General features: G+C 24.6%; 2 protein-coding genes across 2 annotated transcripts; both read left to right on the plus strand.

Moving 5' to 3' along the window:
* Positions 1–19,862: 19,862 nt before the first annotated feature.
* LOC145835522 (uncharacterized) lies at positions 19,863–28,185 on the plus strand. The gene is made up of 10 exons (XM_082943166.1): positions 19,863–21,085; positions 21,830–22,159; positions 22,224–22,313; positions 22,859–22,981; positions 23,041–23,166; positions 23,327–23,467; positions 23,663–25,777; positions 26,731–26,949; positions 27,568–27,623; positions 27,866–28,185. The coding sequence occupies exons 1-10, from the start codon at positions 19,885–19,887 to the stop codon at positions 28,016–28,018; spliced, it is 4,554 nt and encodes a 1,517-aa protein (XP_082799292.1). The 5' UTR covers positions 19,863–19,884; the 3' UTR covers positions 28,019–28,185.
* Positions 28,186–39,151: 10,966 nt separating this feature from the next.
* On the plus strand, positions 39,152–58,375 carry LOC145835747 (trafficking kinesin-binding protein 1-like). Its single transcript, XM_082943456.1, has 17 exons — positions 39,152–39,266; positions 41,863–41,939; positions 42,782–42,881; positions 43,396–43,589; positions 45,079–45,169; positions 45,658–45,752; positions 46,370–46,469; positions 50,675–50,805; positions 51,270–51,344; positions 51,947–52,191; positions 52,822–52,983; positions 53,283–53,412; positions 53,550–53,682; positions 53,956–54,193; positions 55,439–55,610; positions 56,352–56,418; positions 57,197–58,375. The coding sequence occupies exons 1-17, from the start codon at positions 39,233–39,235 to the stop codon at positions 57,310–57,312; spliced, it is 2,160 nt and encodes a 719-aa protein (XP_082799582.1). The 5' UTR covers positions 39,152–39,232; the 3' UTR covers positions 57,313–58,375.
* Positions 58,376–69,663: the final 11,288 nt, after the last annotated feature.

Here is a 69,663-nt window from a genome sequence, read left to right on the forward strand (position 1 = left end):
AAGCTTACATAATTTAATTTTATTCACTGGCCACTAGTGAGATATTTATATAACAATACTTTTATAATTTTTTTTACTGAGAGATTGTTTCTTCCAAAGTATGTTAAAGTCCACAATTTTCATTTAATAAAAATGTTTAATATTGAAGAATAATATACTACACGTACATGTTTTGCATATGAAAGCAATTTAAATCTGACTAAATTCTATTCGAACATTTTATAAACATTAAAAGTATCATCAGTAAACATCCAATTATTTCTAGTAATTTATTAAGTTTGATAAAGTGTATTTTGTATTTGTATCAAAGTTGTTTTTTATTTTTTATTTAACTTTTTTATTAAAATATTTGTACAAATTGATTAATTTTTAATGTTTTATACTTGAATAAATTTTATAGCTTTCTATTTTTAATGATATTTTTTGTTTAGTATTAATGTGTTTATTCTAGTTCAACCTATTTAAAAAAAACTTTAACAGGAATTCATATCACTTGAAGCACATTTTAGTAAAGCCAATCGCAAAAAGTTGGTCAAGATTTCGAGAGACTGTTCCAATTTGATAGTTGTTCCAGGAGCACTCATCTCTTTAAGTTAGTTTTTTTTTAATATTTTATTTATTCTAAATAACTCATCAGTGTTTGTAATTTATCTATTTATTATTTTTAGACCATCTTCCTTAATTAAAAAGATACTTTGGTCTTTAAGTTAGTTAAAAAAAAAAGCTTTTACCTTTCAAATTTTTTTTTCAACTTAATAAAAGTATGATTCCAATTTTTCCACTTCATAATACTTATATTGTTTTTCTAACTCTTCGTTTTAAAATGTATAATAATATTATATTTAACTACAATAGATTTTCAAATATTTAAAAATTTATTTTTGAGTGATAAAAAAGTTTTTGAAATTCTAATTTCTGTAAAAAGTTTCAAATACAAACATATGTAAAACAAAGCTTTTGTAGTAATATTTTAAAAGTTTTAACTAATTTACACAACCTTTTATATGTTCTTAACAAATAATAAGCAAAAAACCTTGAATTTGTTTTATTGTTTTTTTTTTTGCAATTAAGAAAAACATAAAATATATCAATTAAACTTAGATATAAATTTACTAAAATGCAAAAAAAAAATCAACAAATTTTAAAACTTTTGTATAAATTTTTTATTTTTATTAGAATGCTAATCCAAGTTTAAGTAAACATTAGAGATTGAAAATACTCAAAATGCTTTATTTTCTGTTATAATTTGCTCTTGTTTTGTGGCATGTAATACAACTTTCTGATCAAAAGAACTGTAATTTTTATTTTTAGTTAACTTTACTATTACTTCATGAATACTGTATCAGTTGAATTAAAGTTTAATAGATGCTAAAGAATTTTGAAAAAATGTATAGCTTGATCTTACTTTGTAGATTTTTAAATAAATTATATGTTGTTTATTTAAATTATTTAACTAATTTTAAATATAGCTGTTTAAAGTTAAGAGAGCACATTTAATTTTAAAAATATTTAACAAATGTTAAATTTACAATGATAGACAATAAAATGACTTAGATAATTGTTTGAACTAAAAGAAAAAAAATTAAATTGGTTTTATATATGTTTTGTAACTATAAATATATGAATTTTTGTTATATACTAAGTATTTCATTTCCTAATTGTTTGCAATTTTAATTATAATACATTAAAAATAACATACTTCACTCCTAGGGTAACTTGAAGTAATTTGTTCTAAATGTTTTTTCAGGTAAACTTTAAAAAAATATTTTTTTTAACCTTTTTAATTTTTAATTAGTTCAGTACATATTTATTATTTTATTACCAACAGTTTTATGTAACAAATTTTGCACTTAATTAAATTTAGTTGTGTTCTAATTGTCCACAAAATGTTGTTCTTGTGTTTTTTGAAGATATAGAACTAAAAGTTTCAAAACAACTTAAGTAACTATATAAACTACTTCTTTTTTAATTAAAGTGTGTTCAAAAAAATATTTTTTTGTATTATTAGATCTTTTAGATTTATTTAGTTTTGAACAAAAAAATAAATTTTTGGTTATTATTTATAGTCATGTTTATTAAAAGATCAAACATTTTAAAAATTATATACTATAGCAGTTAACTTTTTAAAGTGATGTATGTTAAAAGATTGATAGTTTCAATAAAAAATTCCTCCTTGTATGGTTTTTTTTACATTTTGGTGTTATTTTTTAGACAGAAAAATTAATTAAGTGGCTTAAAAATAAAAAACAGTTACTGTTTAAAGCAATTTGTTTTAATTGCTTTGGAGTTTCTTTATGTTTTAAGCCAACTTTACAATCTACAATGTTATTACTGATGTTTTTTCTACTTATTTTTTATTAGTTAAGAGTTTATTTAGTTTTAGTCTATTTAAACTATTTTTTACATTAAATGTAAAATTTTACTAACTTAGTATACAAACTTTTTTTAAAATTTTAGAAATAGTAAACAGTTTTTTATTCAGTGTTTCGACTTATGAATTGTTGGTTTTGTTAAAACTTATTTGTCTTGTTGATTTCTGATTTACTAGTTTTTTAGAAATGCTTAAACAAATCAGTTGTATAAACCAAGCTTATGTAACATTTTAAAATATTTTTAAATTCATATTGTATTTTTATTAAACCTCTATTTTCGTTCAGATGTTTAAAATAATTGAATGTTTAAAACTAAGTTAAATTTTTACCTCGTACCTTGGAAGTTTTGTTTTTAATATAATATTTTGATATTTAGTAGTTTTGATCTTAAAATGCTTTTTAAGCTGTATCTTTCTAACAATTTTCTTCATACTAAATTTAAAGTTATCCATAATTTTTTTATCATAAAAGCTTTTATAGAAATGAAATTTTGAAACTACAAATAATGTAAGCTCTACTTTTTATGTGAAAACTACCTTTTAGAAAAAATAGTGTAGAAATTTTTTTAAATCTAGTTGATTAGTCTTTTTAATTTCACAGTAGATTATTTGATGTTTTTTGACCTTTTTCTTATTAATTTTTCAAATAAATACCTAAAATAATGACATAAAACATTTAGTTATGAAGCTTAAACAGTATTACCTATTATTTTTATGGTTTAGTTTTAAGGAGTACCAATAGAAGCAATTTAATTCTAATAGCTTTAATCCATTTGTTTTTCATTATTATGATGAACAAAAAAGATTAAAAGACCAGCTTAAAATTTAAAATAAATTCTTCTAGGTGTTTTATATTGTAAAAAAAGTTTTACTGTTTATAAGATGTGATTTTTAGTTATGTAAATAGTTTTGCAGGATTTTAGACAGTGAACTATTACAATTTCTGCAAGTAATATTTCTGCAATTACTTTGATTTGTTTTTATTATTTGTTTTTTTTATATGTTAACTATGATAGAGCTTTAGTTTTTAATATATTTTTTTTAGCTAGTTTATTGCAAATTTTTTCAACAAGTTACTTAATATATTTCAAGTATTGGAAAAAATACTTAAATTAGCTACAAAAATTATACTAGCTACTTTAAGCTAATGAATTTTTTACATCTAAAAGTTTTCCGTATCCTAAAGGTAAATGTACTGAATTTGTATACGTCCAATTATTAGAAAAGCTATCTTTTTTTTTAAGTTTATCCAAAAATTCTGTTCACTGTAGGAATATATACAAACTAAATAAATACAGATTTTTTTGTTAATAAAATTTATTATAAAACTGATAAATAACCTTTTCATTAAGTACACTTGCTAAATTTCAATTTGTATTCAAAATAAAAGTCTAAAACTATATAAATATTACAGTTCGATAATAAATTAATGTATTTTTTAAAATACTCTACTAATGTTAAGAAAAAAAAGCTTTTATCCACTATTATCGTTAAAATTTAAACCAAAATTTATTACAAAAAGGTTACATATTTTGAAGTTACTGTAAATTATAAAAAAAATCATTGTCTAAACATTAAGTACCATTTCATTTACATATTTTTAAAAGAATCGTTTTTTAATAAAAATATAAAAACAATCTTATAATTTGCTTTTTTTCAAAAAAAAGTGTTTATTACTGCTATTTTGAGACTGAATTTACAGAAATATATAATTAAAGTTGTTAATCAAGAAATGATTTCTTTGATTAGAACATTTAGTACATTTAAAAATTTTTTGTTTTGTTTTTCTTTAATTTTATAATGTTTTTATACATTTATTTAAATAAATTAGAAAAAAAAACTCATTAATAATAATATTTTGAAGCAAATATTAAACTTAAATTCACTTAACTTAAAATTGAAAAAGTTATATACTAAGCAATTTTTTTTAATTCTAAATCCAAAATTAAACAGCAGTGCGAACTCAATATTTGCAAATTTAACCGACTGTGCGAACTCAAAAAACTCGAACCTAACTTATAGACTTCTGCATTTGAAAATAATTTTAAGTATGAGCAAAAAACTGTAAGCAACTTTTAAATACCGGAATTTGTACTTTTAGTTTGCAAGAATTATTCTTTTAGTATTTTAGTCTAAAGAAGTTAATTTCAGTAAACTGAAAGTTAATAAGAATAGCACTATAGTATAGTGTTTTATTTGTAGACTAATTCATTTACTGAAATTCAAAGAAAGCCAAACTTAGCTCTTGGGCGATACTTAACGGTTAAAAATTTATATATGTCAATTTTCCTATAGAAGTTGAATGAGGGCGAAAATAGCAGAAAAATTCTGGCAACATCTTAGATGTCTGATAGTTTTTTTTGAACTAGATTAAAAGTTATAAAAAGAATAGATATATAGGTACAAGTGCAAATAAATAGTGAACACTGTGCTAACCTTTTCTTAAAACTATACATAACAAAACACCAAAGGTTTAGTTTTTACAAATTATACAAACATAAGATTTTTCAGCGCTATTGTTTTACATTTGCTTTAAAAAAGTTGCTGACTATTAATCTTTTTGCATAAATGAAGAAAAGTGCAAGAAGATATCCCTTTGAAATCTAACATTTAGTTAGATAATAGTTTGAATTTATTTACGTCTAGATAGGCTTTATATTATAGAATAAAGAAATTAAAAGTTCAACTTTTTTACAGGTTTGTCAAATATTTTCTGTAAATTTTCTCCATTTTAAAAATAAATGTCTTTTGGTCTGTTTTTAAATTAAATTTAGATAAACTAAGGTTTTAAATAGTACAACATTGAAAAAATACTGTAAAGCTACTTAAAATGTTTTTTAATGATATAAAATTCTTTTTACTTACAAAATTTATTTTTTCTGTCTAACCGAAGCTCATTATTTCACATGCAGAGATTTTTTAAAATTCCATGTCTACTAGTGATTTTTGAATGAAACTCCAGGTTTTATTTTTTTAAATTGTTTGACTCTAGGTTATTTAGTAATTCTGTTTTTATTAATTGAGATAAAACAGATATAGAGTTTTTAATAAGACATTTTAAAGTTAAATTAAGTTTGTAAATTTTTGGTTTTGTGTATACTTTTTATTAAATTTAGTAGTTATGTCAATATAATTAATTTTTCTAACAATCTTCATAAAAATAGTTTAGTTAGTGTATTGTTTTATAAAAATTCTTGTTGAAATTATCTTAATTTTTTCAATAAGTCAACGGAAATTTTTTTCAAACTTTGAAAGTACATATTTTTATAATTAAATAAGTTTTGAAGTTTTACAAAAAATATACTTTTAATTTCCACGAATTATCTTATTAATAAGTGTACAAACTTAATAGCACTAAGAAAAACATAACAACATAAGAGTTATGTTGGTCTCAATTATCAAATATTTGCCTAATAACTTTTACTAATGTAATAATAATAACACCAGAGAGAGACGAAATAAAATTACAAATATAATTTTAAAAGTTTTGAAATCTTTTTTTTTTTTAACGAATTTAGAAAAGAATTTATTGTAAATTAACAAAAATAACTTTTTTTAGCTCATCTTTCGAAATCTTGATCTTTCTTGTGTCTCAAAGCGTGTCTAAATTGTACTGCTTGTAGTAAAAACCACTTAAAATTTCGTCTAAGTCGGTAGAAATAAATGAACTTGCGTTTTTAGTAAAAAAACAGAAAAATTTGATAAGGTAAAAAATGCAAAAACAACGTAAAATTTTTAAAGAAACCACACTACAAAAGTTAAACCTAAACTCGATGCAAACTATTGTGAAAAGCAAAGTTAAAGAACGTTCTTTAGAATTTAAAAAAAAAATTGCAAATTAATTTTAAAGAAATTGGAAATAAAATATTTTAAAGTTTAGTTAAAAATTAAAAATACCGCAAATAACTATTTGAGCCAAAGTAATACTCGTATGTTAAGACATAAAAATTTTTGTTTTTTAGAGCTTAACGTATATAAATAAAGCTAAATCAAGTATTTAGCTTGTAGTGGTATAGCTTAATAAGAGCACATAATATCAAATATTCTTGTTGCTAAGCCAAGTTAGAAAAACACCGTTTTGGTTTTAGTAGCAAATCTGGGAAACAAATATATTGTTCATTCTTCCATTACAAAAGGTTTTTCAATGCATGTTAAGTAGTAAATTATCTAATGTATTATGTATTAAGTTATTAAGCAGGCTTGTTGACTATTTAATAAAATCAAATCAGTAGTAATTGTTATAAATCGAACTAACCTGCTGTTAATTTATTATACTAATTGTTTATAATTATTATACTTATTAGTTATTAATTATTATGCTATTTATAGTTATATTTGTTTATCTCTGCAGAGGGGAGAGTGAGTTCTGATTTTTTTTCTACCTTAAATAAAAACTAATATTTTTTTTCTTTGTATTTAAAGTTAGCAACTAGTTTAACTCTCTGAGTTGAACTTTGCTTGATCAAAGCCCATGGCCAACACAAACAAAAAAAAATCTTTTATTCATTCTTCCTGTTTGCTTTAATAGAAAGTGTGAATATAAATGAATGTAAAACATAAAGAATAGGGGTATAATTTGTGGCTTTCATGGTAAACTGCGGTTTTCATAGTCAATATTTGCAGTAGTTAAAAAAAAAGACTCCAACTTTTTATTTTTAAATAATTATTTAAGGGCATAGGGAGTAACACATTCTTTACAATTTAGTCTTGTTTTATTAAGTTTCAACTAAGCTACAAGTTACTTTTTACAGAATTTTAAAACTTATAATAATTTTTGAGATATAGCCAGTCAAAGTCTAAGACTACAATAGGTTCCTGATGGGAGGCGCAAACTAAATCCGCAAATAACTAGAAATCACTTAAAATCTAACTTCTAAATTTTTTGAGATAACTACTTCAAACTTTTAGGAAATGTTCCTTGCAATATTTAGAAAATTCTATTTAGGATTCAGAAAATAAACATTTTATAAAAAAAATAGACAACATTTTGTTTATTTTCGCATTAAGATTTTTCTTTTTTAATTTTTTTTAAATTTTGTTCCAACAGAATTTTCTAAATATTGCAAGGAACATTTTCTAAATTTACAACATGTCTGCAAAATTTAAACTGATTAAAATTTTTCATGTTATAGTATTTTGTCTGATTTTGTCCAGCGAAAATCTACTGTCTGACTAATAGTTTTTTTTTGCAAACTCAAGCTAGTTTTTATGAACTAAAATAATTTTTTTAAAGAAATAATTTTTTTTTATCAAGTATTAGTCATTGTACTATTATTTATAGTTATTTGAAGTTGATTTGTAGTTTTTTAAGGTTTATGATTTTTTCCAACTTTCTCATAAACTCAAGCTGACTCATGTTACCTTTTGTTTTTAAATAGAAGCTGTCCTTATATAATAATTATTACAATATCTAAGATTACTAAACAATTGATTTGTTCAGTATTTAGTTTTTGTTACTTTACTTCAATATTCAAAAAGTTCAGACTAGTTTGATGTAACTCATGCTGGATTGTTTGCCTCAAAGTTTTCCTACTTACCTTTTTACATTTTGGGCTTATTTTAGAAAAATAAAGACTTTTACACTTTCAACAAAACTCAAAATAATTTTTTGATAAACAGAATCTAAGTCAACAGTCTAATAGGTTTTTATATAGAATATACAAACAAAAGTTGTATGTGCTGAAAATTTATCTTTTTTACTTGTTAATAATCTTTTATGAATTTTTGAATGATAGTAAGTTGATAGTGTTTAAATAATTCTTTTATAATAACTATTTTATTTTTACTGAGTGTTTTGTAGAAAAACCACCTTATTTTGTTGTTCTTTTTAAAATTAATAATTTTCAGTATTTAAAAATTTAGTAGACCATATAAGTAATACAGGGTTGCCACCCACTTGACTATTCAGGCTAGTTGTATTTTTTTAAACTCAGGCTGTTATAGACTTATTTGATTTTTTCATGCAAAACTTAAGCTAGTTTTTCATATTTCCTTAATCTCAGTCTGTTATACTAATTTAAATTTTTAGTAAAAAATTGTATCCTTTTAATAAAGGTGTCTTGCAATTATTTTGTTGTTTATTTAGATTTTTAAGCTTGATTTACAATATTTTATATGTTTTTGGCCCTGTATATTTTATTTTTGTATTTTTATTTCTGAACTCAAGCTAGTTGTACTCTCTTTGACTAGTTTTTGTTGAGTCTGACTAGTTTTTTAGCCTTGAAGAGTGGAAACCCTGGAAATGTTTACCAAAAATTAAGTTTCCTACTCAGAAGTTAAGAGCAAAGTAGGGAGGTCCACCTTGACTTTTACAGGTAGATCTTATTTTATAGAGTTTTATCTGAGCTATCAGACATTTTTAACCGCTTATAAAATTCAAAGTATTTTTTAAGATATGAGCGATCAAAGTCAGCGACCTTAATAGGTTCCTAATGGAAGGCACAAACTAAAAATGCAAAAAAAGACCATTTCACTAAATATCTATCTCCTCCTTCATTTTTCAAGCAATCTTTTTCAAATTTTCACAGAAAGTGTGTTACTAAATTTTAAAGAGATAGAATGCAGGAACTTTTTCAATTATGAAAAATAAATTTTTTATTGAAAAAACCACCTTTTTTTTTGCTTTTTTATGTAAAATTTTTAATATTTTCAAAATTCCGAATTTTAAAGTCTTCTAAATTACAAAAGGTATGTTTCCTGAAAGTTTGAGGGCTCTAGCTAAAAAAATGAAGGAGGAGATAGGTTTTTAGTGATTTTTTTAAATTTCCAAGAAAATTTACCCCAAAAAATTTGCAGTCCATACATTTGTATCGGAAACGTTTTATGAAATTACAATATCTCAAAAGTTAAATAAGATTTTTTAAATCTATAAAAACTGGCATGTAGTTTGTACTTTTAGCTTTCATTTAAGATACAATGTTATTTTTAGTAAAAAAAATGTTGGACCCTTACAATTTTTTATTTTTACTTTTTTATTAAAAAAGTTGACAATGAGTAAATTCATAGCACTGATGGAATGCATCTTTCATATACTCTTCTACTGTTTGAGTGTTGAGTGTCACAAAATCAGTCAACCAGAACGCAAATGTTTTAGGCAATTTTATCTTTATTATGGGATTCTTGTTGATAAGACCTAGAGCTTGTATTGAGATATTGCTAAAAGTTGTTATTAGACCTTTTTGAGAACTGCATGTTATTAGTTTTTGTATGTTAATTTTAAAGTATATTTTTTTAATTAAACAACACTTAATTGTTTTAGAGTTCTTGAAATATTTTTTAGTTCACATTATTTAAAAGTTTAACTATTTTTACTCTCTTAAATTGTTTTTAAGTATAATTATTTATTCAAAGTTGTTTATAAGATTAACTTATATTTCAGAAAAAAAATATTGATATAATAGATTTATGTGGTTCTTTTTTATAAAAGATACACTACTTAATTTATGTTGATTGATTTATATATAGTAGACTAAAACAGAAAATAGTAATTCTACGGTAATAAGTAAATAAGGTAGGATTTGATTATGATGAGTACTACCAATATATTAAGTGTACCAACATCCATACTTTACAGCACCAAATGATTTTGCATTGTAAACTTTTTACATAAAAATTAATTAACTATATATCATAAGTAAGTTATAATTTTTATTTTCTATAAGAACTGACTTAAAGTTATTACTTAAACCTTCTACATAATAGCTAGTCTTATTTTTTGTAAAAAAGATGTCCCTACTCTCCTATAGCTTTAAAATATACATACAAAAATTAAATCTTTTGATGTTTCCACTTGTTTTGTGACTTGGTGTTACAATTTTTGACAAAGTTCTGCTTATCTTTTAGTTATACATTCTAAAAAAATTGCTTAAACATTGTGTAGTTTTGGTTGTGGTTGTAAAATAACTAAAATTTTTTTAGTCACATTGATATTATAGTAGTCAGCAAACGCTTATTTATTGTACTAATTTTTTTTGCTATTACTTGCAACTTGTCAGGTACCTGTTTGGCCTCAAAACTCAAGCTAAGGGTTGCCACTTTACCTGGAAAACCTGGAATTTGACAATTTAGGCAAAAATAACCTAGAAAAACCTGGAATTTTCAACAATTTCAGTAGTAAAATTTCAATTTGACGCAAGAAATCTATCATATAAATAAAAATTTTTAGTCATCATCAAATTTTTTTTGATTTAAAAACATATTTAAAGTAACTTAAAAGTATATTTTCACTGTTTTTATACTATTTAACACAGTTTCTTACATTAAACTTAACTTAAAACTAAAAATAGACCCAAAAATGTGAACTTTTAGAACCTTGAAATTTTTTTGAAAAAACAAAGGGCAACCCTGTCAAGCTACTCAGGATAACTCCTGCTAGTTTTAACTTATTTAAAAAACCCAGGCTTATTTGAATGTTTTTTTTAACTTAAACTAGTTATATTTTTCCTACATCTCAAGCTATTTTTTATAACTATCATTGTTTTTCTCAAAAATGTTGTTAATTTTAAGTCATTTTGTTATTATTATAGTAGTTATGGTTATGACTGTGTTGCCACACACTCAGGGCACTTGGGATGTTTTGAAGTTTTTGAATATACCAGGTTTACTCAGGACAGCTTAGGAAAACTCATAATATTTTTGAATTTTTTTTTAAACTAAGGCTGACTCAAGATAGTTTTGTATTTCTGTGAAAAACTATGATAGTTTTAACAGGGTTTGTGCGCATCAGGCTAAATCAGTTTTTTTACATAAGATTTTGAGAATCTCAGTTTTTCTCAGTTCAAATGCTTGAAAATTCTTGATAAAAAAAAATTGAGATGTTTTTTAAAAGATCAAATTGAGATGTGAAATTAATTCTAAATATAAATTTATTTTTAAAGACAAAATCAGTCAGTATTTGTTAAACAATGCTTTAAACTTTATGAGTTTCTTATTGAAATTTAAGTATATTTTTTATCTTATTTTGAGTAGATTATATCTGTCACAATTATGAAAGTTTATTAAGAATTATACAGCTTAAACATTACAATTGGGGTGCACAACGATTCAAATTTGAACAATTCATTTTCTGTCTATTTAAATTCTGATTTTAAGGCAAAACTTAATAATTTATTTTAATATTTTTTTCACCATCATGAGTATAATAATCAGACCTATATGTGCATTTTTCATTTTTTTTCAAATTCAAACTATTTGTCAAGATATACTCTGAAAGTTAAAAAAAATAAACATATTTAGTTTTCTCTTGATAAATTTTTATTATTAGAACATTTTATAATTGTTTTTTCATAATCATATTCTTTCTAATCAGGTCTAGGTACCTATTTTTATTTTACTTAACTTATGTTTAGAGTTAAATTTTATTTAAACAAAATTTTAGGATTTGAGTTGACTTAATTTGAATAGTAATGTAACCTAACAGTTGAATTAAAACAGCATAGCTGTTGGTTTCAATTTGTTTACATCAGCTATGCTTTTTAAAGCTTAAATAGTTTAACTGTTATATTTCCTAAATTAGTAACTCAATACTAAATACACTTTTGAGTAAAACTCATAGCAGTTTAGCAATAACATGTTTCACTGTTTCTTTATTAAATGTTATTGTAGTTATTAACAAGACTAATACATTCTGAACACATCAGCTACTTTATAGAGTGTTTGGAACTAAGAATATTAGTCTTAAGGGCGTAAAGGGGGAGGTAAACACCTTTTTTTTGAAATTTGATCTTATTTTATATAGTTTTTACTAAGCTACAAGATGCTTTTTACAGATTAAAAGAATTCAAATTAATTTTTGAGATAAAGCTGGTCGAAGTTAGAGGCAACGATAGGTTCCTTTTGGAAGGCGCAAACTAAAACAGCAAAAATAGACTATTTCACTAAAAATCTATCTTCTCCTATGTTTTTTGAGAAAACTACCTCAAACTTTTAAGAAATGTTCCTTGATATATTTGAAAATTCTGTGGGAAAGAAATTAAAAGAAATTAAAAAATACAAATTTTATATAAAAAATAAACAATAAAACAGTTTTTGTTTTACTATAAAATTTTTATTTTTTTTTTAAATTTTGTTCCAACTGAATTTTGTAAATATTGCAAGGGACATTTCCTGAAAAGTTGAGGTAGTTATCTCAAAAAATATAGGAGCAGATAGATTTTTAGTGATTTCTAGTTATTTGCAGTTTTAGTTTGCGCCTCCCATAAGGATCCTATTGTTGCCTCCGACTTTGACCGGCTATATTTCAAAAATTATTTTGAAATTTTTAAAGCTCTAAAAAGCATTTTGTAACTTAGTAAAAACTAAGTAAAATAAGATCAAAATTTAAAAAAAGGTGTTTACTCCCCCTATGCCTTAAATAACAAAGAACACTTATAAATGTTTTATTTTGGTTCAAAAATTTGTAACTAATGAAAAATGCGTACTAAAATGTGTACTTAATGAAAGTGTTCAACTAAAAGGTTTACTTTTCAAAGCATGCATACTAGAAATGCAGCACTAAAAATGTGTATTTAATGAAAAGTGTGAGTACTCAAAACAAATACATAAGAGGAAGGTAAATATCAGGCTAAATCAGTCAAAATTGTGAAATATCAAGCTAATTTAAAAAAAGATTGTGCACAAACCCTGTTTTAATTATTTTTATAATCTTTGAATGATTTTTTCTTTAATTTTAAATAAGGTTCAATTGACAAAGTTTCATATTATTTTACAACTAATTTTCTTGAAGAAATTAATTTTTATTAATATTGAAAAGTTAAAGAAAACTTTTTTGAAAAAAAAAACTCAGGATGTTGCAGGACAGTTGTTTGCCTGAAAAATTAGCAATGTTGTTTTTTTTTATTTTTAGCACTTGAAATGCAATTTAGATTTTTTTTTAACTTACGTGATAAGTAATAGACAAGAGTTTTTTATCTGTCTGAACCTTAATTACTAAACAAGGTAAAAAGTAGTTGTTTAACCCTCTATATCAGGGTTTTGGGCTATTTTAAAATTTTGAAACTTACACTATATATTATTGAGTTGCAGATGAAGAGCAAAAAAAAAAGGTCTTAGGTTTTTTAAGGGAATAGGGGGGGTCTGACATTTTTTTTACAGAAAATAGCATTGGGTTTTACATGAAAGCTTAAAGTACAAACTACAAGCCAGTTTTTATAGAAATAAAATATCTTATTTAACTTTTGAGATATTGTAATTTTTATAAAAGTTTTCCAATACAAACGTATGGACCTAAAACTTTTTAAGGTCAAATTTCCTGGAAATTAAAAAAATCATTAAAAATCTATCTTGTCCTTCATTTTTGAGCTAGAGACCTCAAACTTTCAGGAAGCGTTTCTTTTATAGTTCAAAAAACTTTTAATGTTGGATTTCTAAAAATATTCAAAAATATAAATTTTAGGTTAAAAAAACAAAAAAAAGTAGGTTTTTTTTTTTAATATTTTATTTTTCATATTTTAAAAAATCCCTGCATTGAATCTTTTTAAAATTTAATAATAGACTTTCTGTGAAAGTTTAAAGAAGATTGCTGGAAAAATGAAGGAGGAGATAAATTTTTAGTGAAATGGTCTTTTTTTTGCGTTTTTAATTTGTGCCTTCCATTAGAAACTTATTGAGGTCACCGACTTTGATTGCTTATATCTCAAAATTTACTTTGAATTTTTTTAAGCGGTTAAAAATGTCTAATAGCTCAGATAAAACTCTATAGAATAATATTTATTTGTAAGAATCAAGGGGGACCCCCATATGCCCTTAAACCGCAGTCTTGTTGGAGGGTGCAATAGCCTTTTTATTTTTTCAATGGGGCAATTAAAAAAAAAAAGTTTGGGAGTCCCTGCTCTACATGCTTGTTAGATGTTCAAGATAACAAATAGTTAGTTTAATCTTAAGACTATCCTCAGCTTTTTCATTAAATAAAAATATGGTGGTTATATGAGGCTAAATTTAATTTTTGTATAATTATTTAAAAATAATTAAAAATATGTTTTAAGATAATTTATTTAGTACAGACAAAACTCTAATTTAGTGTTATTTGTTAAAGATTTTTTAAAACTATATATTGAATACAAGCTGTTCAAATAATTATAAAAAAGTTATCTGTTGCTGAAATTTTCCAATTAAAAATTTATTTAAAGATTTCAAAATAAGGTATTTGTGAATTAACATATGATAAAATCTTTTATTCAATAATATAAGTGTTAAAAGATTTAAAAATTAGCAATGTTCAATAGAAACTGTTTTCTTCATAAGTTTAAAGTTTACTTGAAGATTTTCTACTTATATATATTTCTAGTTATATAAGCTAAACTGCTAAGCTATTTTCAAAAAATTGTTTTCTTATTAGTTAGATTTTTATTGATTATATTTTTTGTGGCAAAAAAAAAAAAACTATATGTTATTGAGTGTAAAAAAGTTCAAAGTACTTTAAAAGTTTTAAGTATTACACGTTAATAATTCTTGAAGAATACAAGTCTGTTTAATGCTTTTTACAGACAATTATATATTGAATACAGTAATTTTTATGCTGTAGTATATAAAAAAAAATATAAATTTGTGTTAAAAAAAACTGAAAGCCTTATTAAATAAGTCTTGATGAAGAATAAATTGTGACACATTTTTAAGTGTTAGAAAATTAATATTTTGTTTTTATTACAATTAAAACATACAAAAACTGTCATGTCTTTCAGATTAATACAGGGTTGCCACACACCCATGCTTGTTTGAACTTTTTGAAAAACTCAGATTAGTTTGGATACGTTGTTAATACTTGATATTTCATTTAAGCTTATCATTTTAACTAAAATTTTCAATGAGTTGATTTCAAATTTTAACAATACTTTGCTTACTAATAATAAAATATGAACTTTTAGTATAATTACTTAAAAGTAATTAAATTAAGTACAATACAGGAAGTTACACTATTATTTTTTGAAGTACAGAAGATGTTTGGTTTAAACAATAACTCTGTGTTTTATATAAATCTAATTAAAATCAATTTAAAAAAGCCATTTTAGTCAAAAACTTGTCCTAAAACTTATGAAAATTTTACTGCTTAGAAAGCTAATTGTCCTACCAATTTAATCAAAAATAAAAAAAGGAGTTTTTTTTGTCAAAAAAATATGTTTAAACTAAGTTTTTAAAAAACTAAATGAAAATTACTATCATTAATATTTAAGTTTGTACAAATTTTGTTTAAGAATAATACATAAAAAAAGTATATAAAAGCATATGTAATTTTTTATTTTTAAAGTTTATGTTTTTAATATATAACAGAAACATCTAATGAAATTTGAAATGCAATAAGTGTTCTATTTTATATTACTTAAAAGTTGTGTAATGATTAAACTTTATAAAACTTTGGTTAGAATTTTTATTTATTAGCAAGGTCAATTTGACTTCTACAGTTAAATTTTTATTGTTAGTGTAGAAAGGTTGTAAGAAATTAATTAAAGAAATAAAGCTTAAAGTATAAACTGTGAATTAGTATTTTAACTAAGAACATTTTATTAGTTTTTGGGATTTAGTGTATTTCAAGTAAGTTTTTTTCAATCCATATGTTTCTATAAGCAACAAACTTTTTATTATTAGTTTTCTCAGAAAATTAAAAATATTAAAACCATTTTTACTTTTTTTATTTCTTCAGCTAAATACTATCAGACCTCATAATATTTGTGGATTTTTTTGAAAAAACTAAAAAGAAATATTAAGTTAAATTTTTAGTATATTGAACAGCAACAGTTATAGATAAATAAGAGAAAATGTGGTTTTTATATTTAGCAGTTTTTATCTGGTGAATTATTAAAATACTATTAAAAAAATAACTGTAAAAATAAATGAAAATAAATAAATAAAAAGAGGAAATTTAGGAGTTTTATTTATAAAAATATTTTTTTAACTATTTATTTTTGTCTGTAATAAACCTATTGAAATCACAAAAATTGATTGCTTATGTCTTAAAAGTTACTTATTTATCAGTAGAAAGTGTCTGATAGTCATGGCTTCCACAAGGTCAGGAAAAACTATAAAAAAACGACATAAGTCAGGAAAAAACGGGGTTTTAAAGAAAAAAGTCAGGAAATTTGACAAAGTTTGAGACAAATGTCAGATATTGTCAGTTCAAATTTACAAAGTTACTTATTTTCCAAAGCCTTCAAATGGTAAAACAATAATTAAATATCCTTGTAAGTCGGAATAAAATTTTCCTAGAAATTTGAAAAATACTTAAATTCCAATGCCTTCATCTGGTAAAAATTAATAAAATATCTATTATAAAACTGCAAAATTTTTCTTTTAACATATTGAACAACCACCCTACTTAAACAAGCAGTTTTTATATTAATTTATGTAAGTATTACATGTTTTAAATATTTTTTTTGATTTTCAGATATAATTACTTTCTAGGTTGTTTTATAACTTTTGTGCTAAGTCTGACTATATTTTGCTGATTGAGCTGTTTATTGCAAATAAATCAATCATACATAGATGAGTATACAAGTGATGTAATAGAAGTTAAATGATTGAATTCAGAAAAAAAAACTGTTGTTTCAACCTTTATAAAAAATAGATTGAAAGCTTTAGATAGTTTAAAGTGTTTGATTATGTAATTTATAAGAAGTTTAAATTAAAGATTTTGATTTAGAAAAGTCAGGAAAGTTTTAGTAAAAAGTTAAAGAATTTTTCTCAGCTTGATCTGTGGCAACCCTTGATAGTATATAAAGCTTATCAAATTAAGATCATCTTAAAATAAACATGTTGGTCCTCTTATTCCGTTAACTTATTGTTTTTAATGAAGAAGTGTATTCTAAATTTTGATAAAAAAGCTTTTAATAAAAGCAAGTTTGGGATTGAGATATTGTTTAGTTGTCTATGTTAATTTCATGTTATTCGTTATATGTTAATATTGTTTTACTAAGGCAAACTATTTATCAATAAGTTGTAACTATAATTTTTCTTAGAGTAACTGATTTATACTAGATATAGTTTTAGAATTAGTATGTCAAATAGTTTTTCAGATAACAAAGTATTATTATATGCTCTATCAATATTTTTTTACTAATTTTAATTTGAGTAACATATGGATGATCACTAAGTCTGACAAGTTGAAACTAGTTTTGATTTTCTTAAACGTAAAATGTTTGGTTTTCTGAAAAATAAACCTTTTCTTAAACATAATTATGTTTTACTTATTAAATTTCAGTGTTTTTTCTTATGTTAAAATTTGAACAACAAAAGTTTTAATTTTAAATTTCAATTTAGATTTTATCCATAATTTTAGTACTATTTTTTTTAATATTAGCACACAGTTCCTAATTTTACAAATAAACTATTAGGTAAATAGTAGTATCAATTAAATTATTTAAAATGACAATAAGAAGGTATCACTAAACAGTGTGCCTTTATGCTTGTGCTTATCAACATGTCTCTCTCACTAAAGGAGAGTAATGTGTATGTGTTCAATGCTCAGATAAAGGTGTTAGCTGGTTTTTACCTTTTTAATTTATTTTTTTTATCAATTGTTTAACATTTTTTTAAATGTTTAGAAAATATTTAAGATATGTTTATTTTTTTAAAGACATTTTATTTTATTAACTTAAATAAATAAGTAGTTAAATTATTTGACTACTTTAAAATATCTAAACCTGTGTTTGTCTGTTTTTATTTTTTTATCTATGCTTTATTAATTTAAACATATATTTAAACTTTTCGTCTTTTTATTATTTTAAACAAAATACAATAAAAAAAATGATTTATTCAAATGAATATAATAAACTGAATATTTAAACTAGAGCTTAAAATAAGTTATATATAAATAAATGTTATAATTAATCATAGATATTTGTGACTTGTGCTGATAATTTTTAACTTGTCAAATACATTTTATGTATAATAAAGTTTTTAAAATTGTTAGTCCTCACTCATATAACTAAAGTTGCCTATATTTTATTACTTCTAGCATTCTTTTTCTAGCTGAATTTGGAAATAATTTTTAAAAAGTGTAAATAATCGCCTAAATGATATAATCTGTTTACTTACACACTTGAAATGCTTAAACTAGTTTGGAAATATAGAAAAACTCCAGGTGACTCAGACCAACTCAAGCTTGTTTTTATATTTTACCATAATCTCATGCTAGTTATTTTGACTTAGTTTTTTCATTAAAAGTGTTGTATTTTTTAAACGGTTTTGTTATTATTTTGGTATTTTTTGTATTTAAGCATTTTAATAGTTTTGTTATCAGTTCTTGCTTAGGTTTTTTTATTGATTAACTCCAACATGCTAAGTTACAATTGGTCTAACTTTTACTAGTTTTTGATAACTCAAGCTGACTTTTTGTATCAAAGAATAGCAGTCCTGTTATTACTTCTTATTTTAAGACTTTAGAGCAGGGTTTCTCAAACTAATTTTTATAAACGCTCCTTTCACAAAAGTAAAAAATAATCAATCTTATTTATTAAATATCATCCTTTTACTAGTTTACTAACTAATTAGTTTCTCCGCTCCTAGAGGGGTAATATTGCCTACTTATGAAAATTGCTTTCGAAAATGTGTTTAAGTTTTGATAAATTTAAAGTTTTATACTTGTTATTGCTGACAGATTCTTAAGAAGAATTAAATTTTTTTTCTTCTATGTTGTTATAATTTCAAGTTATTAAATTTTATAAATCTAAAACATTCAAAAATTAGTTGTAATTAAGATGTCTTGTAAATAATACAAACTTTAATTAAACAAAGTTATGTATATTTTCAAAGTTATAACATTTTTGGGTTTCTCAGGGTTTTCTTATAATTTATTTAGACAAAAGTTTTAGTCTAAAAAATAGGATTTATATTTGTTTGCTACTTGTCAAAAATTTTTCGTTTTCATATTATTAACAACAAGTCTAAAATGGATAAAATTGTTAAAAATACTTCAAAAAGCATTAGGTCACACACAATTAATTATATTTGTATCATTGAAGTTTCTTCAATTTATGGATTAATAAAATATATATTGTGTTAGTTTAAAAAAACTTCAACAAATAATAATTAGCATACACTATAAAATACTTGTCATTTGTTTCGTACTTATCAACATTTAAAGTTTAGAATTACACATGTTATCAATAATTTGTATAAAAATTTGCTTTTGCTAAATATAAACCAAAAAATTAATAGAATTAATTTTTTTTAAAGAACTTTAAAAAAATAAATTAATTCTGTTGCAATAAATTTGCTATGCTTATATTGTTAGCATATCTTATACTAAATTATTAAAAGTATATATATAAAAGTTTATGTTATTCATGTTTTTTTCTTAATTAATTTAGAAACTTTTTTCTTTATTTTTATGTTAAAAAGTGATTATTTTTAGTAACTCACACTGTTTAATTTTTGTTTATAAATTTTATTTTATATAGGAAAATTAAACTTAAACTTCTGTGATATTTTAATCGAAATACCACAGAGAATGCTACAAATTTAAGAAATCAATAAATAATAGAATATTTCTCTTAGATTTGTTTATAATAGTTTGATAAAATAGAATGGTTAGTTTACCTAGTTGCAGTTATGTCAAAACAAAACAATTTAAAAAAAGTGTAAAAAGTAAAATGTATGACTTAAGTAAAAAGGAATCTTCACAAACAAATAATGTAACTAAAAAGCCCAGATTTACAAATCCATATGCAAATGGTCTAACTAGAAAAACAGTTTTAGATAGGCCTAGAAAAAAAGAAAAATTCATAAAAAAGCCAAATTCCAATAAAGAAAAAAATAAATTATCAAACCCATATATGCCTAGAAATAAAGTTAAAGATACGCCGGTTAAATCATCTTTTGGTAACAACAAAGCAAAACAAAAAATTGACCGATCACCAGACAGTATAAAGCATAGTCCAAAAAGTAACCTTGGTAAGAGGGGTATTTCTAATAGTTCTTTTCAATTTGAAAAAAAGAGAAGATCAACTGAAGATGAAAAGAAAACAAATAAGTTTTTGGCTGAAATACAAGGAAAGACTAAAACTCCTAAAATTAAAGAAAGTAACTTTATGGTGAGTATATTTGGTGAAAAGCCAAGTAAAAATGAAAAAGCTGCTTTTGTTGAAACTCCAGTTACTTTTAAGGATTTAAGTAATGCTAAAATACCCTTGGTGAAAGAATTGTCTAGTCAGGATGTAGGTTTGTCTTTAAAAACCAACAAAAAAACTACAAAAGATGTCAATTCCTCAAAACATAATAAAGGAAACAAAAACTGCAACTCAGGAATTAAATTGAAGTTAAACTTAAGAAGCACCAATGATGTTAAAAAATCAAAGAAGAAAATTGTCTCTGTTGATAGTAGCAAATTTTTTGATAATGGTGGTACTTTGAGAAATGCAACAAGTATTTCTAATGAAAAAATTTCTGTTCAGGTCGCAGAAAGCAATTTCAACGAAGGTACAAATGAAAAGAGTCAACAAAACATTGTTGAGTCATCAAATCAAAAGCCAGCCTTAAAGTTGAAAATTGCTAAGAAAAGAAATCAATGGGAATGTTTTAACTCAGTTAACACTCAACATATAGTAAAAGAAAATAAAAGTGAGAGATTGAGTGTCAAAAATGTTAACAAACTTTCTAAGAAGAAGCAAAAAACTGTTGAATTAGTTGCTTATCAACTAGAAGAAGAAAAAAATATCAAAAATAAGGTCATGGATTTCAATGAAGTTGATTGCAACATCAATTCTCCTGTTTTAAATGAAACTTCTGGTCAGTTTTTTTGCCATATAGTTTTTATATCCTTTTTTTTATAAACTACATTTTTAAGTATCTTTTAAATATTTTCATAAGTTATTTTTCTATAGTTTTAATACTTACATTAAATTAAAAAGTACAATCTAAGTTTTCATCATCTGCCACAATTTGAAATAAGTTTTATTTTAATATGTTTGTTGACGCTTTAAAAAACTTAAATAAGTAAAAAAAAATAGGTTAGCTATTACAAAAATAAAATATTGTATCTGTAAGATATTATTTTACTATCATGGAATATCTTAGTCTTGATTTTTTTTTCTTGAACAAGTTTTCTCTAGGATTTTAAAAGTGATATAATTGTCAAAAAATGTTCTTTATTTTAGGTTCAAACTATTAAGATAAGTTAAAAAACAAACTAAAATTTTACGTTTACTAGTTTATCCATTATGATAAATTCAATATAATGTATATTCTTAAGGAAATTTCTATTATAACCCTCACTTATGTTTAAAGAATAGAAAATAATTAATAATATTTGATTTATTTAGACTAGGTTAATCCAGATAGGGTAAGTAGCCTTAAAAGTTTTGCGTTTATTTTTTACCGTGTTCTAAGTTGCAATATTTCCTCATTTTTATGTATAAGTGCAATACTATTAAAAAACTATTTTCTGGTATAATAATCAAGTTTGTAACTAGAATTTAAAACTCAAGGGAGTTGAAACAAATATATATTGTTAATATTAGTTTTTAAAACCAGGCGATGATTGCAATGAAAACCGGATGGAAAATGTTGAAAGCAGTTTGGAAACAGATGTTACACTTACCTACAACAACCAGCTAACGCCTGTTGCACAAAAAGAAATTGAAAAAACAACATTTCCTTCATCTCCAAATTTTTACGTTGATGCCACCGAAGAAGACTTCATGATGGACTATGTCCCTCTGTTCAAACTAAACAGCAATGAAGTCAGCGATTTTTGGCAAGATCCTTACAGTTCCACCTACAATAAGCCTGTCAGTGTGGAGTATGAGAGTAACACGGACTTGAACGAAGACCTAGAATTTAAAGGTTTCGACTGCATTCAACGTAAGTTTTTTTTTCAACTATTTTTATCAACCAGTATGCAATTTAAACTATTGGTTGTTCTCAGCTGGGAACGGTTACCAGAGTTTTTGTGATTATGGTGCTGAGGAAAATGATGCTATTTTGACACAAGAGCAGAATTCCTCGCAAAAATCAGGTGAATTGTTATTTAGATTTTTTTTTTCTTACAGTTTATGATTTGTAATTTTTTTTTAATTATTACTATTTTCAGCGTAAATCTTTATCAAGTTGTAGAAACACGTATAAGTTCATTATTTAAAAAAAAACAAGTAAAATATATATATTTTTTCTAAACTTTTACAAAATTTATCTTTTTAGTTTTGATCTAGTTTTGTGCTTAGGAACTACTTAACATTTTGTCTTTAAATAAAAAACTAAAATTATTCATAATAGTAGGAGTACTTGAAGACTACTATTTTTAAATTTTTATAAATACGTATTATATAAAAAATTATTTTGTTTTATTGTAAATATACTTATCAATAAGTTTTTTAAACTTTATACAATATTGTTTCAAAAAATATTGTTAGGTAAGCTTGATTTACAAAATTTATAATGATCTTTATATATATTAAATTTAGTCTGTGAACTTTAAAAATAACCTTGCTTTAAACTTTGCTTATAACAAAGCTTACCTTCTTACAACATAGTATATTATCAACTGAAATTTAAATATTTTAGATGCAACTGTCAAAGAGACAATTGGTATTGAAGTGAAAAAATCTAAAAAAATAACTACTGTTCAACAACCGCTTAAAAGTCCACAATTAACAAGAGATAATAATTACCACATTGAGGCAAATTGTAAGTTTCAAAATAAGTAGTTAAATTTTTGGCATATTTATTCTGTTGTGATATTTTAGGTAATAATAAGTCGTCTGGGAGAGCTGTAGTAGGAAAGGCAGAGGAAGGAAATAGCTCGTCTAAAAATTCAGCTTTGTCTGTATTTTCACCAGATATAAATACTAAGAAAAATAATAAGCAAGCCGGTCATTAGTCATTTTCGTATACAAAATTGTTAAGTTTTAAACAAAATCTGAAATTTTTTATCGTTGTATATTTAAACTTTTTTTTCTATTTAAAAACAGTAAACTTTTATAAAAATATAATGAAAGAATGAACAATATTGTTCAAGTCTGTGTATTTTAGGATCTATAAAGCCACCAGCTGAGAAAAAGCGTAAGTCGAAAAAAGAAAGCGGAATTGACAAACATATGATGAACAAAAGTACGACTGAAAAAGAAGTGCAATCAGAAACTGAACTGAAAACTATTGACTTTAATGAACCGGGTTGGTTGATAAACCTAAAAAAGTTTTTTTTGACGAATAATATAATTTTAGACTTCTAATCTAGTTTAAAATAAATATTAAAAAATAAAATAGTGAATCTAAGGACAAATCCTTTTATTTTTGTTTACGTTTGCGTGTATTTTATTATTTTAAGTAGTATTATAGAAGTCATCAAAATACTTTATGTTGTTACAGAGTCCAGAAATTCATATTTCTTGTTAAAGCAAAATCAGACTGCTGTTGAAAATAAAAATGTTAAATGTAAAAAGAAACAACAGATAAGAAAAAAAGCTGTTAAGCAGAATAAACAAAAACCAGTAAACAAACAAATTTTAAACAAAAACATCAGTAACAGTCAAACTAATAACCAAAACAAAAGCAAGGTAAATAAAGGTGATAATTCAATTAAAAAGTCAGTTAAAAAATCTGCAGTCCAAATAAAAAGCTCTAAAGAAACTGTCACTAAAAAAATACGTTGTTTGTTTAATTTATCAGATAATTCTTCGGGTAGCTCTTCAGATAGCTCGGATGATGAAGTGTATTGTAATAAATTAAATAAAATTGAAGATAAAACATGTACAGTAATTGAAAGTTCTGAAGCTAGTAGGTATGCCTGCAATCATGGAAAACCTCTTGATAATAAAACAACAGCTCTTAATGCCGCTAAAATATCTCTTCAATGTAATAGTTTAGGCACACCTTCGCCTGTACAATCAGTAGATGGCGGCTACAGTAGTCCAAAATTTAAACTTAACAATTCACAGGTAAAAACTGGTGACCAAAAATTAATTAAAAAGTCCACTTCTTTATCGGGCATGCATAAATCTGTTAGTAATCCTGATTTTACTGCAAAACTTTCTAAACCGACACAAATGTGCAGTAAACCATCAAAAAGTGCGCATACCTCTCCTCTTTGGCCGAGGAACGACGACACGACGCCTTCAGCATTCAAACGAAGCAATTCTTTGAAGAGGAGACCCAACACAGTACAACCCGTGAAACAAAGCCCTCCACTTAACAGTTTCACGGTTTCGCAGTTGGCTGAAATTAACAGAAGAAAAGTAGCAAATAAAAGTTCTCCGTGTTGTAATACTCAAGATTCAAAGCATATAAACGCAAAACCCAGTTCTAAAAATTGTAACACAGAAGATAAACATACTCCCGAGAAGCTTGAACAAGTGGAGGATCGTGTGAAAGAAAAGATGGTATATCCAATGACAAACAGTTGTATGAGTCAAAAAAATGCCTTGAATGAAAAATCAAACAAATGCAAAACTCCAAATGGCATCAGTTCTGGGTATGGCAGTGGGTATAGTGACAGCAGCTCGGATGACAGCGACGTTCAAACTTATGACGTGGAAGACATTTCAGCGGTAAAGAGTAAAAAGTTTAGCAGTAAAATTAAAGTTTCAACCGCTCAACCAGCCAAATCAGACTCGGAAAGCTCTTGTGGCTCGCCAAACAGCGAAGTTGAAACCAGCAAGAAAGAAAAAGTGCCAGATCGTAAAAGGAAAGAATCAACTTCCAGTTCTGATTCTTCAAGTGGTTCAGATAGTGGTTCTGATAGTTCTGATTCGAGCGATTCAGAAGACGAAGCTCCCAAAAGGAAAGTGAAAGAAACTTTTTCCGAAAATTTATTTAAAAAAAAGAATTTGTCACAAACTCCTAGATCAACTTCGAGAAAAAATTCTAAACCACTTCTGAACAATAAACCAAAATCCATCCGACCTAGTTACTCGAATAACTGCAACAAATCAACAAAACGAGTTATCAATTCTCCTCTTCAGAACAAAAACGAATTTTTGAATTTCAAGCAAGGCAATTTGTTGAACAAGAAACCCACCAATGCTGCTGATATGTCTGAAAATTTTGATGAAGTCTCTGATGCGATTGCATCTATATTAGAAACTTCAACCAATAATCACACGTTTAATGTACCCTCTCGCACTCAAACTGCCAATAAAAGTAAGCAAGTTAATCATTCACAAACTGCGCGCGAAGTTGTCAAAAATAAAAAGCAAGAAAACAAAAATAATGTGCCGTACAGAAAGCAACCGATCAAAGAATCTTTAAAGGCAAACTTCCAAGATAATTTACCTAGCAAAATGGTCCATCAAAATTCTGAATTGCTAAAAAACCAAGCCAAGCAGCAGATAAAGAATGTTGTCTCATTACAGAGTAAGAACATTCACAAAAAGCCCAGTGACAAAACCAAGCTAATGAACAACGCAGGTCTTAATAGTACTTTGAAAAATAGTTTAGGACGAAAAAGGACGTTGACTTTAAGTACAGATGAATCCGGCGATGAATGTAAGTTTTAGATTATTTATAAAAAATTAAATGAATGCTTTTGTTTAGTGTAAATTATGAAATATTTAAAAAAAAACATCAATGCACGTTAGCTTAACTAGTATTTTTCTAAACATAAGTTACTATCTCTATTTTTTTAAATATTTGTAAGCGTTAAATATATTAGAGTTTGTTCGCAACAACCTAAAGTTTTTGTTAAAAATAAAAAATAATATTTTAGCTATAAAAAAAACTCCACTTAATTAACTAATTTATCAGGGTTACCAAAAATTTGACAATTTAGGCAAAAAAAAAAAAACTGTAAAAACCTGGAATTTGAGAAGCTTCGTAAAAACATTGATTTTTAAACAAAAATCTTTAAAAAACCTAGAGTTTTAAAGTATTTTACATGTGAAGTTACAAAATTTCTATTAGATACGAAAAGTTTATCATAAAGATGAAAATATTTTTGTGTGTCATTGAATTTTTTTCATCAAAAAGCACATGTAAAGTAGCTTTACATTACTTTTCGAATGTTGTTACACTATTTGAGACAGTTTAAAAAAAATACTTTTTTATCTTTTTTTTTAACTGGAAGAAAATCTGAAAACCTGAAAGAAAAATACAAAAAACTTTGGCAACTCTGTTTTGTATCATCTTTAGGATAAACTTGACCATTTAAACCGTTTTAAAAAAACTGTTGTTTTATAGAGTATTTTATCTACAATTTTAGTAAATTATTTTTAAATTTCTAATTTCCACTCAGTTCTTTTTTTTTTTCCATTTTAAGTGTGGTAGTTTTTCTTTTACTGATTTTGTTTTTGTTTGCTACTTACAGGGTTGCCACTTTATTTACCTGGAATTCTACAATTTAGGCATAAATAACCTGAAAAAACCTGGAATTTGAGAAAGTTTGTTTGCTAATTATTTTTTAGTCTCTTTAAAACTTATTCTTACTTACTACTTTTTATTAGATAAAATTCCGAGCAAAATGGTCCGTCAAGCTGCTAAATCAAACAAAAATCAAGCCAAGCAGCAGATAAAAAGTGTTGTCTCATCACATAGTAATATCATTAAAAAGCCCAGTGACACAAACAAGTTATTGAAAAGCGCAGATGTTAGTAATACTTTGAAAAGTAGTTTAGAAAGACAAAAGACACTGACTTTCAGTTCAGATGAATCCGACGTTGAATGTGAGTTTTAATTTATTAATGAAGTGTTCAAGTATAGGCTCTTATTTAGTGTACATTATGAAATATTAAAAAAAACATCAATGCACGTTAGCTTAACTAGTATTTTTACTATACATAAGTTACTATCTCTATTTTTTTTAATATTTGTAAGCGTTAAATATATTAGAGTTTGTTAGCAACAACCTAAAGTTTTTGTTAAAAATAAAAAGTTAGTTATTTAAGAAAAGTATCTGTTAATATTAGCTTTAGTTACTTACTTTTTTATACAAAAATTGCTAACACTGTTATTTTACAGTGTTTGTAAGTGTATGTTATTTTGAACTTTGTGTTTCCATAGTTATTTTGGTTAAATATGTTATGTTAAAAAATACATAAAAATATATTTTTAAAATTACTCTGTTTCTTTGCTTTTTTTAGAATCATTCTTTCAAAAGAATGAAAAAGTCAAAGACTATTATTGATAACAGTTTATAATTTATCTTTTACTCAGTTACATTGTTATCATAGTAGTTCTGCTTTATTATAATTTGTAATTGCGAACTTATTTTATTGTTAGTTAGTTATGTAATAGTTAGGGCAGTAATATGTCACAAAAAATAACTTTTGTTTACATTTTAGCTGAAGAGGTTGATCATTGTATGGAATGCTATAAACCATTTGAAAACGACAACAAGGTAATTTACTTAGTTTTTATTTCCGCAATGGAAAAAGCTGCTACATTCACGTCTTCATTTCATATTCTTGAAGAGCAGCGTTTCCGAAATTGTCATTTGACATGATAACTTATAAAAATCGTTAAACAGGACTTAGTTAGCATGCTAAAATTTGACCTTTCAATTGCTAAAGGTTGCTGAAAGCATAGAAAGTCTCTTAGGTCAAAGTTGCATCTTTTTAAGAGTATGTTTACAACAAACAGGTAAAATGTTCATTATGCATTCAGAGATTTCATTGGCATTGTGTTATGAACAAGAGTCTTTCGATGATGAAAAAACAACTTCAAACAATTAAAAGTGGAGAATTTAACTTTTTTTTCCGCTGTGACGATTGTTTAAAGAAATCTTCGGAATAGCTAGGAATACAGTTAATTCAAGTTTTTGTTTTATGAACTTACAGAATATTTTTATGGAGTCTCTTAAAAATTTATTCATTGCACGATCACAGCCGTGTAATTTTAAATTATTTTAGAATTAATTAAATTCTTGCTTATGTTAATTTAATATTTTTAGTGAATTTTTGTTGTTTTAATTACTTAAATCTGCTTTTAGATTTTATAATTATAGTAGATAATTAACTTAGGTAATGCAAATTTTTTTGTCTCTGCAAACTAGTTTAAATACGTTTTTGTTGATTTTAACTTACCTAGGGTTTTGCATATAGCTTTAATTACTGAAACTGTATAAATGCAATGTTTTAATTTAAAAATTTTTATAATAAAGTAATGCAAACAAAGCTTTATTATTTATAGAAGTATTATTTCAAATGCAGTAGACCATTTTTACTATCCGATTTTTAAGTTGAAATTATGTTATATGTTTCATTTTTTGAAATCATGAGTTTTAATTGTATGCGTACGCTAGGAAATTTATTTAAAACTTTGCTTATATGTGTAATGAGTTTAGAAAATACATAATATGCTGTTAAAGCAGAGACCTTACAGCCAAAGGGGACTGAATGTTGTGCTATGTTTTTTTAAATTGTTACAAAGTTTTTCGTTTTTCAATTTTTCAAAATATGCACTGCTTTATTCATTAAAATTTTGTTGGTCAAAAACTGAAAAGGAGTACAGTTTGATGAACTTGGAAAAGTAAACATTAAAAAGTTTTCATCTTTTTTGTATTATTTAATTAGTGTGGTAACTCAAAGCACAATCTTATAGGTTGAACTTCAGTCCTCCTTGAATTTAAAAATCATTAAGAGGTCTCTGTGAAGAAGCCACATTTATATACAACATATCTAGGAAATTAATATAAAATGGCTTTCATTTCAACTGCTTTTAACAGCATTATAAAATCATTTGCTTGAAAAAGCTAGTTCCCAAAAGTATACAGTTTGTACTTTTAGAAAACTAAAACTTAAGATATTTAAATAAACAGTCATATTTTGCTTAAACTTAGAAAAATGAATTAATAGTAAGTTTTTCTCAAAGAAACATTCTATTAAATATTAATGACCACAAAAGTTTTGCTTTATCTGACAGGATGAAATTATTGTAATAAACTATTATTTTATATTAATATTTGCATGTATATTTCAAGTATATTTTGTACTTGTTTTTTTTGTAAAAATAAAAGACAAGGTTATAAATTTGTTATTTTATTTAACTATATTTTAATAACGCTTTATGACTTAAAGCTACGTAATGTTAAGTGTGAAATTATTTTATTAACACTTCAATTTAAATATTTTATACACTGTAATAAGCTGATTTAATTTGTTTAAATAGCATTTGAACAAATATTAAGTTATTTAATTAGTTAGTAAACATGTTTGGTTTTCTTCAAACATTCTTGCTAAACCGGTCATATTTAGCATATGCATTTTTGAAAATATGGCCGGGTAAGAACAAAACATTTTCTATATTTAAACATTATTAAAGTTATGACTATAAAAAAACGCACAGTAAATTTTCTTTTAATGTAGTGTTTTTTAATTTATTTACTCACAGAAACCTAACAATTAAAGTAGAAAAAAGGAAACAAAACTTTGATAAAGTTTAAAACCAATTTAACGAATACTACTTTTTATTTATATCAATTTCAAAGTGAAAACATTGATTTTAAAAGAAGTAATTAGATCTACTACTCGACTTAAACTGGCCGGATTAGCAAGGATATGTATTGTTTTAAAACTCAAATTCATGATTTTAGTTATTCGAACTAATTAGTTATTTTGATATAATTAAATAATCTTACTAATAAAATTTACAGTATGTTTCATAATTTTTTGCAAAGATTTTTTTTATACTCTAAAAATTGCTGTATTGATAGAGTTTTCAATTGCAGTTTTGAATAGCTTTTAGGCCTATTTTATAAAAAAAAAATATTTTAGTTAACAGTACACTACTTTAAAGATATTTTTTTATGAGTTACTTGGTGTTTACTTGGGTTATAATACCTCTTCTTAGTTTTAAAACTTTATTATTATGAGCGATTATAAAAATTAATTTTCTGGAAATAAACTTGAAAAGTAGTTTTTTAAGGAATCGTGTACATTATTGAACAATTAAGTACTTTTTTTTATATAATAATTAAAAAAAAAGTATATTTATAACATTGTTTTTGGAATACAGTAGTTATAGTGCAACAAAGAAAGTTCAACAGACCTTTTTGATTCTTTGGTAAGTTTTACTCTAAAATCGTAGCTAAATATTGAGGATTGCTTATAATTTTTCCATCTTTTTTTGTTTTGTGTACTATTTAAAAGAAAAAATAAGGGAATTAAGTTTATTGAATTATCCTTATAAGCTCTCACAAAATACCTTATGAATGGAATGATAAGTATTACAATCCATTTATTTAAAAATGTGTAATTTTTTTTGCCAGATTATCGCTTTGTTGTGCATAAATTTTATTTTTGAAGAGTTTATTGATAACAATAAATGAAAATTCCGATGAATTTTTAATATTGATCAATGTAAAAGAAGTTTTAAAATGAGAACATTAGTTTCCCACCAACTAATTTGTATTGGTCAATTAAAGCTTCGATTAATTGAATCTAATTTTTACAAACTTCAATCAAAGTGTAGGACCAACACATTTAGATTCTGCTGGCTTTTGAATTGCGTGAAACTACGTAAACTGTACAGTATATCATAACTTAAAAATTCAAAACAAACTAAACTACAAGCAATAAAAGAAAAATTATTGAAAATACGTTCTTATTTTGTTGTTATTATCTATTTCAATTTTAAGTTATTTAAAATTAATCAGCAATAATATTCTTAAATTAGTATATAATTTTTTTAAACTTTTCTCATAAACTTCTGTGCACATCAAAGAAAATTTGGCAAATTTTGAAAAACTCCACTTTAATAAATAACTTTAAAGAAGACTACTTAGTATTTCAAAAATGTAGTTTAAGCAACTATTTTAATTAATAAACAATTAAGCTCCTATATTTAACTTAGATGGAAAAAGCTTAACAAAGAAAGTTTGATTTTTTGGAGCATAATGGAATATAAAAACCAAAATTTTAAAACTATTTGTTAAAGTATGTCTAAACTGGTCCGCAGTCCCATATTCACCAATGTTCAAAAGAAAAGACAATTATTTTAATATAATCTTAAAGTCAAAACATTTAAACTATAATTAGTATCCAGTGTTTTGTCACACAGCACCACCAGCATTCTGGAAACTTTAAGCTGATTATATCGTTAAACTTAATTAATTAATCTATAATTAAAGTTTTACTTATATTATTATATAGAATTATAGTTGTAACAATATAAAATAGTGTATAACACAAAAATATTTATAATTTTGTAACTTTACGGTAGCCTTTTTTAATCTTTTGTTCTCTATCTTTTAATTAAGTATAACAAATTATAAGAAGGTCCAGTGCTTTGCATATATGTTTATGTTTTAAATACATTCCTGCTGAAGAAATAACTGGTTTAAATTTTTGACGAACAACTTTAAAAATTTTTTTATAAAAAAAGTATGTAAGAAAAAAAATTCAGAGTATTTTATACAGTATTTGTTAAGAAGAACTGTAAAGCTTTTATGTACAAATTTGTACTGTTTCTAGCTACTATTATTTTTATATAAAAATTTTGCAAATATAACATGAAAAGTTAGTCTATTGTTTAACTATTATATTGGTAGTGATGTAATTTTTTTAATCCGTGCTTGATTATCTTTGCAATATTTTTACTTTTTTGGTACTAACAATAGGTTATTTTTTGTAGTATAATTATTTGTAGAATGTTTCCTTTGTATGAGTTTATAAAGCACTGAACTGTCTTTATTAAAAAATAGTTTGTAGTATGTACAGTAGTTTGTAAAATGTACAAAGTTTTTATACTAGTTTAAGATTGATAAAGTGAACTATATTGTTTAATTTATTTTACTAGTTTTTAATTTATTACACAAAACGTTATTAAAACCACAATTTTGCTTCATACTTTATTTAGTTTGTGTGTTTTAAACTTCTCAAGTATTACTTTAAAATTCTCTTAACTACCTTATTGTATTCAAGTCTTTTTATTGAACGACAAAATAAAAAAATGCTCAAAAAACTGCGTCCTAGGACCTTGTTTTCAAAAAAACTTTTCGGTTATCAAATCATACACCACTTTGAAACAGTTTAACGATATTTCCAGGTCAAGTCTATATTTTTTATAGCCGTTTATTACTTTTTAAGCTTTGTCTAACAAGTATTAGCTCATTTACTTATTTGAAAAATATATACCAAAAAAAATTTGATGTTGGAGGAAAAAAAGTTTTGTTGTATGATATAGATGTTTATGTAAAAACAAGCATTGAGTAGATAACTTTAAAGTAAATTACTAATAGACTAATAATTACTAAGTTAAGATTTTTATAAAGTGACTAGTTATTGTACTAATACAAAAATACTATTTATTAGTTTAGTAAATAAGCTATGATTTTTATTGGAACTTTTAAATTTTTTTTCAAGCTTTTAGTTTTTTTCGAGTTGTCATTACATGCGTACAAAACTTTCTTTTATTCATAGATTTCCTTTAAAAATTTAAAAAGCTTTCATAAACAATATCACAATCATAGTTTACTTAAATTTGTTAATCTTTTTTATTTATTTTTAAGTCTAATTTTTTGCATGCAAATATCTTTAACAGCGAAATCTTTCATAGTGAGTATAACTTTAACAAGTTTGTTTTAATACGTATTAAAATAAATATATTATAAAGGTATGTTTTAACTATGCAGAAAAGAAGAACATTTTATCAGAGTTGCCAAAAAACCTGAAAACATGGAACAACCTAAATATTCTCAATTAAGGCAAAATACCTGGAATTTGATTAAGGCAAAAACAACTTTTGAATTATGAATAATGATATTTAGATTAGTTATTAAAAATCTATCATGTAGTATAAAATTATTTTTGTAACATTTATAGATTTATTTATCATAAAACAACTTTCAAGTAGCATTTTAATAATTTTATCCCATTTAATAAGACATTTTTTTTATCTTTAATTGAAATCAATACTGTAAATGGACAACAAAAACTTGTAATTTTAAAACTGGGTACAAAACTTACTTTTTTCAAAGTTTTCCTTTAAACTTCTAAAAAACTTTCATAAACAACATAACGATCACATTTTACTTAAATTCGTTAATCTTTTTTATTGACTTTCAAGGGTAATTTTTTGCATGCAAATATCTTTAACAGCAAAATCTTTCATAGTGAGTATAACTTTAACAAGTTTGTTTTAATACGTATTAAAATAAATATATTATAAAGGTATGTCTTAACTATGCAGAAAAGAAGAACATTTTATCAGAGTTGCCAAAAAACCTGAAAACATGGAACAACCTAGATTGAACAAACCTTCAAGAAATTCAGAAAACCTGAAAAAAAATCAAGAAATCTTAGGCAAACCTTTTTAATGTTTATTGTAAGTTTCTAAACGACTAAATAGAAATAAGCTTTTAAAACTAACTAAAGTTTTTTAAACGAAAAATAATCACTCAAACTGTTTGATTCTAGGACCTGGTGCACGAAGAATCTTTTGGTTATAAAATTTCTAAATAAGCTATATAGAAAAATAAATATAACAAAACTTTTTACATAGCTAATATTTTTTATGTTTTTTTATTTTTAAGTGTATGAAATATTTCATATTTAAATACTTTAGTTGCATACACATATGACATACATATTAAATCAATAACCTTTTAAATTTTGCTTAGATTTATGAAGTTTTTAAGTTTTGTATAACAAAAGTGGTATATACAATTATATTAGCACAGATTTTTTTTATAATTTTTTTATTTATTTTCAAAAAATAATACAGAGTCATTGTTGCAATCTAATTTTTTTTAAGAAGATTGAATTTTTTTTGTACTTTAACACTTCTTAAAACATACACATTTTACGACCTAGTATTAAAATATCTATGGTTATATTGTTGAAACCAAAACTTTTTTTAAAGTTAGTACTGACTAATTATTTTATATCTTAGTATTTATCTGTTCTTTATTTAAAGTTTTAAACTAAGCTAAAATGTTGTGTGCACATTTCATGCTCTTTGCCGTTAAATCCATAACGTTAAGTGTAAGTTTTAAAGTTTTCCGTAAAATCTAGCTAACTTTTTTTTGTTTAGAACCCGATAGACAATTAGCAAAAATACGTAGAAGATTAAAAATTAAATATAAAAAGACCTAAAGTATGTATACATAGATGTTAGTTATTTTATAGAGTTTAATGATTTTTTCTAAACAGCTTCGGCAGTTGTCATTCTTTCTAGATTGCAAATGGTTTAATTATCTGCTTTTTTGCTATTTTACAATTAACTTAGTGTAAGATATTCTATTTTAATTAAGAAAGTTAATATCACTTGATAAACTTAGACAAAGTTGTAGTTTGGTGTTTTTGTTTATGCTGTATTTATGTTGTTACCATCTAGTCTTACAATAAACACCTAATGAACCAATATATTCCTTTTAATTTCTATGTTTGAAACAAGCTATAGAAACACCCTTAAACTTTACAAAAAAACAAAAAAAAAAATTAAAAAAACTTATCCTTCTATTTTGCTAAAATAAACAAATTTTGAAATTAAAAAGCAATTATATTTATTAAAATTGAACTTTTTTGTTAACAAGATTATATAATTTTTTTGAGTGGGCAAAGAGTTTTTGTCAAAGATTAATTGAGCTGAATCTACAAGTGAACTCGCTAGATGTAAGAAATGAGAAAAAATTAAAATTTTTACGATGTTTACATAAAACAATTTATCATATGTTAAAGTTTTTTTGATTATTTTATCAAAATGAAAAGTTTAAATAACTATTTAATATAAAATAAAACAGTTTTTGTGTCATATTTGATTTTACTGGTATGTATAACTAATTTTTATTGATGTAGTTATAAACAGTAAGTATATTTTTTATTTGTAATAGTAAATTTTTGTATTAAAAATTTTATATTCTTAATAAAGTCATATGTTAATGTTGGTAAAAATTTTATAAAAGTGGTTATTAGCATTTATTAATATTTTTTTTAAAGATCTCAAAAAAATTTGCCAATAAAATATTTTTTTATAGTTAAAATTACGCTACTCAACAAATTTTTAAAAATAGCTAGTGAAACTACTATTAAACAATAATATCAAGTAGTTTAAACCAGGGGTCGGCAAACTGCGGTCCGCGAGGTATTTTTCAGCTCAACTTAATTTGTTAGTATGTGGTAAAAAAGGACAACTACTTATTATATGACATCTTTTGTTTTAAAGAAGTGTTTTAAATTGATTACTAGAAACAAATAAATAATTGCGGCCTGCGGAAGTACTTTTTATATATAATGCGGCCCAAAAGCTATATTTTTGTAAAAAACTGGCTAGTGAATTTTAAAAAGCTGAACATTGTCAGTACTAGCTATGATAAACTAACAAGATTAGACTCTATAAAATATTAAGTTTTCTATCGTTTTTTATAAACCTAGATAACTTGCTTAAAAACGTGTATTGGGTATATTGAAACAATATTTTAAAGCTAAATTAAATTGTAAAAAATTATAAAACTAAAAATTGAACTAGTTTAAAGTTAGTTAGTTAAAAAATGTTTTTGTAATAAAAGGTAGATGTTTAGCTAATAAAAATGAATTTATATACTTTATATCAAAGGTGTACACAGTGTGCACCTGTGAACATTAGTGTGTACAGAAAATGTTCTACAACAGAAAAGTTTGTATTTTTTCTAATTACGTTTGTTTAAGTTTATCTATTTGCATTTAAAATAACATTACATAACTCAACAGTAGTTTGTACGTTGCTTATAAATTAAGAGTATCGAAACAAAAACAAATACTAAAAAGTATTTTTTTATGTGTTACCAAAATTACTCTCCAAAGTTTTAGTGTCAACTCCACACTTTTTAAATAAGTTAAAGACCACTGCTGTATGCCAAAAGGTTTAATTTTTTTTTATAAAATTAACTCATTACACTGCTTAAGGGTTTTAGAACTTAAGGTGTAAGCTTTTTTTTAATGGTACGATTTTCCAAAAACAAAGACCAATTCTGTGGAAATTAGAAATATTACAAAAAATACTTTTAACAAAGTTTCATTAATGGCATTTCGTTGTGAATGTTAGAATAAAAAAATAGCTTCATTGATTACATAAAAGTTGAGACTATAGATTTTCCACTAAGCTTGTAATATGTTTAATTTTTTTGTAAATACAGTGATCAATAAGGTACGTATTAAGTCTCAAAAGAATGCAATTTAAAAAATTAATTGAACACAAACTTTTTATGAAACTTAATAAAAAAAAGTTAAGTTAGAAAATTAAAATATAACATTATTTCAACACTCCTATTCAAAATAGTCAAAAAAAAACTAGAATGTTTTTTTTTAATATGTACGTATATGTTAAAGCCATAGTTTAGTAAACAGGCTAAAATTCGTTTCAATAATGTTAGACTCTACTTATGGCCAAAATTTAAGAGTTAACGGTATAATAATCTAAACTTTAGTAACTACAGGAAAACGATTCTTAACAAATTGACTAAAAACTAAATTTGTTGACTAAATTTTGATTACAATTTTAGCAACGTGTAAGCAAACTATACTTAAAAATTAAAAATACTTTTCTTACAAAAATTAAAAAATAGTTAGATTACATAGTTTTAATACTTCTATTATTTTGGTTAAAGATCAATAAAGAATAAGTTAAGTTTTTAATTTTAATAATTTTTTAAGCTTACCAACTATTTATCAAAACTATATAATGATCTACTGGATCCGTTTTTTTTTTTTTTTGCTTGGATCCTAATCCGGACTGATCCTAATTTTAAAAAAGATTAGGATTCGGCCAGATCCTAAGTTTAAAAAAAGACCCGGATCAAAATTCGGAGGGATCCAGCTGAGATTAAGTATATTGAAAATACTTAGCTTCCGGCAATGAGCTTTTTTCAGTTTTATACATAGACATTTATATTTTTTTAGTTGTAAAACTTTTTTTAATCTTTACTTTACTTTAGCGCCTTTTAAATGTCTAACAAACCAATAAAAACTCTTGTTTTCGACAGCTTCAGAATTAGTTGTATATAAGCATTAGTTTTAAAGAAAAGTACATGTTTGAAATTTAATTATATTTCAAAGATTTGTGTAAATAACAAAAAAACGTATATTATTTTGCATATTATTGAATTAAGAACTGTGAAATTTTGTAAAAGTTTTTTGATTACCTATTTTGTTAAAACGATATAAAAAAGAAACAACTTTAAAATTTAAGTATAAATTTCTGAAAATAAAGTTAGCTAAGTTTTGGCTTTGAAAAGACTAGAAAAAAATTAAAGAAAGTGTCAAATACTATGTTGTTTATAAAAAAGTTGATTTTGAATATATTTTTACAGCTGAAAAAAGGCAACTTGTTTTCCAAATTATTGAAATTCTTGAACCTTTTAACATCGTAAAGCAGCAGTAAAGAAAAAAAAATGCATTGCTGTCAAGTGTAATTCCGAATGCAAAAGTACTGTTTTAATCAAAGCGAATAGTTCACCAGGTCTAAGTGGTTCTATTCTACAACCTTAGCAACGTTGGTAGAAAATAAAAAAGAATCCCTCGAAAGAAGGTTGTGTACTACAAAAAACAGCTCACACTTAAGCTTCATGATAACAACTTGATATCAGTCACAACAGCTTTTGATCAACGGAATCGACTTTACTTTTTCCGTCTTAATCTCAAATAGGAGGGATATATAAATAAAAAAGCATAGTTGTCATGAGACTGGACAGAATTGTAGTTTCCTCTAGTATTGCCTAATAAACCTAGAACTTAACTACCTACAAATGATGTTCCTACTGGATTTTATCGTTTTACTTTACGTTTAAAACAGAAACATGTACAGCTACTCAGAAAAGCGACAACAAGATTCAGTCGATCAAGAGATTGGGACAAAAATTAAGTTTTTTTTTTGATGAAGAAAACATAATTTAACAAATTAAAGAAGCTGATGTCTTTTCTAGGCTAAATTACAGCTAAAAAATATATTCACATCTCGGCAGGTTTGCAAGGAAGTATTTTTAGGCACCTCCATCTTCTTTTTATTCTGAATGGTTATTTTCTGAAGCTGTTAACTTATACGAGCAACAGCAAAATCAATGGCTTCCAAAGACCAGCGAAATTTTTATATTTTTTCAACACATCTTTAAAAAGCTAGAATAAGTTTCGTTACGTTGTAGCTTAATAGGGTGGGTATAAATACATGATATTTATAAAAATACTAACTCTTATATATATAAACAAATGCTAAAACATATATTCATCTTTTAATTGAAATTTTTGTATACTAAAGTTAAATAATTTAAGTTTATAAAAATAAGAAGTTTGTTATTTTTTAGACATTTTAACATCAGTTTCTTTTTTTTTACACTATACAAGATACAAATTTCAAACTCGATCGTATAAGTATCTTAAACCATATCTTAAGATTTAATCTTAGATATCTTATAAAAAAAAATTAGTCTTGTTTGTACGACGTTTAATATTTTTGTTCAACGTTGTTAACAGTATTCAGTAACATTGTTTTTATTTTTTAACAAGATGTTTTATTGAATACTTTGTACTCAACTAGTGATATATATTGTTTATTGAACGACAAAAAAAGAGCGCTCAAAATATTTAGTCCTAGGACCTGGAGCACGAAAAAACCTTTCGGTTATCGAGTCGTACACCAATTGGTTACCTTTTAAGTCATGTCCAGGACAAATTTAATATGTGATATTATAATGTGATAGAATAATAAAGTTTTTGAAGTTGTTCTCCTATAACACTACTTAAAGCTTAAAATTATTTAGGATCCTAATTAATGGATGTGGTAGATCACTAAAGTTATATTTGAAAAGTTTAATATTATGGCACTTCAATAGATTTTACTGACTCAACATTCGCAAATTAAAATACATACAAGACTACAGCTTTTTACATGCTTGAACGATTTTCAGTTGACTTTCTCAAAATAGCTTTCATGCAGTGAGGTCAACAATTGCAATCATTAATTCACTATATGCAATAAACAAACAAATCGAATCTTTAATAGTTTCTTGAAATGTCCAACCTAGGGAGAATCTATTAGGCAATGCCTAATACTAAAGACGCATCAACCTCGACCGGTAAGAAGTTTAATTTAATCTTTAAATTATGTTCTGAGGTTCAATTAGTATAGAGAAACTAACACAAATATTTTGCATAACATCTTTTGTAATCTTGAGTGATTTATTGTTGCTAATTTTGTTTGATCAATGTAGTATGGGATCGTGATTTTAAACATTGCAGTTTAGTTTGACTATTTTCAAAAGATACAATATTTTTTGGACTTCATATTACATAATGAAACATTACATTTTATATATTTATATATTTTTTAACCAACATTTCTTAGATAATATTTGAAGGAGTTACTTTTAAGACTTTTATAGTTTATATAATTTACTAAAAAAACTCAACCATTTGATCTAAGGACCTGGTTTATAAAGACACCTTTGACATCAAGTCATACATCATATGCATTAACTATTTAACCCATAATTATAAAACTCTTTACTTACAAATGTATTGATTAACAAGTTTTTAATTATTTTCCTTTGATGCAAAATGATACCTTCCATTTTTACTCCTAAACAAAAAGTACAAAAACTCTTAAATTACTAAGTATATTTAAATTGCAAAAGTAAAATAAGTAATATAAACTTTAAATAGTAAATTTTAAAACTTTTTTTTTTCTTAAACATCCAAATAAACCTTGCTTACTGTTTATGTAACAAATATCAGTTCTTCAATTTTTTTCATAGATACCCTTAAAGACACTTGACTAAGTTAACAAATAAAAAAAATATTTTCTAACTAAAATTATCAATGAAGTTTGAAAAAAGAGTAATATAGTTCGAATATTAATCTTCTAAATTATTTATTAAATTTTTTAATTATGAAAAATCTTTAAACTGTTATACAAAATTATTTTACTCTACAATTTGTAATGTAAGACAAAGGGGGTTACCACAAAATCAGGAAAAGTCAGCAAAAAACAGGGTTTTTCAAAAAAAAAGGCAGAAAATTTGATATAAACATGCTCTTAGTACGAAAGTTTATCATCACTAAAAACTGCTAATATTATTCTCTCAAAGCAAAAAATAAAACAGTTGTTATAATCTGTATAAAAATAAGATTGAAAACTCTACAAAATTTCAAGTCTTTGTTATGTAATTTTTAATGATTTTTGATTAAGAATAGGATTTAGAAAAGTCAGGAAGATTTTTTCAGCTTAATCTGTGGCAACCCCAAACATTTTTAAACATTTAACAAATTAACAAAATATATAGTTTCTTTTGGTTTTAGACAGCCACAAGTACCTTTTATTATAGTATTTTTTAACTTTTTGGAAATTGAAAAAACATTAACTATTCTACCAATTTTTCATTAAATTGTTTTAGTAGAATTATTTATTGTCAAGATCATTTGCATTAGATTTCATCACTTGCTGAACTAAGTGAGACACTTCTTTTACTTTAAGTTGTTGTTTAAAAAATAGTTACTGTATACCTAATATGCATGTATTGTAAGTGAGTTGAATTAAAATTATGTAAATAAATGATTTATATTTTAACTTATCAGCATATAAATATGTTGTATTAAAATTTAAGCATATTGTTTTTGTTAATAAGTAGAAGGTAATAAGTTACAAGTATGTTTGATTATTGTTACAGAATAAATTTAAAATTGAAGATGAATTTTATGTTAGGAAGCCTTTAGCCTGAGTACATATAATTTAAATCTTTAAGTAATTGTGATTTTAATCAAACTAGAACTTAAAAAAAACTTAAAAGTATGTTACTTTTGAACTGATACTCTTTAAAAACATCAACTATGAGTTGATTTATTTTGAAATTAATTGAATCTAATTGAATTTTGAAATATGCTTGATAATTGTTATGTTTGTTAAATACTTTTTACACTTGTTGTTCTAGACTTAACTTTTTTATTAAAAGTTTTTTTAATATTTCAGTTGTTTGTTTAATGTAAAATAAAAAAATGTTAATACAATTTTGTGAATGTAATATTTGTACTTAAAAGTACTAAGTAAGTACACAATTTAAACTTGAATTCAAAAACATTTTAATTAAAAATTTCATGTAAAATATTTTATTGTGTTCTTATGATATATATTTTTTTAAACTTATATAGGAGACTAACTGTCGCTTTTTGTTAGAAAATTATTGTTTAAAGAACTTATAGACTTGTACTCTCTTTGAAATGCTTTATTTTTGTTTGCTTAAGGTGAGAGCTCAAAATGCAGACTTTATATGCTTAATTTAGAAAACTCCATTTAAACAAGAATGTTGAAAATATAATAGTTTTATTTACCTTTTGCTTTGAGTTAATAAATTATTTTTAGTTTTAAATATTTGTGTTTATATAATTATTGTAATTAAATCAGATTCTTGATTCACCTATTTGTATATAAAAAAAATTTAATAACCTAAAATCATTATATACTATTTATCACAAATAACTCGGTATAAAACAATTATTTAAGTAATAATAAAATATACTTTTAGTAGCAAGGGAAGTTTTCAAAAATTAGTTTTGTAGTTGATTTTGTTTTTTTTTAACTTGCTTAATGTCATAGTTGTATTCATAAAATTATGTTATTAAATATAAAAACTATAATATTCTCTTCAGTACACTTCATACACTATATATTTCCTGCAGATCCTACATTTAGTGATTTTTTTGATTCAAACGGAAATAAAGTAAGAATCTCAAGGTACCAACTTCGATTTGATACAGTTCGTTTATTTTGACATCTAAAAGTTATTATATAAAATAAATTATTTAAGTATGAAGTAATCAAATTAATTTCATTCATTATGTAATGATGCTAACTAAATACTTGTTTTTCTTTTCTTTTTAATTTCTATTTTTAAAAGTATATGATGTTTGTAAAATGCATTAGTAGTAAAATTTTTAGGTAAAGGCTTAAAAAAATAGTTGTGAGTTCTTAACTGAAAACTTTCCAATTAAGAACAAAAATTACACGGGGTAATAAACATTTTAATTATTTTTATTGGTCTAGTCATTGTTTACTTAACTTGATCAAATAGTATGATTTGTTTACTAAAATAACAATGCATCGTATTATAAATGTATTCAGTTTTTGTTTATTACAAGTTGAAAAAAGTTTTTATGAAATTATGTTAACTTCAACTTTTTTATACTAATTCCAAAATATATGTCTTTTAATTTTATAAATAGTTTATATGACAATAAATTAAGGTTAAGGTTAGCTAAATTCTGAACTTATTTTTAAAAGTGTTTTAGTAAGTTACTTTGTATGTAAAAGACACTTAAAGTTAGTTATATAATGTATGAAATGACGACATGTCTTTTTTAAATTTGTGTTCATTGAGTTTCTAATGATTTTCTCAAAAAATGTACAAGTTTGACATTAACTACTGGAGTAGTCAAGAATATCAGTTATATCAGGTGAATAATAGATAAGATACCATCACTAAAATAATTTGCAATATGAAGATATTGTGTTTTTATCTAGGATCTAAAAAGTGTAAGGAGAACAGATCCTGTACTATCTTCTAAATTTTTTGACTAAACTAATATTTTTTTAATACAGTCAGATCAGCATTCTCCTGTGAGAAGTGTCAAATTTCCACAAATTGAAAGTTTTAAGAAGCTATCAGTAAAGCAGTGTGAGCAGATTTTAAGTTTTTTATGTAAGTTGCTGGTTTCAGTTATAATTTAAAAATCTTCTGTGTTAATTTTAGCTTAATTCTTGTCCCTATTTTAAATTTTAAGTATTTTTTTTTCTGAAAAGAAACACAGTTTTATTTATTGTTGCTTAAGATTTAAATTTGATAAAGAAATTATTGTAAAAAAAAATATTCTTATATATGTAGTATAAGTTTATTCCAATGTAAAACATAAAGTCATTTATGTTTAAACATTGATAAAAAATTAAAATTAAGTGAATCTAGTGTTAATAAACTATTGTTTTCAGAAAAAAAAAAATTTAAAAATAGATTGAAAACTATCTTATACCATCCATAATAGTATTTATAGTAGTATACTTTATGAATTTCTATCAATAAACACTTTACATGTAAAAATTATTTATGAAGTTTTAATCAAACTAACATTTAAACACTCTAACAACATTTATTATTTATATTATTTTATTCAAACAATAAAAAAAAGGTAATTACAGTTAATAACACATAAATTCAACAGTATTAGGGGGTAAGAGGCTGACAAGCATGACGAACACGTATCATGACATGGAGGCAGTGACGTCATTGCTTGAGGAGAAAGAGAGAGATCTGGAGCTGGCAGCTCACATCGGACAAACCTTGCTGATGAAAAACAAAACTGTGTTAGAGGAGAACGAAATACTCGAAGAAAAGCTGGAGAAAGCTATGGAAGAGGTTTTATTTTTATGATTTTGAAGTACTTGTTGTCAACCAAGTTTAAATTTTCTATATTAAGAAATTAAAATGGGATGAAGGTAGTCTTCCTCGTTTGATTTTAAAGACCGGACAGAATTGAATTTTAGATAAACATGAATAAAAATGGTAAGAACCATTAAAAAAATCAGTCACAGTCTTATACAACCACTTTGAAGAGGTCTTTCGTTTATTAAAAAACAAACATTTTCAATTCTGTAGAAAACAAAAAAATATACTAGCAACTAGAGAAAATTAAGTACTGGAAATTAAATATTTTTAGCAAAATTTAAAATAAAACTAAAAACTACCATATTATTAAAATACTGAATTTCATACTTTTACTTTAAAATTAATGGAACACTTATATTTGAGATTAGTCAGTAAAGTTTGATATAATTTTTCAATTTGAGAAACTGAGAAAAAGACACTTTGGAAAATTATTTTTGTTTACTGTAACTAAGAAAAACTATTTCTATAAACAACAAACACAGTGTCCAGTCCAGTTTTTAGAAAGCCCTATAAGAACTAATTTAGACTACACAGAACAATGGTGGATTAAAAAAACTAAGGCAAAAATTAATTTAAACAGTGTTTATAAGGAATAGTTTTAGTAATAAAAAATTGAAAATGTCATCAAAAATTTTTTTTATCAAGTACAATACTAGGGGATTTTTTTAATTGTTTGTTGTTTATAGAAATAGTTTTTCTTAGTTACAGTAAACAAAAATAATTTTCCAAAGTGTCTTTTTCTCAGTTTCTCAAATCGAAAAATTATATCAAACTTTACTGACTAATCTCAAATATAAGTGTTCCATTAATTTTAAAGTAAAAGTATGAAATTCAGTATTTTAATAATATGGTAGTTTTTAGTTTTATTTTAAATTTTGCTAAAAATATTTAATTTCCAGTACTTAATTTTCTCTAGTTGCTAGTATATTTTTTTGTTTTCTACAGAATTGAAAATGTTTGTTTTTTAATAAACGAAAGATCTCTTCAAAGTGGTTGTATAAGACTGTGACTGATTTTTTTAATGGTTCTTACCATTTTTATTTATGTTTTTCTATATTAAGTATGTGATTAATAGAAAACATGAACTGTTATAAAGACACTGAAATTTAATCAGTTAATTTTCAAAGTAAAAATTATTTTTGTACTTAAGAAAAAATAATGGTTTATATTGATAAACCTCATGATAGGATTAAATATGAAATAATAACAAGACTTTTCAATTCTTTATTAGCTGTAAAGGAATGATTCTTATAGAGACTGAGTCTTTAAAGCTGCATATTGTTTTTTTATTTAAGCGTATCTCACATAGTTAAAAGTAATTATTTATTTCCAGAACACTTTACAGGAAAGTCCTTGTACACATTAAAAATATTTTTTTTTAAATGTCTTGATTAAAAGTATATGTTATCTAGCTCAAACTAATCCTGTTATTTTTTTAATCAGCTTTTATTTTCGTCAGGCATCCCAGCTCAAACACGAAATATCAAGGAAAGATCGCCTTATAACAATGTATGCTGAAAACGAGAACAGCCCAACTGAACAGAACCATGGTTGGTTGTCACCTGCATCAGGTTGCTTTATGACGTCACATAATTGTTGTAATGACGTCATACTTGCATGCCTGTTGTTTGAGTTTGATAATAATGATAAATAAACTTTGCTCAACCAAAGAGTTTTTTTAAACAACTAAGTATTGTGAATTTAGATTGTAAGTGTAACAGCTATTTGTATAAGAATAAAGCAATCTTTGTAGATAACAACCATTCTTTTCTTAAATATAATAAAAGTCCATTATAAATTTTTAAAGTCAAACAAAAAAAGATAACTTATACTATAATCACATATATACTTTTTATTTTAACTTACTTTAATGTGCACTGTAAGTAGAAAATATACTTTAATAAATTGTTGTATTTTATGTTGTGTCTGCTTGCTGGTGTTTATTATATGTAACATCTGTTTAAAATTTAGATGTATTGTTTAGAAAAGTTTATAAACAAACAAGGATCAAGCGAACTATTTTATTCTAAACTTACAGAAAGAGCATTAAATGCAAAACTTGCAGCAAATCTTGAAAATTTGCAGAAGAAAATAAAAGAATTGGAAGAGGAAAATGAAAATTTAATTGACAGGGTTTGTTCAAAAATTTATTAAACTTTACACAAAAGTAATATGTGATTTTGTAAACTATGTTATTGATTAAGCCTTTATCTATTGAATTATTTTTTGAATGTTTGTTCTATATAAGAATTAAACTGAATTAGTACAGGATTTTGGCTTGTTTTACTTTTAACTTTAGTTTTTTTGTTTCTTATTGAAACTTGTGTACATGGTTTTTTTCGGATTAAGTTACTTCAAAAATATGTATGTAATGTTTGTAAATTCAGTAGTAATTTAGGAACATAATATTTTAGCAATGGTCAAAATAAATCAATTAATTAGTCTGCAATTTATTTTAGTGGGTATAAATTTTTTATTACTTATGTAAATTTCAAATAACTTTTTTTCAATTATCAAAAATTTAGCAGTTTTTGTGTAAAATTTTGTTTAGTTTACTCCAGGTACATTACTGTATAGAATATGTAATATAGTTGTCTTATTAAAATTTAGTTTTACTTCATTTAAAATTTTACAAAACAAAGTTTTTGTTAAAAGTATCATTTGTTCACAAATACAAAAAAATTTACCAACTTAGTTATTATAATCATAATCAATGTTTTCAAGCAACAAAGAAATTTTTATATTTATAGCAAACTGACCTACAAGACGAGTCAAAAAACATGAGAAATAAAGAAGAACACTTAATTACTGAAACAATAAATCAAATCAACTATCTCAAGTCTGAAATACGTAAGAAGTTTTGATAAGTTTTTTATACAAATAGGGTTACATTTAAGTCCAGGTGAAAACTCAAAGATTTTTATTTTTAAGTAAAGTTAGAAATATAAGTAATGCAAAAATAATGAGTTAATTTTTTAAATTGTAGTCGGTTAGTTTTTTGCGAGAGTTATTATATTTAAAAATAAATTTATTTTTTCTATTATAAGTTTCTAAGTTATTTAAATTTATACTTAACAAAAACTAAAAATTTGCTCTATTTAAAAAAAACATTAATATTTGGGTTTTTAGCTCCAACATTCCAAAACACTAAGAGATTTTGCTTTGCGAAATTAACTTGTTACATAAAAATCAGTTTATAAAAGTCGAAATTCTTCAGCATTAAATTTTCTTGGGGGATTTGTGGTTGAAACTAAAATATGAAATAATGTTTAGTTATATAACTGTAGTAAAAGAATAATTCTACGGCGAAATGTATTTATTTGATATATTGCAGGTTGAACTAATTAAAAAAAAAGTCCCTAAATGTTAAAATCAAAATTCACTAAACAACATAGTTTAGTTCATAGCTTAATTTTCTACAATTTGTTGCAGTACTTTATTTTTTTGACATTCAACACACTTGATATTTGCAAAAATAACAAGTTTACTTGCGATTTATCTAAACTCTTTTGTTGCAAACAGTCCTGTTTTTATTTATTGCAGCAGATCAAACAAAAATTGATGTGCTTGTTTTGTAAAATGTATCTTGTTTTTATATTGCATTACAGAAGATTCAAGTAAATCTACCATTAATATACTGATGTACTTATTTTTGAAAATGCTAAACTAGTTTTTTTAATGTGTTATATGTCATGAGTAAACACTTTATTATATTTTGAAGTTTAGTCTGTTTAAAGTTAAACATAAAAAAGTAAACAAGTTTCACTGTGATTTAAAATACCTAAATGCCAATACAAACCGTAAATTATATAGACTTAAATTTGGTTGGCTTATTCAGTAATGGTACGATCTGAATACACAATTATAAAGTTCAGTGACATTTTGTCAATATGTGTATATTAATTAACAAAACAAATCAATATTTATTTGTGGTTTTCACTTTCCTATATACCTTAATTAAGTGCCTTGTCATATATCAAAACAACGCAATTTTTTTTTGGTCAATGTTACTATTTTTCTAAATAAGTTAAAAGTTAATGCTTGCCTAGTTTGTTTTTAATGAAAGTTCAACTAAAGTCAGTAAATAGTTCTAAATATTTTTTATAACTATGAAAAATTTAAAATTAATTTCAATACATTATTATTGTCTGTAATAATTAAGTCTCTTTCAAATAGAAAAAATAGCTGCACGTTTTAATAGAATCAAATGAGGTTATCCATAATTTTTCAAAATAACTCTAAAATGTCATTGTAATACATGGATTGCACATTAAAAAATAAACTTACAAAACTTATCAAAATGATACACATATTTAAATTTTTTTATGTGTTTAAAAGAAATACTTTCGATGTCAAAGTTTACCTTTTACCTTTAAGTTATTATTAGTATAAATATAGTAAAATATTTTTGTAAAAAATTTAACGTTAATTAAAGTTACGTAATACCTCGTGCTAGCATCCAAACATGAAATGTTAAATTGCGATTTCATGTTGTCTGGTTATATAAACATTCCGTGCTTCGTTTTGACACCATATTATTTACATAACTAAATATAGTTTTTTTTGAATAGAACTGATATAAAAGATTATTATATATTAGATCTTAACGTAAATAATCGTTAGCATTACTGCAGGGGTTCCCAACCAGGGGTGCTCACACCCCTTGGGGGTGCGAGGCAGCATTCCAGGGGGTGCGAGATGGCTTTTCATTTTTATATGATAAATAAGGTGATTTTCACTCTCTAATAAAGTTTATAAACTTTAAAAGTACATTTGGTTATAGTATGAAGTTAGTGCTAACTTTCTGAATAAATTAATTTGATTAGTACGTCATAGAGCAAGAGCGCTTTTCTAGAAGTAAATTCAGCAATTCTAGTTGAAAATTGCAGTCAATTGATTGTACTAGTCAGTGAGATATGTGCATGATGGTTCAATAAAAGAAGATTTCTTATTTTGTGAAGATCTGAAGAGAACCACAAAAGGAAAAGACATCTTTCAATGTGTCATAAATTTTTTTGCGAAACATGACTTAGACATGCAAGTTATTGGTTCCGTGTTTACTGAAGGTGCCCCTGCTATGTTGGGAAATAAATCTGTTTGTTTTTGCTTTGTTAAAACAGGATATTCCGCTTGCATGGTATTCACTGTTTTCTTCGTTGACATGCCTTGGCATCAATCAAAAACATTGCCCTCGAAATCTAAAAATGTCCTTGATATTTGTGTGAGGACAATCAACTAGTTTAGAGGTCGTGTTTTAATAACCGTCTTTTTAAGTCGTTGTGTCAAGATTATGGTAGTAAACATTCAGTTTTACTTTTCCATACGGAGGTCAACTGGCTATCACTTGGAAGAGCTTTAACGCGGTTTTTTGGATTGAGGAAGGAAGTAAAAGCTTTTCTTAATCAACTTGACTTTGACCGTGTCAAAGAAATGGAGTCAAAAGAATTTATTCAAATACTAGCTTACTTAAGTGACATTTTCAGCCGCTTGAATGACATGAGTGTTTCCATGCAAGGGATAAATGTAAATATTTTAAAATGTCGTGAAGTAATAAATGCTTCTAAAAAAAGTTAAATCTCTGGTGTCGACGAGTTGAAAGAGGTAATTTATCAAACTTTCCATTACTCGAAGAAGTGACTGATGGAGATGAGTGTTTGGTTCCAATTGTTCGTGAAGAAATTATAAACCATTTGGAAATACTATCCAAGTCATTTGAAGGATATTTTAAAATAGGAGAACAAGAAATTTCTAAAGAATGGATAATAAATCCATATTCTTTTAATTTGAATTACATGTCCAATGATGAATAGTTAAAAGATGAACTTATTGAGTTATTCATGGACCGTTTTCTCAAAATGCAGTTTGAAAGCAAAACTCTTGAACAATAATGGTGTTGTTCAATGAATATGTTTCCAATACTTGTTGAAAAAGCACTAAGTACTCTCATTTCATTCGCGACGACTTACTTGTGCGAGTCTGGATTTAGTACTCTTTTGTCAATAAAAACTAAATCAAGAAACCGCTTGAATGCACAGGCAGACATGCCATCAGCAACAAAATGTCACGTTTTTAGAAAGTTTTTTGCAATAAACAGGAACAAAAAGTCATTAACTTTAGAGTCGATATAAAATTAAGTTCTTAGTCTTTTCAAAATAATATTGCATGAATAGAATTTTAATAATTTGTTAAATACCTTGTGAGTATAACGACGTGTCATTTAGGATTTTTTTATTAAATATATAAGATTAGTTTAGTTTTTTGCTAATGTTAATTGAATTTTTTTTTTGTTTTTTATAAAGATAGATTTTTTTTTTTTGTTTAATTAAAAAGTAATTAATTTTTTTAGTTAGTTTAGAAATGAGTAGGTAGAATTACAAGTTATGAGCTCCAAACTCACTTGCAAAACCTTCAGAAAACTTTTATCGTTGCAGAGGGAAAAGTGAGTTCTGATGTTTTCTACCTTATAAAGAATAGATAAAACTTGTTCGAATATAGTTTGTTATGTTTTTAAATTTCCGAGTATTTTATTTTTGTTAATATAGCACACTATCATAAAAATTAAAATACAAATTATTAATTAATGAAATTAATGATTTTAAAATCAAATTATTAATAAACAATTATAGCATATAGTGTTAGGGGTGCAAGATCAAATTAAGAGACTTTAGGGGTGCGGGGCATCAAAAAGGTTGGGAACCACTGCATTACTGGCTTTATTTTTTAGAAAATATTAATACTTGAAAAGTGCCAATAAATACAGATTCAGTATTTTTATTACTTAATATGATTATTTGAAAAAGAGTTGATTGCTTATTGTTTTTTTTTTGTTTTTTTACTGCGCACATTACAAAAAATGATTGAAGACAGTTTTAAATTTGAGTGCACAAAAGAAATCCTAAAGCTAACTATGTTTTGTTATTGGTGTTTACAGTTTTTGTATACGGAAAAACTTGTAATTTTCTAAAAAATCTTGTATTATCTTTTAAATTGATTTATCTTCGGTTAATTTAGAATCATAAGTAAACTGAATTGCTTATATATATCTTTAAAAACAGAAGGGGCAAATGAACAAATCCAAATAGTGACGGAGGAGTTAATGAAGCGTAACCAAGAAGCCATGTTTCAGCAGGACAATATAAAGTTATTAATTGACGAAATGAGATATTTACAAGACAAGCATGCAGGGGTTCGTTAAATGTTGTTGTAGAAATTTAAGTTTAAGTTTTAATGACTAAAGGTTGGCAGGTTTTTAAAGTAGTTTAATTAACAAGTAGCTAAGTTGATTAGGATGTGAATATAACTTAAATTCACATGTATTTTATATGTAGTATTTAAACTTTCAAAAAAAAATTAAAATGTAACTTTATGGGGCACATTTTAAATATTAGTTAATTATTTAGGTTGTATTTTAGTGACAGGAAAAAGTAATAATTATCTAAAAAGATATTTTATTCTTGATAAAATTTAATTACTCAATATCCAGTAAAACAATCAAAAAAGTTTAGATGTAAAAGTAGACTTCAAGTTTTATTATGTGTTTTTATTAAAGTTTTTCTATTAGTTACATCCCATAAACTTTCCCTTGAACACATATAAGTTTATTTTTAGCGTTATAATATTCACAAGTTCACAATTTAAATATCCTTGCAGTTATCAGAAAAACATGAGGAGTTACAAAGGAGTTTGAATAAAGCATACAATTCCCAGTTCAGATTATCACAAGAGGTTCGTTTTTTATATTATCACGTTAAGATTTAATAAAATCTGTTAAAAGATTTTAAGTATACTGTCTAAGTTAACTACTGTAATTTTTTTACGCTCTGTAAATTAGTTTTTTAAAATATAATTTGATGATATATGTACAAAAACTAGTCTGTGTATATATTTTAGTGTTATAAATTTTTCTGCACTAGTATTTCATTTTCTAAGTTTTGCTTTTTTCATCATTAGGATAATACATGTAAATTTGAGCCAGGAATCTCGGTTTTACTTATCTTAAAAAAACTACTAAAACGTATAATTTGTTACATAACATTCGCATAACAGTATCCTATAATTCTATATAAATGTTCCATACTAGATTTAATCCAAACAGAATAACTAATAATATGTGTCTACTTTGAAAAGCTAATATTCGTTGTTACATAATACTTTAATGTAGTGTTTGACATAATTATTTTTATCTGATCGGATTGTGCATGTTATTTACGTAGCTAAAACCTTTTTGTTTTATCATTAATTATTATGAAAAATTAATATATCATCATTAATTTTAAGTCCAAGTTCACAACTTTCTACTTAACTAAAGTTATTTTAACAACTATAAGGTACAAACACTAGAAGATAAGTACAGGGAAGTTCTGCAAATGCTAGATGACCCGATGTTTCCAGTTTCTGGGATTCGCTCAACCAATGACCAAAGTTTGAAAGGAGTAGAACAGCATAAGTCTATATTTGAGGAGTTTAGTGAGCTTGATTCTTCTGTAAAGTTGGATTTTTCTCTAGGAAATTCTTATCATCCTGATATTCCAAGTTGTTCAAGGAGTAATAAAAATGATGTTCCTTATAACAAGTTGGTTTTAATTTTCAGTTTACTAAGTTGAGATCTTTTCTAATAAGTTGTATTAAACTATCAATAATATAAGTCGGGAAATACAATTAAAAAAGATTGAGTTTATTTAATTATTTTTTAAAAGAATTAATAAAAAAGTTCTGTTATAATATAAAGCTTTTTATTTTAACACTTGAAATTAAATGTTAAATGTTGGTATAAATATGAGTTTATAAAACTGCTATTTGCTTGAAATTTTTTTAAGTAAAAATTCATTGAACAGTTAAAGTAGTAAAAGATTTTATGTTTCACTTAGCTCTTTTAAAGTATAAAAACTGAAAGTTCACTGTGTTAAACTGATATCGATTTTTTCCAAGAAAAAACAGTATAGTAAAGTTTTTGAAGTATTTACTGCTTAAGAAATAAAAATTTTATTAAAAATATGTATGTTTGTTTAAACGTCGATAACAACTGAAATATTTTTATAGTATTTTTCCATGAAAAACTAGCCATTTTAGTTAGAAATTATAAGCTATGTTAAAACAATGTACGCAAAAATTACATTATTTTAATACTTAAATTACTTAAACTTTTTATATATACTTAAATTCTTACACATTTTTTTTCGATTAAAACTATTTATTACTTTAGAGGGGACTACATGAAAATGTTAGAATCAACAAAAAACATAAACAAGCTGCAAAATAGTCACAGCAATGTATACAAGCAGCGTAGACCGAGTGATATTGTGATCGAAAAAGATTACAAAGTTAATGTTGTCAAGTCACCAAGCCTATCTTCTATACTATCAGGGTTTAACATTTGTAATTATTTTACCATATTTGCGATAAATTAGAGATATTACTCATTTTAACAACTAAGGCATTTAACAGTTTTTACTTAACTATTTAGAAATATTTGCTATTTAGTTTTTGCATTAAGTACATTATAATATAATTTAAAACTAATGTTTTTAAACAAATTTAATACTTTATTGGTCACTTTTAAATTAAAATCTGAGTGACTTCTTGTTGCTGAGAAATAAAATCAGATTATAAACTTATAAAATGTTTGCTCATGTCCCCACTAAACAAGTTTTTTTATTCAAACAGATTGGAAACACCTGAAATTGGGAGGCCCGGTGTACCAGGAACTAAAGATTTAGATGTTGCTGTCAAAAAATTAAATGTCATAAAAACTAGAATCAGTCTAATTGCTACATTGGCTAAAAAAATAAATTTGGTTTGTCATTTGAAATTTTTAATTAAAACAATAGAAAAATGATAAATCAAAAGTTCTTTTGAAATTTTTCAAAGAATATAATATCGTTTTAAAAAAAGAATTTATTAATACTAGCTAAATAAATAAGCGTTTTACAGATGCCTAAAAGATTAGTAAAAGAATCACAGAAAGAAAAACACCAAGAACAAAATAACAAAAACAGCGATTCAAATAATTCGCTGAAGAAAAATAAATCATTTCCTGTCATTAGAGCTGTCAAAAGTATGCAAGGTAAAACAAATATTGCTTTTTTCTTTTTAAATATTAGATTTTACGAAGTTTTTAAGTTTAAACTTTTGATAACACTAATGTTTATTTTACTAAATAGTTTACTTATTTAAGTTCTATGTGATTTGATGTGATTTAGTTTAATTATAAGTTTGTACTGAAATCTTCAGGTTATCTTTTTATTAAAAATATATGAATTATGAAATTTCTAAAGATAAATTTTATTTCTCCAATTAATTCAAAAGCAAGGTTGAATTTATCATTGACATTTTACAGACTCTGCAACATTGTGCAAGTGGAAAACCATGGCCTCATCTCCCCGAGGTTTCTCACAACTGACGTCGAAAACACCGACCAGTGACGTCATAATAAACAGGAGCACCAGCATGACGGCGAAGATGATGAGCCGACACATGATCTCATCTAACAGCGGTAATATGACGTCACAAAAGCACAAGAATGATGTTTTGGAGCTTCCAAAGAATTGCGGGAATTTCGAAGTTCTTCCTGGAAGGTTGTTGAAATATGTAGTTTTTCATGCTAGTATAAATTTAACCGAAATTTATACTTGGATAAAAACTATTCACAAACTCGAATTGATTAAATAACCATATTGTTCATCAAATAACTTGTTATGATAACTTTTTGTTTCGTTTTAATTCAAATATATCTTAGCAATGTTCCTAGACTAGTTTTTAAAATTATATGTTAAGGCATCAGTCAACAACATGTAGTACTCAATAATTAACATATTTAATTGAAAAACAGTTTAAATGGTTTGTCTAAAATAAATTTGGGCAGCTTTTTTAATAGACGGGCCAGATTTACTAGAAAAATGTTAAACGTATTGAAATTTGTACACACAAGTCATTGTGGACCATTTACTTTTGAAAAAAAAAAGAATTTAAAGCATTCTTTAAAAGTAAAACTGCAATGAAATAATAATTTAGTAAGCATTACTGTGTACTCAAATTATTAAAGTACTGTAGAAAAATAACAAACACAATTTTGTTTAATTTGCACTTTGCGGGCCGTAGATTTCTTTTAGCGGTCTCGTATGTTGACACACCTTGTTTAAAAAAACCCGATTGTATTAAAATTAGTACTAAAATACAAGGTATAGAAAAAAAAATTATATAGTCCAAAACTTTATATAGCTAGGATTACTGTAGTATTTTTCAAGAATATTATTTGAATATACTTGGTTTCATGTCCAACAAAATTTAAATAACTAAATTGCTTAGTATTTAAATTATTTAAAAAAAAGTTTATCTATCTTGTTTTTAACTACCTTTGAATTTTAATTGTAGTTAAGCTGAGTACAGTCCAGCTGAATTGAAAGCAAACTCATTAAAATTTCATCAGAATAAGTTACTCTTAAATGATTACCTTGCATGTTGTAATAATGCAATATACTTTAAAGTTAAAAAATGTATCTGAACTAGTTTTTATTTTTATTTTAGCTAAAGCAACACATCTTGAGAAATACGAATTCAAAAAACTATTAAAATCTTTAAGATAAGGTTTTTAAATGTAATGTTTTTTAAGTTTTTAAAATACACTGTTTCTTGCCATATAACTTTTTGAAATTTTTGATAGCTCTAATAAGTTATGAATTGGTTCAAGTTTTTCTTTTTTTGTTTTACTATTTAAATTGTTTAAATAAAAGTTTAAAGTTATCAAATTAAATTAGTTACGGTTTACAAAAAGTATTTATTTTACAGCAATATATATTTAGTAAACTAACATTTTTTAACAGTACAACAAAACCGACTACGTTGGACTTGGATGAAGTAATCAAATCGCCAACTACCAGTAAGATGAAGATGTCACAATCAAAAGTGACTTTTAAAATAGAAGATGATGACTTTGTTATTAAGTCACCACCAAGACATAAGTGTTCCACCCCTAAAGTACCTAATATAAGTCCGGTTAGTTATTGTATTGGTTTTCTTATATTGCTGTTTCAAATTAAAAATTTTTTTTTGAGTTCTTAAGTGCAAGAAGTAATATTATAAAATTTAAAAATAAGAATTAGTTATGCGTTAGTTGATATGAGTTTTCTGTTTTAAAAGATTTTAATCAATGTTTAAATAGTACTTTAACTTTTTCAAAATCTTTAACTTTGTTAGGCATTCCAAAAATAAAATCTGTTTTTTTATATGTTCTCAAACTTTTACATTTTTAGTATTATAAACATACCATTGTAATTTCTTTAATAAGCTTCTCTACTTAGAAATATTAGTAGTAGTGTACAAATTATTATAAAAAACTGATATATGTTTTCAAAAATTTTATAATAAACTTAACTTTGAATAAATTTGAGTTGTGTACAAATTTTGTATCTCTTTTTAAGATCTTTCAATAATGATTTTTTAGGTAGTAGTAAATGTTTTTAGAAATTTTATAAAATTAGATAAAAGCTTTATTAGTTCATATTTAAAATTAAGATTTAGTCTAGTTACGTAAAATTGTATTGATATTAAGATCTTTTAAATTTTTTCAAACCATGCTTTAAATGATTTCAATTAAAAAAAAAAAAAGTGTGTTTACTATAATACTATTAAAAGTGTAAGTTCATTTGTAGATATTTAGTTGTTGATCAAGTTTGTAATTTGCAAAAAAGTAACTTAGTGTATGCTCGTCAAGTCAATCAGTTGTATTTAATTTAGCTGGAATGTAGCAGTAGTCAATTGCGAAATGTCAAAAGTTCTCCACATTTGATGGGCCTTGCTGCAGGTTTTTACTAGTATTTATATTTAAAGAACAACAATTAGATATTTTTAAATTCCATATTTAGTTATTTTAAGTTTAGTGTGCATATTGTTATTTTTGTCATTGATACCTCATAATAGTTTAAATTTTTATTAACAAATTTTATATTTTTAAAGGATGAGTTTACATAGACTTCATAAAACTATTTACTATATAGTTTTAGGTTACTGTTACGTTTAATTATAAACTTTTAATGACGTCAATTTGTTTTAATTATTAATTAGTTGACCTTTTATTTTTGTTTGTTTGACTTGATACTTGGCTTATCCATTTCAAGTAGTAACGAAAAACCTTAGTTGAAACGCTATTTTGACTAGCTTTAAGTTAATAGCTGTATAAACACTTTCTATTGTTGTTTTTATTGGTGAGTTTACCTTGATGTTTCTTACTCTTTAATAACCAATTGTTTAACTGTATATATTTACATTTAAAAATATATGTTCAAACTCATTAATACTAAACATCTTTCTTACATGTAATTAAATCAAACCAATATGCTTTATGCTGGTTAGCTTTCGGAACAAAAGATAAAATTTGAATTTACAAATAAGTTATAGTATGACTAATACTATGAATGTTTATTAGTTTAAGCGATTTATTTAAGTACAAAACACACTTTATTGCATATAGTTAAAATAAAATAACTTTACGAAAACAACTATAAAAAGTTTTAAATCTGTGTATATAACAGTTAAGTATTTATGTTAGAAATTAGTTATAACAAATTATATATTTCTTACAGCTCTTACAACAAATAACAACAACTCGTTAGTTGTTAGGGGAAGTCCAAGTTTTAAAACATCTTCCTCAAAATCCATTTTGTTCCAAGAATTACACGGCAGGGCTGAAAAACATTAAGCAGGTTTTGAGAGGAGCTTTCAAAAGTACCAATATTTTTATAAATCTAGGAAAAAGTAATTGTATTAAATCGTTAAAGTCAATTTAAGATCATTATTATGCATTTAATTTTAAATGTCTTTTAAACTTTTTTAGAATTTTTCATAAGCTAACAATGCTCTAAAGGTATTTTCTTGAATGATTAGTTTTAAACGAATGTTGCCCCCTTTTGTTTATATTTTACTCAATAAGTAATTTTTTTTTCAAAGACGCGCACATGTTTGATACAAAATTTATATATTTTTGAAAATGATGTTTTAAGCATGTTAAATGTTCGTAAATCATGTTGACATATTCCTTTCTTATCCGTCGTACTAATAACTTGTTATACATTTCATTATAGCCATCATTCTGTGTTTAACTTATAATTTATTTCCAGTTCCGTGTTTATATAAGATGTTGTAATTTGTTGATGTTTTTTATCCAATATTCAAAACTTTTTTCAAAACCTTGAGTTTCATTAAATTTATATCAAATACTTGTTACATCATTAATTTATAAAAATAATTTATTTCGAAGTAGCAACTTAAAAAAGTACTTAGTTCTTTGACAAACACCTTAGCTAATTTATCTGCCTGAAGTAGTAGCTGTGTATATATTAGATCTTTTGTATTTACATATAGCTTAGTAATTCCTAGTAGCAAAAATGACTGAATAATTTTCACTGCTTGTAATCACTGTGTAGTTATTTGTCTGCAGTTAAACAGAAAATTAAATTATTTTGATTTGGTATAAAATTATTTCCTTAACTCCTTTTCCTTAACCAAATTTTGAACTACTTACTACAAAAATTCTTCTGCTAAAACTTCTGAAGAACTTAAAATAGGTGCATACTAAGTTTAGAGTTAAACATTTAACAGATATTAAATACTTTCTAAATTGCCATTGAATGTAATTTTTTGTTGTGTGTTGTCAAAATTGTTATTTAACGTAGGAGTTATTACTCTCAAAATAAAATTCGTTCTGTAAACTATAAATTACAATGACTGAATATTATAATTTTATGTAGATGTTCAAAGTCTTTCAAAGCACGATAATCATTTGGATTTGTTAAGTTGTACGTATCTTTTTACCTGTTTTTGTCAAAATTTCATCGTCTTTAATAAACTAACGACTGTCTATTACTGCTTCGTACTATTTATAAATAATAGTTGAGTAAACTTCTCATCTAATGAAAAATAAATGACTTTGAGTAGTTTCAATGCATCAAGTATATATTAATAAAAGACTAAGTTATAAAATACAATTGTTTCACTGTTCTGTTAAATAGAACAGATCTTCAGTTTGTTTATTGTGATTAATTTTGTTTAAGACTTAAAACATAAGTCAAGTGTACATGAAATTAAGCTAAAACTTTAAGGATTTTTACGTCACTAAATAAATCATTAAAAAATATAAGACACACTAAGTTTGCATAAATGTTCAAAATTATTTAAAATAAAAAGTTGAAAAATGTTTACAGTCACTGATAAGTTTATTTCGTTTATTTAAAGCTAGATTTAAGTGTAATTTTGAGATCTTGTTTTTTTCCATATTGCAGAGAAGTGCAACCATGTTTTAAATTGAGTTTGTTTTTTGTTCGTGCTGTAATTTCCAAGTTAATTCTAAAATATTTATTTCTGTCTTTCAAATCCTAGATATATATACATATATATATATAAAATTAAAGTAAACAAAATAAACTTTTGCTTGGAACAACTGTTTTTGCGTTCAATACGCATTTTCAGCCAAAAAATATATTGGGATCGTAAACTATTTAGTTACTTCTTGAATGAGGCTATTTATGAATTTTAGTTAGTATTTTTAAGAAAATACTTTACAAAATAGTTCAAAATGTATTTATTAGCACCGGTTTGTTTTAAGATAAATTTTAGAAAAATCAATGGAAAAAATCTAAGCATGAACTTACATATACCATGAGACAAGTTTAAGTTAAGATAAAGGTTTTTGATGATAGTGGTATGATGAAGTAATTTTCTTAATTTTAATGATAAATAAACATCGATTCAGCTCTCATTGTTAGAAATTGTGTCTGTGAAATTACTTTAAAAATTTTCTACTATAAGAACTGCCTAGCTTGATCTTAAAATGCTTCTAAAATATACGCAAATAAGAGTTAAAGAAAAATAGTATTTAAAACAGAGACTGCATATATTGTGTTGTCTTTGTTTAGATTTTAATAAAATCAAAGATGAGTTTTAAATAAATCATTTTTTAACAAAAACGTCCCGAATGTTATTAGTTTGTTTGAACGCATTTCAGTTATAATTCAAGCTCTTTATTTTTGTTTATTCTTACTATTTATTTTCTATTGCTTTTTCAATTTGGTGACATTCTATATATTCTTAAAACTTAAGTAACGTAGTTACTTTTAAACATAAGATTTAAACTTTAATAATTACAGTTTAATTAAATAAATGAGTTGATAATGATAAATATTTATGTTTTTAAAGCTTAAAAACAAAGTTATTTATCAAAATCCTTAGTTTTGACGTTATTTGTCTACTTTAAACAAGTTAGTTTAGAAAAAGAGTCTTTGTTTTAGTACCTGATACATTAAAGTATTTTTTAGAAAACTTTGGATTTTTAAAACATCTGTTGATTTTAAATTTGTCACACTAGTAAGCATTTCTATGTGAAAAACATTTAGACTTAACCTAAATTAATGTACTACAAAACTTTTACTAAATATTTGTTTTAATTTTTGTATAAAAAAAATCGTTCTTTAGTTAATATATTTATCGTGTATTAAATAGATTGAAAACTAAACAAAATAAATACACCTTACTTTTTTACCGTTTGTTTTTGTATTGAAGTAGTAGAGAAATGTTTAAAGTTTTATTTAGTATTTAAGCTTTATGTAAAGCTTATTTATAAGAATAAATTACTTATAGTTGTTTTATAGAGTTTTAAAAAAATATTCATTATAATGTTTGTCATTAGGCAGTAAATCTAGTAGAACACAAGTGTTGTTTTTTTAACAACATATTTGTGTAAAGCTGCTAGCTTTAGTTCAAACATAAACCTAAATAGACAGCCACGTCTAATTTTGTTTAATTTCTTTTCTTTCTTTTTATCGTTTGTTTTCTTTGTTAAAAATATAAAATTTAAATAAAAAATGTACACCAGGTCTTTAGACAAAAGTTTTTGAATGTTTTTTTTTTGTTCAATAAACAATAACTATGTATTTTTAAGAAAAAGTATAACTTGTAGTTAGTGATTAAACAAAAAAACTGTTTGTTAATATTTAAAATTTAAAATACTTCTTTAAAATGTCTTTTTTTCTGTTAACTTAGTGCTAAGAAAAAACTACTTGCTTGATATTTTTTTTTTAACAATATTAGTAAATTATACAAAACTCTGTTCTGCAATTGCATTGAATCTTAAGAAACTTTGCTTCTATTTGTTCTATTTTTTTCGTGCTGTAAACTAGTAACAGTAGATAGTTCTATAAAAACTACCTTGCATGCTTTTCAGAAATTATTTGTCTAGTTTTTGACATAATATGATTTATATATGTATTTTTAAATCTTTATGCATTTTTGTTAGTTTTGATCTCAATTAATTGATCATCAATGCTAAAAGATGTAATTACTCTTTTTTAACATACTAACCTTAGTGTTAAGCATACCACTGCATAAAACTATTATTCTCTTAGTTTTAATAAACATTATTTGAAAGGACTGTAACTCTGTAAATAAATATTTTAATTTTCTGCTAAACGTTTTGTCGAATTTTTAGTTAAATAATTATGGGTCTTTCTTATGTGAAAACTTTAGTGTGTTTTACAGTTAACAAATAAAAACATAATGAAAGCAATTTTTTGTTGAGTTGCAAGAAAAAAATATAAGGATACTCAAAAAACGTTTACCATAGTCTTGATTGTACTGCACAGTACAGTGTACATTTTATCAATTTTTTCAAAGTTTAAATAAGGTAGTTATTGTGAATAAATTTTATATAGCTATTTTTATAAAACTTATGGAGTATTTAATGTAGTCCATAAACTACTTATTATAAATATAAACTACTATTTGCTTTTTTTTTGCTTTCGGAAAACTTTCTAAACTGGTTTTCCTTGATTTAAGGCTTTAAAACAATACAAAAATTGATATTAGGTTGATTTATTTAAAATTAAATTCCTTGAACATCTAAACAAATTAGTTCGTAAAAAATGGTTTTTAAAATATATAACATTTTTTTAAGATGTAACGTTAAAAGGCGTTAAATCCTGGAGATCCTGATAAGCTAAGCTTATCGGAATAAATACCACAGATGTTCTTGTGCTAAAACTTTATTTCAACTAACGGCGTTTCACTGCTCTCAAATAAATTTAAGAACAGATCTACGGAGTCTATAAAATATTAACACACATTAGAAAAAAAGCAGAAAAAGCATGTATAATTATGTATAGTGTTTATGTTGGTAGTAACTATAAATGAACTTTATGGTTTAAAAACAAAGTTTGGGATAAAAACATAAAATTATAAAATTGTCTACAAAAAATAAAAATTTAATAAAAGTAGGCACTTACCTCAAAAAGCTCTAAGAATAGGCAAGTTTTTAAAATGAAAATTAAATTGAGTTGTGCTGAAATGTTACGTCATAATAAATTTAACAAATTGGTCAATAATTTATACAGCTTAAAAACATGAAGTATTAAGCTTGCAAGTGTATGTAATTGTAATGTGAGTGTTGTGAAATAAATTAGTACATAAGTAGACAGAGTTATTTAAAGTAGAATCGTCGGTTGTGGGGACAAATATTCGATAAATCTTGCCGCTTATTCAGAAGTAGGTCTTTATCTTCTGCTGCAATTACTGCTCTTTCTGTATTGCAAGTTGGGCAAATTCTACTTACTCCGTTGGATGCATGTTTGATCTTTGAAACGATACTCCACTCCATGTTTGGCCTTTTACCGTACCTGTGAAAAAAGCTCCAGACATAAACGCGTGCTTTGTTTTTTATTTATATTTTTAAAAGTATGTTTATGGTTAGCATATCTATCCTTGAAACTACCTGCTGTACTTCCGATATAAATTTTATCTGGGCCCTTACTTTCAACTTTAACTTTATAAATTACATTTTTAATTAAACAATTGCCTTTTAATGGGCATTTATCTTTGTTTAATTTACGGCAATTACATGTTTTAGGCTTATTACTTAACTTATTACTATTAGGGTTAGTTGGTTTTGAATATTTATTTATAGTTTTATTGTTATGCATTTTGCTTATACTTTTAGCGCTATTATCACTTACTTGTTCTAAGTTTTCTTTTATCATTTTAGAAATACTTCTAGTTATACGTTGATTATTATAATCTACACTATTATTAGTACTATTGATATGGATATTTTCATTATCATTAATATTAAAGTTATCATTACAGCTTATATCTTTAATGTTTAAAGTTTTAATATGTTTTACATTGTTGTTACCATAATTAAAATTTTTACTATTAGGATTATTATTACTGTTATTATTACTATTATTAAGATTATTATTTTTATTATTACTGTTATTATTAATATGATTAGTATAATTAGAAATATTGTACATATCTACGTTATTACTAACTTTATTACTAGAATTATTATTTGTATTAGCTTTGATATGTCTATTTTTAAAGTTTGAAATTACTGTTTTGTTGTGCGATTGTATTAAAGTTTTAACATTACTCATGCAACTATAAGAAATTTTAACTGTCTTTCTATTAAAAATTTTGTTATAAAAGTGGCTTTCGGGGAAGTGCTTATCGACTAGCTTTAAAAATTCTTTACCTAAGTTTATATTAACTGAAGAGCAATATGGAGGATTATACCACATTTATGTCGGTTACGCGGTTTTTTGCGTTTTTTATCTACATCTAATTTTTCATACTTTAATTTACATTTAAAACCTCGATTTTTTAATTCATTTTCGTACGGTGCTTTTATTTCGTTAAATATCTTTTCATTCGAAGAGAGGGTACTTAAACGTTTTTGTGTCATTACCGGGAGGCATTTTTTTACATGATAAGGGTGGTCAGAATTAATATAAATAAAGTTTAATAAAGAATTCGGTTTACGGTACGGACGGTAAGTATTATTAGATAAATTTAAAGTAACATCTAAAAAATTCGTTATTTGCGCTCCTATTTCTAAAGTAATTTTTAAACCGATATCAGACATCAATCTAAACGTTGACTTTTTAATTTTTTCGTAAACAAGAGGTTTTGAAAGATCAATGACACCGAGTCCATCATCTCTATACAATCCACAATTATCAAAAATACTTTTGAGTTTATCTAGGATGTATAACCCTACAAGATCGCATACCTCCGCTCCATGAAAAATACCCATTGGTATATCAACCCATTGGTATATAACTTTGTTTTTAAACCATAAAGTTCATTTATAGTTACTACCAACATAAACACTATACATAATTATACATGCTTTTTCTGAATTTTTTCTAATGTGTGTTAATATTTTATAGACTCCGTAGATCTGTTCTTAAATTTATTTGAGAGCAGTGAAACGCCGTTAGTTGAAATAAAGTTTTAGCACAAGAACATCTGTGGTAATATTTTTTTATTCATTTTATTATGTGAAAAATTTTGTTAAGCGATAGTAGTACCATTCTTTTACCTTAGCTATCATTAATACCTTAAGTAAGAAATCACATATTGCTTTTAAGGTTTTTAAATTATAAACATTATTTTCTTTAGTGTTTTTGTTGGAATAGTTAATATTCTTTTTTTTTTGATATAGCTGAAGAAAATTGTTAAAAACATGCAATTTTTTTCTGGTTAGATTTGTATCAAATTTTTTTTTACTTTATTGTAAAAATTTATAACAGTTATAAACGGAAAACTATACAATTTGTTTACAGCAACTGTTATACAAAATAAATCAGTTTACGTAAAGTTTGTAAATGTTGCGACAAACATATTTAATTTGATTGATTCAACTTTGAAATTTGAGTGAAAACTAACAAAAGACATTTTAAATACATTCTTTTAAAATTTAGGAGGATTAAAAATCTCATGAAACTAAGCTTATTAGAAATTGTTTTATATACAATAAAATACTTAAAAGCTGTTCGATAACCTTCTAGTAGTGAAAATGATCAAAGTTTAGTATTTTTAGTGAAAATTAGTTTTCGATTTAGAAAATATTTTAACTGAAACAAACATTAATGATATAAAAGTAAAGTAACAAGTTCATACCAAATTACAAATTTTACAACTAGAAATAAAATATTTTACTTTAAGTCCTTGATAATGACGTTAAACTCCAAGTGGTGTGCGACTTGATAACCGAAAGGTTCCTTCGTACATTTCCTTATATCAAACTTTTTGAGCGCTATTTTTTTGTCGTTCAACAAATATTAAAATTTTTATTCAAACGTACTTGAGTAAAATTACTTGATATCTAAATAGATTTCTATAACAATATTCAAAACACTATTTATACAAACTTATAAACTGGCTGAGTGATTAAAAAAACTATCGAGACAAAATTTTACCAAATGCCGACTTAGCTATTAATAAGCTTACCATGAAATTTAAAATATAAAATTTAAGTAAAATACTGTAAAGCATACGTTAACATCAAAGTTGTAAAATTCACGTGGGAAATCGATGTTACAAAAAATCAGAATTTTCTAATTCTTTTAAAGTCAAAGTTTATCGTTGCAAAGTGAAGAGCTGGGTATTGATATTTTTACAATAAAAAATAAAAAGTAGATTCCCCATAAGCCAACTCACCGAAGATCAATCAGTGATGGTTTTCTTATCGAAAAATGTACTCAGTTTTTGCATTTTAAATTAGTTAATTTAAAGCATAGAACTCTAAAAAAGTGCAAAAAGAAAATGGGTTGTTGTAGTATTTAGCTAGAAACATATTAAAAGTTATTTGTATATACGTGTATTTTATTATAATTATACTATGCAAAAACTTTTAGTGTTTTTGAAAGTGATCTAAATTATTGTTGTTATATAAAATTTGTTTTATATCCAGTTTTTTATATTAAAACAAAATGAGTATATTTGAGTTATAAAATGCTTACATTCTGAGTTGGAAAAAATGTGCTTTAAAGTTACTTTAAAGATTTAATTTAAAAACTTTTCTAAATAACTTAACTATAACTAAATAACTTATTATGTTGAAACTGTTATGAACACTAATTTTTTAAAATCTATATCTAAAGATTTAGTAGTTCACTGTTCAAATTTTTAGCCTGATAATATGTTTTACTGAGTTTCTGAAAATAATGTAATTATAATTATATGAGAAACATTATAAAACAAATTAAACAAGAACTTTATGTTAAGCTGCGTATACTAATTAATTTTAATGTTTGACGATAAACATTAATCATTTATAAATTTTAGATAGCTCATATGAATGATTTTTTTCCTTATTCTGTACTTGTAAATAACTTTGAAAATTAACTTCGTAACAATATATATATACTATATATACTTGATGATTTGAATAACTTTATCTAAAACTCATGGAATAAGCTAAAATAACCTGTTATAGCTATCATATAAAGATGTACGATAAGTTATCTATCTAGATTTTTGTAAGGCAAATTTTCAAAATGGTAACAAACTTTTATCAGAAATCATTTGGAAAGTTCTCTATAATAACTTAAAAAAATTTAAAGAGTTTTATAAATACTATTAACGTTTCAACCAAACAGTTAGTGCTTTTAGTTAAAAACAAAAATATACAACAGCTGTTAAGAGAAAAACTAAAACTTTATAAACAATGTAAATCAGATAACCATATGATAGAAAAATACAAAAATGTATTAAATCAGTACCAAAAAGCTGTGAAAATGTTCAAATATAGAATATGAAAAGAGGTTTTGCCGAATCCTAAATGCAAAAAAGTTTGAATGCTTTGTAAAATCAAAGCTTAAGTTAGCACCTACTTTCACTTTATTCATTGATGAAAACAATCTTCAAATAATATTTGAATTTGATAAAGATATTTTTTAACAAGTTGTTCAAAAAAAAAAATTAAATAAAGATTAAAAAGATAAAAAATTTAATTTTGTTAATAAAAACTGTCTATAAAACCAAAATTTATTTATAAGAAAAAATAAAAAAGTTAAACCTGCAAGTAATCTGGAAGATAAAATAATTAGAAAAGCAGACATTATTCCTTAATATTTTTTTTAAACGTTCTAGTTGTTCTCTAACTTTTCCAATTTCATTATTCATCTATTGTTCTATAGAAATACCTTTTTAACAAAACAAATGGAAATTCTCATATGTTATACCAGTACACAAGAAAGCTAGCAAATACAACCCTTCAAATTACAGATTAATTTCTTTAACAAATAGCTTTTGTATAAATTTTTTAAAAACAATTTCTTTTAACACAATTGATTATACTTTTTAATATAATCTTATATCACTTAACCATTTCGGTTAACGCCATAAACAACCATACAGTTTTAAATTATTGGATTTCTTGCTCTCATGGTGAATTGTTTGAGCAATAAGTCTACTAAAAATTAATTCTTAACATATATCAAAAAAGCTTTCAATTCTGTATCTTATTTTAAATTTAAAGAAATATCCCAACACAAAGTTTATAATAGTATAGTTTGTTTGTTCAAAGAGTTTCTTCATGATAGAACCCAAAAATTAATTATTTGTAAAAAAAAATCAGAGTTTTACTTATTACAAGTGGTGTTCCTCAATGAGATGTTTTTGACCCACTCTTATTTATATTTTATATAAATGATGTAGTTTCAGAAGTTGATGTTCACAGCAATTTTAATCTGTTCGCAGGTGACTCATATAATTTTAGCTTTTTGAACACAACTTTACAAAAATATTTTTATAAAAAGAACGAATGTTCAAAAATTTTTAATAAATATTAGAAATATACGTCTATTTAAACTTTTGATTTAAAAACAAACAATATGAACTAATCTTCAGCTAAAATTTTTGAAAACTTTTTTGCTAAAAATTTAAAATGTAACCAATATATTAACTAAGTTCACCAAATTGCATCAACTATATATCTTTTCAAAATGTAAAGAGTTTTACATCTACGGATACTGCACATCAATCTTTTCTTCATACTTTATAGAAGACATATAAATCATTTAGAATATTTTCAAAAAACAGAATAGTCTTTAACCGCTGCAATGTTTCTTATACGTAATATCTTAATAGACTAACAAAACTCAATATAAAATCTTTAGAATACAGAAGACTTCAGTTTGACCTCGTTAGATTTTTTTAAATAGTTAATGGTGTAAGTAAATTTAATTTACAAATCGTATATGAAGCTTATAGTTATTTACTGAGAAGTTAAACAAAAAATTAAAATGTAGACATCAATTAATGTTTGGTATAAATCTTTTTAGTATCGTCTTGTTAAGTTGTGGAACAAGTTTCAAGAAAGTGTCTCTTGAGAAAAAGTTTAACAATTATGACAAAATGAAAACTAATTTAAAAAATATAATTTTCAGTAAAACTTTAAAATATTTTTTTTTCTCTATCAACCATTGAACTAATTTGTAGGGTTTGATTCAATCTATAATTTGATTTCAATTTTTAGCACCGTTTTTCATATATGAATAGTAAGTTTCTTTTTAATGATTTTATTAAACACTTTTTGGCATGTCTATTGTTAATGTTCTAAGGTTTTAAATTCTTTATATTATTTAACGCATTTAAATTTCTGAAGGTGTTTTAAAATTGTCTGTATCTTAATCCTGAAATTGTACCTTTTAAGAGTATTGATTATGCATTGGCAAAACAATGAACTTAAAGGATTAAAATATCGAACGGCTGCACAAATATGCTGAAAGTCTGGATGTGTTTATCGGGTTGTTGTTTGTTGAAAAAGAAAATTTAGTCTTAAATTTTTATTGTTTGAGTTTTGGTGTGTTCGAATGAACTTAAATATGACTCAGAAACTTATTTTGATGTATAAGTGCGTGTTATAGACTATATTGCTGATTTTTTTCATAGAAGGTTTTTTGTTGGCGAGAAGCTGATGATTAAACAGAAAATAGTGCAATTGTGTTTGCTGTGCTTATAAAGAGGCTAAGAAACAAATTTTGCAAAAAACCTTCTACTCAAAAGCGTAAATAAGTTATTTAATGCAAGTTTTGCGTGTTAGAAAATTAGTTTTTTATATAAATCTATAATTTAAATATTTACACTTCCCCTCAGTTTCAACCCTGATTTAAAAAATATGAATTTTTTGTGTTAATTACTTTGTCTCTTCGTTATATGTCTTTTAATCTAAGTGTTTAAACTAAAGCAGAAAAGTACTATTTTTGATTGTATAAATAGAATGTTAGATACTTAATAATGGATAAAATAACTTGTTTCTTATACTTACTATAAAAAAAGCGTGGTGATTTTTTAACTTAATTTAAAAGGCATATTTAGAAACCCCATTAAAATATTTTTCTTAAGTTTTTTAGGTTGTTGACGTAAAAGGACCCTTTTGTTTTTTGAAAAAATTTATATAAAAAATAGTCGAAAACTTCATTAGTTGCCGTAATGTTTTTTTTTTGTCATGATGTAAAGGGATAACAATATAAGAAAAACAAAACTAAGAGTAAGTTCTCTCTAAAAGAATAGTAATTCTGCCTTATGTTGAACTTAAAAGTAATTCTCGCTGATTAAAAAGTTTAACTTCAATCTCATAGACTGTTTCAAGCTTAGTGACAAACTAAATTTTAAATATAATAAAAAATATACTTTTCTAAAGGGTAGTAGCTCGCTAAAATAAAGGGTAAAAAGTTTATCAAATGTTACAGTATATAGCATTTTAAAACAAAATATTAAGTTAAGCTCAACTTAAAAAGCCATTTAATACATAAGTTATTAAAAATAATTTAATCAGGGTTGCCAAATTTTCTCCAGGTTTTTAAAAGTAAACTTTTTTAGAAATTAAAATGGGATGAAGGTAGTCTTCCTCTTTTAGTTTTAAAGACCGAACAGGATTGAATTTTAGATAAACAAAAATAAAAAATGGTTAGAACCATCAAAAAAATCAGCCTCAGTCTTATACAAACGCTTTGAAGAGATCTTTCGTTTATTAATAAACAAACATTTTCAATTCTGTAGAAAACAAAAAAAAAAGATTAAATTTTAAGAGACCAAAAACACTGAGAAATATATTAATAAACAAAAAAAAATTACAAAAAAAGAAAACAACAAAACAGCTGAATGTGGAAAGTGTGCCTTATGTGGAAATTTGGAAACTATAATAAAAGTATGATAAATAATAATAAATCTATACAAAATATGAAAATTAAACAACATTTAAACTGCAAATATT

Source organism: Thalia democratica, chromosome 5 (genome assembly GCF_965202585.1).
Source record: "Thalia democratica chromosome 5, ktThaDemo2.hap1.1, whole genome shotgun sequence".
NCBI lineage: Eukaryota > Metazoa > Chordata > Thaliacea > Salpida > Salpidae > Thalia > Thalia democratica.

Excerpts from the sequence above, each read along its gene's own strand:
- LOC145835747 (XM_082943456.1), top strand. The coding sequence starts at position 39,233 with ATGCCTAATACTAAAGACGCATCAACCTCGACCG. Across the intron at positions 50,806-51,269 it reads TACAAGACAAGCATGCAGGG|TTATCAGAAAAACATGAGGA; the intron begins GTTCGTTAAATG and ends ATATCCTTGCAG. Across the intron at positions 55,611-56,351 it reads AAGTACCTAATATAAGTCCG|CTGGAATGTAGCAGTAGTCA; the intron begins GTTAGTTATTGT and ends TATTTAATTTAG.
- LOC145835522 (XM_082943166.1), top strand. The coding sequence starts at position 19,885 with ATGGTTAGTTTACCTAGTTGCAGTTATGTCAAAACAAAACAATTTAAA. Across the intron at positions 22,314-22,858 it reads GAATTCCTCGCAAAAATCAG|ATGCAACTGTCAAAGAGACA; the intron begins GTGAATTGTTAT and ends TAAATATTTTAG. Across the intron at positions 23,468-23,662 it reads TATTGACTTTAATGAACCGG|AGTCCAGAAATTCATATTTC; the intron begins GTTGGTTGATAA and ends ATGTTGTTACAG.